The 71,780-nt window shown below is 45.5% G+C and overlaps 1 protein-coding gene and 1 non-coding gene across 5 annotated transcripts; one reads left to right on the top strand and one right to left on the bottom strand.

Moving 5' to 3' along the window:
- The first annotated feature begins 2,213 nt into the window (after positions 1-2,213).
- On the top strand, positions 2,214-2,317 carry LOC141423791 (small nucleolar RNA U13). The gene has a single exon (XR_012448598.1). It is a non-coding gene; the product is annotated as a small nucleolar RNA U13 (small nucleolar RNA).
- Positions 2,318-6,950: 4,633 nt separating this feature from the next.
- Positions 6,951-56,287, bottom strand: Stk35 (serine/threonine kinase 35). 4 transcript variants are annotated; one of them, XR_012448198.1, is made up of 4 exons: positions 55,741-56,287; positions 54,538-55,141; positions 19,308-19,868; positions 6,951-15,545 (listed from the first exon to the last, which is right to left on the bottom strand). XR_012448198.1 is itself a non-coding variant. In XM_020173858.2 (4 exons), the coding sequence occupies exons 1-3, from the start codon at positions 56,044-56,046 to the stop codon at positions 42,450-42,452; spliced, it is 1,623 nt and encodes a 540-aa protein (XP_020029447.2). In that variant the 5' UTR covers positions 56,047-56,272; the 3' UTR covers positions 19,732-19,868; positions 42,414-42,449. The 4 variants fall into 4 exon arrangements, 3 of the variants coding, with proteins under 3 accessions (XP_073930571.1, XP_020029447.2, XP_073930570.1); XM_020173858.2 differs by lacking the exon at positions 6,951-15,545 and adding an exon at positions 42,414-43,162 and having other exon boundaries at positions 19,732-19,868; positions 55,741-56,272; XM_074074469.1 differs by lacking the exon at positions 6,951-15,545 and adding an exon at positions 42,414-43,162 and having other exon boundaries at positions 19,732-19,868; positions 55,510-55,750.
- Positions 56,288-71,780: the final 15,493 nt, after the last annotated feature.

A 71,780-nucleotide genomic window follows, 5' to 3' on the forward strand; every position in this document is an offset into this window, starting at 1 on the left:
GGGACTGAGAGGCCAGAAAAGGGCTCACAATTACCTCGGCTATCGATGTTTTTAGGAGGCCCATCACAGTGGCCGTCTTAATAATGAACTGCTGTGTTTCATCCAGAAGAAAAAGAGAAGTGTAAATAAGCCTCAAATTTAGTTCCCCCTCCCCATGCCTGCTCTGCCATCAACCTGGACTTCCTGACTTTCCCTCACCACCCCCAGCCCAAATGCACAGTGTCTCATAAAAGAGCACAGAAGAAACTCTCTTCCTCTATGTCTTACCCCTCCCCCCAAGCTTTGGCATCAGACAGACCCAAACTCAGTCTTTGTTCTGCTACTTTTTGCTTATTTTCTGTTTTCTTGTAGTAATGGGGATTGAACCCAGGGCCTTGCACATGCTAGGCAAGTGCGCTGCTCTATAGTTGAGGTACATCCCTGTGTTCTGCCACTTTCTCATGTGCAAAATTCACTAATGACTCAATAGCTCTTGGCCTTGGTTTTGTCACCTGTAGCACAAGAACAATAGCAATATATCAGAGTTGGGGTGTGTGTGACAGTGTTGTAACGAGTTGTTGAAGATGGCAGTACTAAAGGTGAGGATAAGAAAGCTGATATTTTTGAGTGCTTTCTATGTACCTTGAACTCTAGCCTCCCCACAGTCATACATGGTTGGCAGCCAAGTGAAGGGTTAGGCTCTGGAGTATGACAGCCTAGGTTCAAATCCCAGCTCCACCATTCACACAAGCTGGCTTGCCTTTGGGCAAGTCACTTCCCTCTTTGTGCCTTGTTTTTCTCATCTGTACAATGGGGTTGTCCATGGTGCCTCCCTCCTAGAGTAGATGCCAGGAGTGAGTAGGCTATGCTCTGTCAAGTGCTGAGAGGGTCACAGAGTCCCTGAGGCTGGACAATGGGAAGAAAAGTAGGAAGGAGGGTGAGGGGAGGAGGGTGGTTAGCTCCCCTTCCCCCTGCTGCGTTTAAGATGCACTTGGATGGATGAGAGAAGACATATTTGGGTGAGGGGGTGAGGTGCATGTGGGTGAAAGACACGGAGGCTTCACTGGCCCTGCAGTGGATGGGGAAATTGTTCGACAGCCCATTTGCTCAAAGAGGTGCTGTGTGTCTCTAGGACAAAGCTCTGCTTCTGGGGTGACTTCGGCACCCCCAGACACACCTTCTACTCAGGGCCTTTACACTTGCTCTCGCTGGCTTGCCCACTTAGTCAGGCCCCTCCTCAAACATCACCTCTTCAGGGATGGTGCCCTGACTCAGTTTACCCCATGACTGTTGTCAGTCTCACTGCCTGCGGGATATATTTGTTTATTTATGTCCATCTCCCTGCAGATAGGGAGTGCTAGAGGCCAATGCAGCAAACTGAAGCAATGAGTAACTCTGAGTCCCCAGTAGCTGGCTTGGTTGTGGCTCAGAGTGGACCCTTGGTGACTTTGACTGTAAAAATTGCTCTTACTGCTGACCTTTGAGAAGGAGCTGGGGTCCCAACATTGCTTCTTCATCACTCTATGAAGTCAGTTGGTAGAGAGTACGGCCACCCTGAGTCACTGTGGGTAACAGGAGGCCTGGCATTGACCATTGAGGCAGTTCAGGCTGTAAGTCCAGTGCAGGGAGGTCCGTGGGCATTCAGGTGGTAGCCCAAGGCAGCACCTGGAACCCTGAGCATGTGCTAGCTAGCAGGTAGACAGGTGAGGCTTGGCTTCCCAGGGTCGCTGATGTCTGGGTGAGGCTGAGGCCCCAGGCAATAGTGTCAGAGACATACCAGGGTCCGGGCTCCTCCCAGGCCCTGAGTGCCCATCCATGCAGACAGACACCTTTCAGAGCCAGTGGGCCGGCTGAATGGGTGGTGGGCCCTGTCAGTGCAATTAGGGAGCACAAAGCTGAAGGGCTGGCAGCCTGGGATGTGGCCTGGGGAAGTTTCTCTGAGCAAACAGAAAATAAAGGCCCTGCCTGCCCCTCTCACCCCTGCCCAGTGCCAGGTTATGTAATGTGTTGATGAGGCCAGTGGCATCCACCCAGTTCTCTGAGAGTTCTGTCTATACCCCAGGAAATGAGTTTTGAGAGGATGACCCAGATGGCTGGACATCTCTCAGCCTGCTCCCCCTCCCCAGGCAGGCATGACGCACACACACACACATGCCAGGCTCAAGCACGCATGCACACACACCACTGTCCAAACAAAACCACATACCTGTCATTCAATCAACAACTCTTTATTAATCCTTTTTTGGCTCATAAGCATGATGATTGGGTGTTCATGCCTCTGCGTGACATGTGCCGCCCTCAAACCTTGTTACGACGTGGGCACATTACCCTTCTGACGTTAAAAAAAAAAAAAGAACTCTTTATTGAGCACTCACTATGTAGTAGGTAGAGAGATGTCCAGCTGGGAACAGCTGAGAATAAGACAGAAATGAGTGTCCTTCAAGCACTGGCAGCTAGAGGGAGAGGATGAACAGACATGTGACATGTGGGTGGTATGTCCTTAGATGGTGATGGGTGCTCTGGAAAAAGATAGAAAAAAAGCCAGCCAGGAGAACAAGAGGAGGGGGCATGGGTAGGGCAGAAGTCAGGGCAGGAGACACATCTCAGGAGCGTGAGTAAGTACAGAAGCCCAGAGGAAGGAGCGTGTGGTCTCAAGGCAACAGAAAGCTGGTGGGGCTGGGCCGGCGTGAGTGAGGGAGGGGACAGTAGATGCGCAGAATAGGATGACGGGCCCTGCTTTCCCAGTCAAGACTTTGGTTTCTCCAGGGCCACCATGGTGAGAGGGCTGCCATGGCTAACAGATGGGAGAGCGATGTGGCTTTGTCTGTGCACACAGTGAAGTGACTGTGCCTTCTCGACAGGCAGAGCTGAGGGCTCCTGCACCTCTTGAGGCCATTACAGGGAGCTAAATGACACATTAGTCTAGCCATCAAATTGCTGCCTTCTGTGCTCACTCCCCTGCACCTTACCCAAGCCTCTACTCCAGGATGCTCAAGAGGGAAGAGGCAAGAAAATCCCCTCCTGTTATCAGCAGGCTGGGCCCCAAGACCAGGCAAGGAGGAAGAAGCTGATGGGCTGGGAGGGAGGAGCAGGTACTGCCTGGAGGCCAAAGGTCAGAGTCCTAAGTGGGGGCTGGAAAGGTCCCTCTGGGCCAGCTACTCCTTCCTGTTCCCCTCCAACTTCTCATTTGGATATTTTCATACTGACAGAGAAGTTAAACGAATCATACGATAAAGAACCATCTACCTGGGCTCCCCAGATGTTCTGTCATATTTGTGTTTCCTTCTCTCCTCCTCAATGGATAGACAGACAGATAGCTAGCTAGTTAGCTAGCTAGCTAGATACATAATGGAGGTAGATGCATGCTTATCCCCACATTGTATCCCAAAACACAATGTGTATCATCCAAAGGGCATTCCTCTATCCAACGAAAAGACAAAATATCAACATTAGCAAAATGTTTACTATCATCAAACGGCCCAGATTCTAAGGTCCCCAAATGTCTCAATAACATACTTTGTAGGTGTTTTTTTTTTTTAATTGATTTTGTGGTATTGGGTTTTGAACTCAGGGTCTACACTTTGAACCACTCTACCAGTGATGACTTTTTGTGATGGGTTTTTTCAAGATAGGTCTCATGAACTATTTGCCCAGGGCTGGCTTTGAACCTCGGGTCCTCCTGATCTCTGCCTCCGGAGTTGTCAGGATTATAGGCGCTAGCCATTGGCACCCAGCTTATAGCTGTTTTATTTGTAATGTTTTCAATCAGGATTGATTTTTACTTTTTCTATCAAGGAACAGATTCTTCATTTTGGTGTTGTATTTCTTCAGTGAATGTGCTAGAGTGCCCAGGCCCTCCTGGACTGCCCTCATTTTGTTTCTTTCATGACATTGACAGTTTAAAAAGAGACAACCCAGCTGTCTTGTAGAATGTTCCTCAATTTGGGTGTACCTAATTGTTTCCTCGTGACCGGATTCTAGCTAAACATTTTGAGCAGTAACCCCAAAGAGATGAGGTTAAGTCCTCCCCATTGCATTATATAAGAAGGGCACCACGCCAGTTTTCCTACCATTGGTGATGCTAAATGTGATCATTTGATTAAAGTGCTTCCATTATAAAGTTGATTCCTTTTGTAACCGACAATTCATCTGTGTTACCATATTTGAGACATGTGACTCTCCTGTTCCCTCATACATTTTCACAAAGTGGTTTTAGCAGCTTTGATGTCTTGCCTGAATCAATTATTGCACTGGTGGCTGAAAAATAGAGAGTTTTTCCTAATTCTATTATTCTTTCTACGTACTTCTGAAAGTTTGCCCCCTCTTCGTACTTCCTTCCTCCTTTTGTAGTATTACCACTCACTTACGGATGTTTAAAAATTATTATTATGCAATGTGTTAAGAATCCATTATCATTGTTCTTTTTTGATGTTCAAATTGTTCCAAGTGTGATCTTAGGAAATGAGTCCCTTCAAACTGACTTAGGTGCCCCCTTCCCTTTTTCAAAGCAATTTTTGAGGCATAGTTAACACACAATAAATTGCATATATTTGAAATGTATAACTTAGTAAGTTTTGAGATGTGTACATTCATGAAGCCATCACTCGTTCAAGATAGAGAACATATCTATCATCCCAAAGTCTCCTCCTGCATCCATGTAATCCTCCCTCCAGCCCCGTACGTCCTCAAGCCTCCACCCATCTGCCTTCCGTCACTATATGTTAGTTTGCATGTATAGTTCTATAGAAAGAGAATCATACAGTGAGTACTTTCTGAGTATACTTCCTTTCACTAAGCATAATTACTCTGAAATTATTCCATGTCATTGTGTTTAACAAATACTTTCTTTCATTGCTGAGTAGCCCTCCATGGCATGGGGGTACCATGTTAAGTCATGAGCTGAAAGGCTGACAGATGGGTTGGTTGTTGCCAGTGTGGGGCTATTACCACCCCCCCAAAAAAAGAAAGTTTATATGAACATTTGTGTAAGTCTTTTTATGGACATAGATTTCCTTTTGTCCTGGGTAAATACCTACAAGTGGAATGATTGGATTAATTTTTAAGAAATTGACCAAGTGTTCCCAAATGGTAATGGAAAATGGTATTTTCCATTCCTGTTGGCCGGGTATAAGAGTTCTGGCTCTTCCATGTACTTCCCAACATTGGCTCAGTTAGGCTTTTTTCTTTTAGCCACTCAATTAGAGGTGTAGTAGTATCTCATTGGGATTTTAATTTAATTTTAAAATTTAAATGTAAAAATCTAAAATTTAATTTTCTTTACTGGCAAATGGTGTTTACCACCTTTGTCATGTGTTTATTTTCTCTGTAACACATTTATTCAAGTATTTTGCCAATTTGGGGGCTTATTTTTTTATTCTTTAATTTTGAGAATTCTTTTCTTTTTCTTTTTTTTAGGGGTGGGGGTGGTTTGAACTCAGGGCCTCATGCTTGCAAGGCAGGGGCTCTACCACTTGAGCTCTCCACCAGCTCTTTTTGGTGACAGGTTTTTTCGAGATAGGGTCTTGGGAGCTGTTTGCCTGGGGCTGATTTCGAACCTCAGTTCTCCTGATCTCTGACTCCCGAGTAGCTAGGATTACAGGCCTACGCCACCAGTGCCGACTTGAAAGATCTTTATTTTCCGGATTCAAATTCTTTTTTTTTTTTTTCTGACTTGATCTTTTTTATTATTATTATTTATTTTATTCATATGTGCATAGAATGTTTGGGTCATTTCTCCCCACTTCCCCCCCGCCCCCTCCCTTCCCCCCCTACCTCTCCCTCTCCCCGCCACCTCCTCGCTATCCGGCAGAAACTATTTTGCCCTTATCTCTAATTTTGTTGAAGAGAGAGTATAAGCAATAATAGGAAGGAACAAGGGTTTTTGCTAGTTGAGATAAGGATAGCTATACAGGGAGTTGATTCGCGTTGATTTCCTGTGCATGTGTGTTACCTTCTAAGTTAATTCTTCTCGAACTAAACTTTTCTCTAGTTCCTGGTCCCCTTCTCCCATTGGTCTCTGTCACTTTAAAGTTTCTGCATTAGTTCCTTTGCATTGAGGACATCAAATACTATCTTGGTTTTTTTGGGGGGTTTCTTGCCTATCCTCAAACCTCCCTTGTGTGCTCTCGCCTCATCGTGTGATCAAAGTCCAATCCCCTTGTGTTTGCCCTTGATCTAAAGTCTGCATATGAGGGAGAACATACAATTTTTGTTACTAACTTTCTCTTTATAAGGATTTTTTTTCCGTGTTTTGTCTTTTCATTCTCTTAGTCTCTGTTAAGGTGCGGAAATTTTAAATTTTGATGTGGTTCAATTAATGCATTTGTTCTTTTTGTGAATTATGCTTTTGGTGTCATATCTAAGAGAAAATTACTTAACCCCAGACCACAAAGATTTTCCCCTATAAATTTTTTATATTTAGGTCTATAGTTCATTTTAATTTTGCATACAATGTGAGGGGTAGACTGAAGTGTTTCCCTACCCTCCAGCACCACACACACACACACACACACACACACACACACACACACACACACACACACACAGAGTCATCCGTCTGGGCATGGTGGCTTGAGCCTGTAATCCTAGCTATTCAGGAAGCTGAGGCAGGAGAATCACAAGCTTGAGGCTAGCCTTTGCATCTTGGTGAGATCTTGTCTCAAAACAAAGTGAAAAGGACTTGGATGTTAGCTCAGTGTAGCGTGGGACCCTGGGGTCAGTCCCTAGTGCCACACATGCATAAGCAAAACTCAATCATTCAAATACATGTGGTCTGGTTTTGGATGCTTGATTCTGTTCTACCGCTCTTATGCCTATCTTTATACCAATACCATACTGTTCTGATTAATGTTGCAGCATAAGACTTCAGTGTTAGTCCTCTACCTTTGGTCTTTTTCAGAGTTGCTTTGGCCATTTTAGGGTTTTTATATTTCCATATGAATTTTATTTAGTTTTATTTATATGGTTTTTGGCAGTACTGGGGTTTAAACTCACGGCCTTTGGCTTGCTAGGTAGACACTTTACCTCTTGAGCCATGCCCCCAGCTCTGCCATATGAATTTTAAAATCAGCTTGGCAATTTCTACAAAAAACCTGATAAGATTTGATTGGTATCACATTGAATCTATGAATCAATTTGGTAAGAACTGCCATTGTAACAATGTTGAGCTTTCTGACCTCTGACCAGAGGTCAGTTGATTCTCATTATTTGTAGGAGTCGTGTTCTGTAGTCTCCATGATCACTAAATTAGCAAATACTGAACCATTGCTCTTAGGGAAAAATACAGGATTAGGTTCCTAAAAATTTCTGGTCACGCCAGTGGCTCACGCCTGCAATCTTAGCTACTTAGAAGGCAGAAATCAGGAGGATCGGGGTTCAAAGCCAGACCCAAGCAAATACTTAGTGATATCCTATCTCAAAAAAACCCAATGCAAGAAAGGTTTTATGGAGCGGATGAAGTGGTAATTGCACCTGCCCTGAGTTCAAACCCCAGTGCTATCAAAAAAAAAAAAAATAAGACTCTGATCGTGACATTCTCATGAATGTATCAATACAATACTCCATTCTTCTGTTTGAAGGCACCTTATGTAATATCTATTGCTAATTCATCCACATTGAATTCACACCCAACAGCACCGAAATGCATGCCTGAACAAAGCTTGTCTAGCACATGTATTTTCTCTATAAGAATAATTTCAACCTTCTTGCACACAGGAACATCAGGCAGCACTTCAGAACTAAACTTGGGGACCATTTAAAAGTGGATAAAAAGCACTACTGTGAAAAATGTGGCAGCAAATAGACTGTGAAAAGGACACTTGTTTACAACGTGAGAACTAAAACAAGGGATCTGCTTTGTTTGACATTAGCTGAGAATGTGTGCATAGGGCTACTCAGATTTCTTTTGCTGTCCTGCACATGTCTATGAATGAACACACTGGGTCACAAGTATTGATTTTGGGGTTAAAAATAAATTTTAGTGAGTAGATGAATTCACAAATACCGAATCTATAAGTAATAAGAGTTGGTTTACAGCTCTCCTTTTATAGTGATTTATAGTGTTTACTACACAAGTAGTAATATCATTTGCCAGCTTTATCCTGAAGTAGTTCATATTTTCCGTAATATTGTAAGTGACATTGTTTTTGCTAGTATTTCAAGTCCCAGTTAGTCATTGTGCATATGTAGACATACAGTTGATTGTTGCATATTGATCTTGCATCCAGCAACTTGCCAACCTCATTTCTAGTGACTTTGTAGATTACAAGGGGCTTCCTACATAATTCTGCTCTCTGCAAATAAAGGCAGTTTGACTTATTTCTAATTTCATGACTTTTATTCATTTAATTTTATTTCTTGCCTGATTGCACTGGTTAGCAACTTGAGTACAATGTTGAATAGTAAAAGTGGACATTCTATCTTGTTCCTGAAGTTAGTGGGGGGAAAAACACTGTCTTTTATCATTAAGTGTGATGTTAGCTGCAGTTTTTTCCTAAGTGCCCAAGGAAGAGCAAACTTAGAAGGGATTCAGAACTTACTGAAAATGTGAAGTTCAACTGCTGGATAGCAGAGTTGGTTTAGTCAAGGTGGAGCTGGTCCGGAGCTGCAGGGCAGCCCTCCAGTGTGTAGACGGCGGATCAGGCCTTCAGCAACCAGTGCCACAGGCATGCAGTGTCATGAAGTATGAGCCCTGGTGGTGTCGAACAGATGGTCTTCAAATTGCTCAGGCCACACATGGGCTTGCAGAGGAAGCACTACCAATATCCAAGACCCACCAGTCCACAGACAACTGTGTACACGTCACACAGGGACTTTGATTTCAGTAGGGTCACATGGAGGACACTACCAGGCTGAGCCTGCAAGACTGCAGACAGATCATTCTGGGCTTGCCACTGACTAAGAAGCCTCACCTTTTCCTCCTCCAATGCCCTTCCAGCATCCTCTAGGGAAAGCTTAAGATCATGCTCCCTTTAAAGGAGAAATGCTTAAAGACATTTTGTTACTTATCACAGAACACACATTGAAGATGAAATAAATTAATAACTGATCCAGATGGGCAGGCTTCCCATCTTAACTACTGTGCTGGAGGCAGCGGTGGTGGGGGTTGGTAATGAAGGTCTCAAAGGAACAGTCCTAAGGAGGTAGGTTCAGGGATCTGGGAGCAGAGAACTGGCTGGGTTCCGGGGAGCAGGCAACTGGCTCAGCTCTGCAGGCATCCATGCCTAATCATCTTTTGTTCCCAGATTACTGCTCATTTGATGACACAGGAACTACAGCACTGCTTTTCTGTGCTGGAATTGGATGACCTCCTCTCCCAGGCTCCATCCTACGTCTACAGGTCTGACTGAGTTGCCTGCCCAGAATTATGGACAGATACCTACAGGCTGCATGCCACCCACAGAACTGGGGCCACACCCCACATCTCTTCACCCCTCAGATACATGTTCCCTGAAATGAAAGTCCTCAGGATCTGTCGTCTATATATGCCACACCTCGCTCCGTGGATGACTCCCCCTTAACTTAAGTGTTGTCATGTTGAGGCCAGAATTGGCATACAGTGAGGGCTTAAGGAACATCTGTATGATTAGGGAAGGCAGGTCTACGCGTACTTCCTCTTGGAACCCCAGGACCCAGCAGAGGAGGTGTTCAGTGACTGCTCAAGGTAGGCAGGAAGAAAGCAAAGCCCTCAGCGTCCACTGAAGAGATCAAGCCCTGCAACCCCACTCCCCAGCCCCATGCAGTGTTCAAAGCACCTTATTTGTACTAATTCCTTTAACCCTCATTATCATCTTCTAGATCTTATAGAAGACAAAGAAGCCAGCGGGTCATACCAGAAGTAGCAGACCTGAGACTTTACCCTATGTGTTGTCCCAGCTCTGATAAACATGCTGTGGATCCTCTCTGGCTATGAAAGAGCTCATTTAGTTTCTTTCTTCCTCCTCTTTCCCCTCCTCCTTTTTTTGAAAATAGGTCTGCAGAGCTAGTTAATAATGATAACACCTAACCTTATTAGAATGAACCAGAGGTACCCCTGATGTGTCAGAGCAGCGAGCTGCCCTACCCCATGGTCTCCCCTCAACCTTAGTAATGAGACCATCACCCTCTTTGCTTCTCAGCCTCCTTGGCACTAGAGTTGGCCAGGTAACTAAGTTTTAGCCAGTGAGATGCATGTGGAAATAAGGTGTATCTTCAGAGAGGATTCCTTTAAAAGAGGGGACAGGCTCCTTCTTCCCTTTCTTTTTGCTATTTGGGTGGGATGAGGATGAAATGCCTGAAGCTGTAGCAGCTCCTGAACTGGGAGGTGACCTTGAAGATGGAAGCACTTGCTGAAGATGAAATAGCCCTGGATGGCACCTTGTTTTGTGGGAGAGAGAAGCCAGGCTCTGTTTCATTTCAGCTGCTGCTGTTTGGGGTTTCCTGTTTGCCTAGCAGTACTTAATCCTCATAGTCACAGGCACAGTTATTATCCTCATTTTATGTATGAGGAAACTGAGTCCTCCAGAGGCACAGCAACTTGACTTGAACCCAGGCAGTTCCACGGCAGGGCCTGTGTACAGAACCACTAACTACAGGTGCCTCCCAGCAGCAGGCTAATTGCACGTGTTGGGCAATGGTAAGTACTAGCTGGAGGGTGCCTGGCCTGCCAGTGTGGGACCCAGGAATGTGAGGGTTTGACATTGTCTTTAGCCTGCTGGCCGGGGCAACTGCTGTTGTAGTCTCACCACACTCAAGTTGTCTGAGTCTGGGCCCTACAGCATTTTGGAAGGGGCCTCAGATCATGGTTATTAAATTCCTCATATTCTGTTCTGCCCTCAAGGAACTGGGAGTCCAAGCAGAGGTAATTATTGGAGGCTTTTGCAAGAGGGAAGTGATCACTGCCTTACCTGAAACAGGATGGGACAGCTAAAGTCCCCTGAAAGGGAATTAGAATCTGAGAGCTGCAGAGTTGACCTTGTGTAGCATCTCCTGAAAGTGGGCTCTGAAGCACTGCTCCCACAACGCTAGTATTGGATATTAGTAGGTGGTGTTCAATATGGCAGCATTAGTGAGCCAAGAATCTGACAAACAACACATATTACAGGACTTCTCAGAGCACTGAGCAGGCACCGGGACATTTCAAGGGGGACATGAACTAAATAGCATCATTATTTGAACTTGGAACCTCTTTTATTTGAGGAGCCTCTCACAGCATATCTTTGTGCTTTAAAAATACCAGCAGAAGTCATGTATGGGTAATTTACTGCCTGCCAAGTTCTATGTCAGGAATTATATATGCACTATCTCGGTCATTATCAGAAAAACCTATTGTATGGCATTGTTGTCATTTTATAGATGATGTAACTGAGGCTCAGATTAACATGCCAAAGGCCACAAGACTGTAAGAAGTGAAAAATGGTAATCCAGACCCTTCTGATTCCCCAATCCACCCCACTATTAGGCACAGAGAGAGGAAGGAGCTTGCTGCATCCCACACAGCTCATGGGAGGCCATGATGGATCTGGATTTGGAAATCTTGATTTCTCTTCCAGTTGCTTTTTCATACTCTGCTGCTTTTAGCCTCATGACCATGTCAGATGGTGGGTGACATCAACCTCTCTACTCTGCACTTCTCTCTCCCACGTCCAGAGCCGTGGCCAAGGGACCAGCTGGAAATGAGGGAGAACCTCTTGCCAACGCTAACACTTACAAGGCCTTCCTTTCACCCCTATGGACCTGACACGTGGGTGAGTCCCTGAGCCCGACCCACTGGCCAACACAGGCTCTGCTCACCAAACCAGCCCTGGGCTGCTCTAAGTGTGTAGTTTCAAATGGCTGAAGAAAAATGATTAGTTTTTGACATTCTGGTAAAAATTATATGATATCCAAATTTCAGTGTCCATGAAGTTTGGTTGGCACACAGTGTGTCATTTGTTCTCATATTCTCTGCACATTGCAGCTGGAGTTGCACAGCTGCAACAGGCTCTCTGCCTGCAAAGCCTACAACATTTACTTTTTGGCTCTTGACAAGAAGGCTGTTGATCCTTGATCCAGATGAAAGAAACCAAACCCCAGTAATATCATAATTCACATCTGGTGATTTCCTTCAAGTAGCTGGTTTTGTTCCTACTGCTCAGGAGTTGGCCAAAACATAGCCACTATGACTAAGTCTCAGGAATGGAGAGGAGACACAGGCCAGGCAGGAGCGGGCTGGGCTCAGGGGCTCTGGGTTCCTGTCTTGCATCTATTCTCTGCCCTCTGGGCCCCTAAGCAAGTTCCTTCCACTGGGGCGGGGGAATAACACGCCCTGTCTGATGAGGCAGGCTCTCATCCATCTACTTCCTACATGCTGGATGCCGACTATGTGCCATGTCAGGCACTGAGTAAAGACACTCATGTTTATATAGAAGTGTTTTATAATATATACACTTATATATAACATTAGATAAGTATTTATGTGTACACAATGTATAAAACTGTTAGTGCTAAGTGTCTTAAGAAAAATAAAGCATGTTAAAGAGGTAATGATGGTGGGGAGGTACTTCTTTAAATATGGGGACCAGGAAGCATCTCTCAGGAGTTATGAGCAGAGACCTATATGAAGTCATGAAGTTGGGGGGTAAAGACCTCTGGGGGGTACAGAGGCTGCAATGCCAGATGTTGGAAAGCCAGAGAAGGCTAAGGGGGCTGTGCTTGCTACAATTCAGAACCCTAGGTGGTGAGCATGCATCAAGAGCCTGCACAGAATGCAGCCTAGAGGGGCGGGGCTCAGGTCAGACAGTAGGGCAGACTGAGCATGGTGGTCCCTCAGGCCTCGTCTCCTCCAGGAAGTCTCCTCTACATCCCCCCACCCCCTGGTTGCCCTGGTGCCTTCTCTTGGTGCCATGGCCCCTGAGCTCCCCTTTCTCTCAGGCTAGTGCTGAGTAGGTGGCTGGGAGCAGGTACTTAGCAAACCACTGCACCAGGAGGTGGAGCCAGAAAAACAGCTGGGAGTGGGTTGGGGAGGTTAAATTAGTGAGGGCCCAGATGTCTCATTCCTCCCATTGGTGTGACCACTGGCCTAGTCCAGTATTCTAGATCCTTTCCTCCAGGGTCTGAATGACACACCTTTCATCCACAGAGCCTGGTGCTCAATAGGCCCCATTACAGAGATGTGTCTTAGTCAGCCATGCCCAAATACAACACACAGCGAGCTCTGCGACACTCCTTCTCTTTTGAACCTTGTGCTCATTTCACAGTGCCCGTCACACATAGGGCTGGGAGGGGATGCTCACAGAAAGAAGGCCCAGTATGTATCTTCCATGAGAATGCATCAGTCCTGCTACCCAATCTATGGGGTGGATATATACTACTTTGTGGATGAGAAAATGAAGTCAGAAAGGTGATCTGCCTCAAGGTTAGAGGCAGTAAAACATGCTGCCGGTCCTTGTCTCTTTAACTGCTTGGCATAGGCTACGCACCTACTTGCTGGGTCAGTGATTGAGCCAAGAACCCAAAGCGGTTGGCTAGTCTCCCTTACTCACCATTACCAATACAATGGGTATAGAGAGCTACAACCTATGACTACTTTACACCTCTAGATTATAACAAAAGAGGGTAAGGCAAAAATACATGGTTGGTGGGAATGTGTGGCTTCTTTGAAAAAGTTTGGCCAAAAAAAAAAAAAAGTGACCATAAAACTCAGCAATTCTATTGCTTGGCATATACCCAAGGAAGTTAAACACTTAAGTCCACACTAAACTTGCATGCAAATATTTGTAGCAACATTATTTATAGTAGCCCCAAACTGAAAACCCAAATGTCCTTCAGCTGGTGAATGGATAAAATGTGGTATTATCCACACAGTGGAATACTAAGAATGAAAGAATGAAGTGAAAGCAGCCAGTCACAAAAGGCCACATATTGTGCGAGTTCATTTATATACAATGTCCAGAACTGGCAAATCCAGAGGCACAAAAGTAGATCAGTGACTGCCAGGGGCTGCAAATGGGTTGGGGCGCTTGGGAAGTGACTGCTAATGGGCATGGGGTTTCTTTTGGAGGTAATAAAAACATTCTTGAATTAATGCTAATGGGTGAACTCCATCAATATACTAAAAAACCAAAGGTGAATTATCTCAATAAACCTGTTAGTCAAAAACTAAACTTCTTGGTTGTCTTCTTCAAGCTCCATCCAGCTCACTGACCAGGCCAAGGACAGAAGAATCCGTCTTTGCAGGAACATTTGTCTCCAGCAGCCACTGGAGACAAACCCTGGAACTGGAATGTAGTTCCAGTTCCTCTCCTCTCAAGTGGGTAAGCCGGTTGTATCTTTTCCTCTAACTCACATTGCAATGCTCTGACGCTGTCCTCGTAGCTTTTTTCTCCTAGGCTCACTAGTCTCCTTGGGAAGGGCCCAAAATAGTGGGCTCCACATCAAATCAGATGGCAAACTTCACCAGGACTGAGCATTCCAGATTCCAGTAGAATCTTGAACTTGACTCTGGGAAAAGGAACTCAGATGTATTTACTGGAAGCCTACCACATGCTGGACTCTTACTTAGCCTTCGCCTGCTCTGAAGGGAGTCATCACCACCTACACATCACGCAAGGAGACAGAGGTCCAGTGAGGCTATTCCTGATCCCAGCTGGCAAGCAGCGTAAGTCCCTGTTCTTGCCAGTCCACAGTTACTCACCTGCTGTCCTGATTTCTCCATGCTTTGGGTCTCTCATCAGCAGAGGGGTGCACAATCACAGCCACTAGACAGTGTGGAGGTACCAGAAGCACCTTGCTTTTAACAAATTCTGGTTCCTAGCAGAACATGTCTTCTGCTGGCCCCAGACAAGAGAAAGATGGGCTGTGTGCTCTTTTTCCTATTCCTTATCCAACCACAATGACCTGGCTTGGCCAGAGCAAGGGGGTCTCTCCTGGCATGGACACTACCACCTCAGCCCACTGAGTTGTTCTGCCCTTCTCTGAAAGAGCCCAAGCTTCCCCAGAACTTGTGTTCGCAGAGACCCAGCTCATCTGTACAGTAAGAACTCCTCAGGGGTAAAACCAGTAGACCTGCAAGACTGGGGTCGAGAGGGCCTTTGAGCTGTCTGACAAGGTTACCCATGTTTGCCTAGGCCCTGGACCCCTCAGAAGAGTAGAGCAGGCTTGGTCTGTATCCCTGACTGCCCCCCAAGTACTACTGGCACCATTTCAGACAGCTTCCTTCACTTCTTGGTGCCTGTTTCTCATGGGTGACATGGGAAGACCAGCTGAGGACCACAAGGCAGTTTTCTCCAGCATGGGAACAGAGGCAGAGTGTCCACACACCAACTGGGGCTACAGTGCTATGCCATGGGCTTGTTTCTTCACCCTCCCAAGCGGTGGCAACAAAACCACAACACACATTTTTAAATCACATATGGCTTCTCTGACCCCATCAAATAACTTTATTCACACAAACGTCCCTTAATTTACAAAGCCTCAGTCATTCATACACATTAGGGGGATCCACAGTGTTCAAGGAACTTAAATATAATGTATCATACCAACCCAAATAAACCAAGTACAAAAAATATTCATATAAAGTTGTTCACACGTAGGTCCTAGATTACCAGCTTCTGTGCAAAAAAGAAAATAAAGAAAAATAGATTTATTAAACTAGTATTTGAAACTAACCTTGTGCCTGGCTTTAAAACTTCCCTCACAACCAAGTGTGTCCTACGTGGATGTTAAGAAGCCACTGAAATATCTTCACCTGCTCTAATGGCAAGAACCCTCGAGGCACAAGATTTAAAATGCCCCTAAATAGGTTCCCTTCCTCCTGTGGCCTCACCTTGGGGAAAAAACATGTGGGGGCCTCCTGCTGGTACCTCTGCAATCCTAGGGGGCCCTGGGGCATCCCTTGATGGTGGCTGTAGATGCCAAAGTAGCCCAATCCTATGTGGTACCTCCTGGTTCCTCCAAGAGCATGTCTCCAGGCAGAAGCCCCTGCCCTCAAAGCCTAGGTAGGGCAGGGTCTTGACTACAGCTCAGCAGGGGAAGACACAGAGGCAGTACCTCTGGGCTTCAGCTTCCAAACTGCTGGCCTGGAGAGATGCGTAAGGAAGCTTGGCCGTTCAGAGGTTGCCAGACCTCAGCCTCCCATCAGCTATGTCTGGGGCTGCCAGACAGGTCTGGGAAGAAACTAGTCAAAGGGAGGGATAAACGACAGACCCACCTAGAGCAAGAGCCACCAGCGTCCCAGATGGGAGGAGGGGCATATGACCAGAATGGATGGGAGGTGCTCTTGGGGGCAGGGCGGTAAGGGGCAATGGGGAGCAAGGCAAGGGCAGTTAGGGTTCCCTCCTTGGGGATGGCAGACTGACTCTTGCTTTTCCAAGTTTCCAAAAGATACCCCAAGGTTAAACATTCTTTTAAGTTCTATTTTCTAAAATGGTAAACAGCCAACAGCCTAAGAAGAGTCCCACGATGCCAGCTTTTCTCCTTTTCTTAGAAAAAGATTCAAGCCCAAAAATAATCTTATTGCTCCAAACACTGGGTTTCTAGGATAGGAGACAAGTGATATGTTAAGGAGCTGAGAATTATGGAGGAAGGGAATGACGGAGGTGGGGAATGTCCGGGGGCAAGAAGGCCATGAGGAAGGTAGGGAGTGGTCTTAGCACCACAGGGTCAGGGAGCAGAGGAAGTGAAAGGCCCCCACCCTACCCCAGGCTTCTCTGCCTTCATTTGCTCTGGGGCCACCACCGGCAGTGCCATTAGGGAGGCCAGGCCCTGTCCAGAGTGAAATCTCCACCCACTGTGGATGTTTTTTCTCCAGCTGTAAACAGGGTACTTCTAAGTAAACATTTAACACACTCCCTCAGAAAGGCAGCCATGTGGGCAAACCCCATCGGGGTGGGACGATAGTTTCCATTACCTTTCCAAATGCCCCTGGGGTGAGATGGAGCCAGCAGAAGGAATCCTCCTGGCTAGAGGTAAGAGCAGGGAGAGACCTGCTAGAGGGACACGAGGCAGTGTGCACCTGTGAGCAGCAAATTCCCTTGTCCTGAGCTAAAGCCGCTTGTGAGGGCCCAGGAGGTCAGTGGGAAATACTTGGCTACAGCTCACAGGAAGGGGATGTGGGGGTGGGGGGAAGGGTTGAGGGTCTTTCTTCCCCTGTGACAATCTGCAGGTGGCAAAGTGTGAGTGCAAGTGACAGATGGACACAGAGGGGAGAAGACAGCCATGCACTTCCAGCTGAGCCAGGAGGTCTGGCCAGGGAAGACAGTGGAATAAGGCACTATAATCTGTCCTGCTGACTCCTCTCACTGATGGGGATCTGAACTTGGACCTAGGAAGGCTGAGAGCAGGATGGTCCCTCAACAGCCTATCCTTTCTACAAGTTGAAGAGATCCACTGCAGACTGCAGTCCTACGGTCTGGAAAGTCCCAGAACTTGGACAGGTCTAACAAACTTGGGATAACTGAATTGATGCCCCACAGAGCTGGCAAGCCTGAGACCTGAGCAGAGGCAGGAAGAGGTAACAGAAGGAAGGAGCTGATGCTGGTAGGGGACAGGGAGAATGGCTCTGCAGAGACTGCAGGGGCCACCTGGGGCTGTCCCACTGACCACAGCAGAGCCGGCCAGCTTCCACCTGGCTGGTGGGGTGCCTGTGGAGGACAAAAACAGACAGCAAAGGGAAGGAAGGGACAGAAGGAAGAAAGAAGGGGCAGGGAAAGGCACTTGGGGCTCAAGGGCTGTCTCTCATTTGAGCTATGGTAGAAGACCCTACCACCAAGCCATAACTGGCTGGGAGTCGTGGAAGATAGGATGCAGGGAAGCAAGTTACCCACCTGTGACCTACAGGGGATACTCCGACACAGTACGGAGGGGAAGCACCACAGCCCCAAGACCTTACTTAGACAAGAGACTGGAGCGAGGAGAAAACAATAGGCCTGTGCACTCTCCAGGTATTTCAGAGCATGGCTACAACCAGGGAGAATTGGGGGCACTGAGTCCAGGGACTGTTTTTCCCACTTGCTTATATATGCAGAAACAGAAGCCTGGGAAGGCAGGGTGGTGGGGCAGAGAAGGAATGTGCTCTGCAACCAGGGTTGACGCTTTCCCCACCTTCCCAGCTGTCACTCAGAGTACACTCGGAAGGCTGCTTAAGAAGTCAGAGGTGGGTGATCAAAATGGGTTTCAGTCCAGGAAGGGAAAAAAGACAGGTCTGGTTGCCACCAGTAGCCCTGTGGGATCTTATGAACAGCAGCCAGCCATCTGCTAAGAGGAGGAAGAAACTTTGCAAAAGCTGAGGGACTTAGGACAAGACTGGATGAATGTGAGCAGACATGTGGCCAAGTGGGGCTAGGTGTTGTGCTGGTCTGTCCCACACTGCAGGGCCATGGGACTGCTGCTTGTCTGGGAAACTACACACCCCACTTGGTCACACACTAACTGAAATGCCCTCCAACTATCTCCCCACCAGTCCTATGCTGTTTTAAGAAAAACAAAAAAAAAAAAACAAGAGCAAATGACTCCCTTTCCCCTTCCCCAGAGGCCTCATCCCATTTGGCTCTAACAGGTGAAGAGCCTGGAAAAACTTTGGGATAGCCAAAGGTGTGTCCAGACAAGAGTGCAACATGGGAGAGAAGGGCCTGGTGGGCTCTGAACAGCAGCCTGGAAGGAAGGGGCCTTTCTTGGAGGCCGCAAGAGCATCCTCGGGGAGGGTGGCTATGTGGATGGCGGTGGGGGGTCACAGTTGGGGTGCTTAAGGTGGCAAGCCCCTAAATGGGCTGACACCTCCCTATTCAGGAAAGGCCCATTCTCTTCCCATCAGACATATTTATGCAGAGCGCAGGCACCTAACATGAAGTCCCTGGAAATGAGGGAGATGGCGCTTGACAGTGTGTGTCACTAGATGTGACACAGTGGACCCCAGCACCCAGTTCAGAACACCCTGTTATTATGGCAATAGTCATAATTGGACCTTAGGGCCCAGGCAGACTCTCTGACAGCCTGGACACTTGCAGCACACCTGGGAAGACTATGATCCAGGAGGCAGCAGGTGAGAGGTGCTAACCTCACAGTAGGGATGGTGTCTGTGGGAAGACCCACTATGTCTTGGGCAGAGGTTTGGCACAACAGTCCTAACAGATGGTAGGCCAGTGGAGCTGGGGTGGGAGGCTGTCTATCGCAGCAGTGGGGATGGTCACCCCTGGCCTCCTCCCTGGGAGCTCACAGTTATAAAGGGCAGACATGGAACCAATCCCAACCACTGTGAATCTTGGTGTGGCCTGGGGCTCCCAACATCTTTAAAAGGACTAAACTTGCAGGTTAGGTCTCCTTTCTGGAGTTCTCCTGGCCAAGCCCTGGTCTTCCTCTTCCAGGTGGCTCTTCACCTGTGGTCCTGTATGAAGCCCAGGGGTGGCTGGCCAGGACCATCCCACCAAGGAGTCCAGCAGTCCCGAATCTGGTGGGGGAGTTGGCCCAGAGGCCTCCTTTGTCTTCATGTCCCATTCCAGGAGAAACCCTGAACTCTTTCTGGGGAGACGGGCCTTCTCCAGGAAGTAAGATACAACAAGAAGAACTGAGAGACATGTAAAGAAAGAAAACAGAGGGAAAACAAAGGACAAAACTGAAATCGCTCCCTAACCCCTTACACAAATCAACAATGAAATTTACACATATGCTTTGTCCACATTGAATTTCTTTAAAGAAATGGTGTTTGTCCATAGCATAGCTTTCTGTTTTTCTGAAGTCTCGATGGTTTAAATTAAAAAAAAAAAAAGAGGAAAAAAACCCAAAAACAAAAGCTCAACTAAAAGGAGGGGAAACCCAAACAAAAGCTTCACATTGCCGGAGGTCCAGCTGTCGGGAGATCGCCACCAGCCAAGCCACCACCTGTACCCTCTGCCGTCCTGTCCGAGACATGATGAGACTGTGGGTCCCGAAGGATCGACCTGGAAGACAGAAGGCAAGCAAGGGGTGGACATTGAATCAGTGGGTGTGGGGCACCAGCACCCAACCCAGACCAACTCTGAAACCTGTGTGTGTGCTGAGAGATGAGTCCTCTAAATACTCCATATGGAGTAAATTGTCACAACTACCCTGCTGTCTATAGATACAGATTCTTATTTCTTGGGCAAGGAAACCCAAGTGTCCAAGGTCAGAACGATAAGAGTAGAAGGAATGGAGGCTTGCTGCCTCCGGCTACTGATCCAATCATTAATCCATGCCTCATTCCTTCCCCAGTACCATTAAGAGATGAACTCCATAGGACCCATTCTGGATGGGCCTATCCTGCCAGCCCTGGTTCCACTGAGCCTTTCCACCCATCCCTCATGACTAAGTGTCTGTCGTAAGCTTAAGAGCCGCCATCTTAAGCTTTTGCTGTCTCATTTTAGATGTGAGAAAAATGAGGCTCAGCCTCTGAGAAACAATTAGGCTACCCACCAGGGTCTGTAAAGGAACCAGAGTTCCACCAAGGTCAGAGGTAGATCACAGGTTTCCCAGAGTCTACCGCTTGGCCGCATTCGGCCTGCTGCAGCATACTGCTGGAGTTAAGGTTGAAGGCTCTATAGCCAGAACTATGGCTCAGTGAACAGGCTCTGCCACTTGATTTGGGGCTAATTTACATCCTCTGTTCCTTGGTCTTGTCATCCACACCTACATCACATGCTATTATGAGGATTACATAAATAGTCATGCATAGCTTAATGACAGGATGGTGTAAGAAATGCATTGTGGTTCTAATGTCTGAGCATACTTAACCAAGATGGCTACAATGTCACAAGGTGATATAATGGGACCACCAATGTACATGTGGTCCGTCATGGACCGAGCCATCATTTTGCAGTATGTGACTGAGCACAGAAAACTGAGAAGAGTACCTGACCCTGTTAGAGTTGGCTGTTACATGGGAATCACCTTGGTGTCAGGCCTCAGGAAAAAGATGAGAGGGGTCTCTCAAGGACTTCGGCAGCCACATAGTAATCAGAACTAAGTATAGCCTGTACTCAGACAGCAATGCTCCATTCTCCCTGCACTAATCATCTAAGTTTTTAAAGTGCCTGGTTTTACTCTGAATGAGTCAGATGAGTCTTCTCCTGTGTGTATATAAACCCCAGTGGCTTCCTTGCTTGGTGGGCAGACCCACCTTGCTCTTTGTAGCTGAGGCGTGCCCTCACAGCCCTGAGCCCTCATAACTTGATGCTGGGGGAGCCTGACAACACTGGCCCACCATCCTCAGTGCCCAGAGGAGCCTGGCTAGTCCTCAGAAAAAGGAGGGTTGTGGGGTGATATGGCACAATTTCCTGCCTGTCTTTTCCTCTGTAAACTGAGAGCCCTTTTTTGAGCTGTGTGTGGAATAATGACTGAAGTACTGGGCCTACAGCAGGTATAAACATATTTGATGAGCCCACCCCTCTTTGTCCATTATCCCTAGAGACTCTGAAGGTGCTAGATTCAAGGCTACAACCTTAGAGCAATCACAACCTCTTCTGACTAAGGGTACTACAGGGAGGTCATTTCCCACAGTGCTGGAGGAGTATGAACAGCCTTCTGGAAGGCAGCCTGGCAGTGTGCTTTCAGTACTTTTAAATGTGCCTAGACACCATTCCTAGAAGTCCAGCTTCACTGAGAACCCAAAATATGGAAAGGACTTTTGAATAAAGATGCTCATTGCCTTAAATTACGAGACAATAACTCACAAGTCCAAAAATAAGAGATTATTGAGCAAATAATCCAGCAACTCAGTGATATATTACACAGGAAATGAGGGATGTGTGGTGTTTAAACATTAACCAGGAGCCCGTCTCTGGGTCAAGTGGACAGCAGCAAGTTACAAACCTGTATGGCATGAAGCTGGAACATGGTTTGTTTCACCAGCTCAGGCTGGAGTTTAAGCCCTGACTATGGTGTTTGGCTGGGTGAGGCCTTTGGGACGTGCTCAGGATTAGATAAAGAATTAGGATGGTGTTCCCATGACTGAATTCTGTTAGCTTTGTAAAGGTTCCAGTCTCTTGCCAAATGCTATCCTATGCCACCACAAAACTCTGCCAGCAGGAAAGGCCATCACCAGATGTGGACCTCTGACTTGGGACCAGAATCATGAGCCAAAAAACCCTCTTTTCTTTATAATTGGCCCAGTTTGTGGCAGAAAACAGACTAATATTTTGTGACTATGCAAACCCCCCTTCACAGCTGTAGGAAAATCTGGCAAGAAATACAGTAAAATTTCCTCTTCCCCCACCTGACTTTTAATATTGCACACACGTCACATTGTAGTACTTGACTTTTTAATGGGGAAAACAATAAACTTTAATGAACAAGAAAAACGGGCAGTTGCAACTGAAAGGTCCAGACGCAGGCTGTCATCTGGGCTCTTCTACACAGTGGCCAGTAAATTTTCCACACCTGTCAAACAAGGCTGATGTGACTCCTGCTCCACTGCCCAGGGTAGGGAACCTAGTGCTTACATTTGAAGTAGGGGTGGCTGACATGCCCTCAAGAAGTATGGATCTGGAAAGGATGCACAGATTTCTCAGGCCCAGCCTTCCAATCTGTGCTGCTGTTCCTTTGCCCACTTACTCCCCTCAACAAAAATTCCTTTGTGGTCTTGGTCCCAGTTTCTGACCCGGGGAGGTAAATTGTAATGCACACACACTCCCTAATGATTTGGCAGTCAGTACTACCTCTAGGGAGGTGGAGTCAGGAGGATCAAGAGTTTGAAGCTATCTTTGTCAAGGTATCCTTGACAAAAAACCCTGTTTCAAACACAAAATACAAATCAAAGATTCAAAATCAGCATACTACACAAATAATGACATACACCTATATTCTTTATAGCAATGCTCACAATAGCCAAATTACAGAATCAGACTAGGTTCCTGTCTGATTCTATATATAGAAAATGTGTTCATATATATACCCAATGGAGTTTCAGCCATTAAGAAGAATGAAATAAGCCAGTCCCATAAAGACAAGTGTCACATCTCATTTGGGGAAAGTTGGGGAAAAACAAAAATAAGGTCATGAAAATACAGGAGTAACTATTAGGTGAAAGGGAAAAGGGGCAAAGGGATAAGAGCAATGGGGAGGCAAACATGATCATAAGTACATTGCATGTATGTACGAAAATGTCATAATGAAACCCCTTACTATGTATAATTAATATACCAGTAAAAAATACAAAAGGGTTGGGGATATAGAGGTCCTGAGTTCAATCCCTAGTACATTAAAAAAAAAAAAAAAAAAAAAAAAAGGAAGAAAAAGCTCACTGGAGACAGAAGAGGTCCTTTCTACAGGCTGAACAAAATAGCAAGGATCACACAAGTCTAGGCTAAAGCAGTCAACCCTCCTTGACACTTGTTGATACCATAAATGGAACAGTGTACCAGCCTCAGTGGGACCTCTCATGCTTTTTCATCCTAGCAGATAACAAATCCTGCCTCCTTGGCTGTCTAGGGTGTGGCTGGAGTGCCTGGTTTCCAGGCTCAGCCAGGAGTGGAGGTGGCCTTGCCCTGCTTAGTGGAACCCCTACTGCTGATCAGAGCCCTCTGGAAAGGCAAAAAGCCAAGAGAAATGGAGGAGCTGGGACCACATTACAGAGCTGCTGGGTAGTGGGCCCAGTACTTAATCTGAACTTCTCCAGCTTCACTGCCCAAAGCCTTCCCACTAGGATAGGCTTCACTGTGTACTTCAAAGCTGGGACAGCCACTGGTCCTAGAAACATTCAATTGAGATGTTCTGAGGGGGGAAGGTTTGTTGGCAAACCCTCAAGCTCTGGGACTGAGTTCCCTCAGTTTCATGATAGTTATTTTCTGTAACTATCATGAAATCAGGTACTGAACACTTCATCCATTGTGCCAGGCAAGGTCCAAGCACTGTATAGAAGAGCCCAGCAAGGCAACTTTCAACCCTTGTATGCTGCTTTCCGCTGTATCTCAAAAGGGACCACATAATGAAAGTTCTTGTCACTCCAGTCTTGGAGACAAGGAAGCTGAGGCCCAGTGGGTAAGAGGTAGAGAAAAGGGTTTTAACCCAGGTCAGTCTCCCTCCAAAGCACCTCCCTGCTTTTAACATGCAAGTTTGTAATGTAAAATCCCTTCTTAGAGAGACAAGAAAGCTTAAACCCACTTTAAGCCCTAGGTTTATAAACAGAATCTCTCAGAAGAAAAGGACTTGTAGAAGGCTTGGCTTAGATGCCTCCTGCACAGGTCTGGTGCCCAGGGCACAAGACGGAATGTGGTGCCAACTAGACAGTGAGCAGCATTCTAGCAAGCTGGCCAGCTGTCTGGTCTGTCCAAGGAATCAGGAGAACCAAATGTTCCCATTGGGCCATTAACAGCTTGGTGCACAGAAGCTAGAAAGCTGAGGTGAGCAAGCGACAGGAAGATGGAGCTGGGGACAGATCAGGCTCAAGTCCATCTCTTGTCTCTACTCCTCAACCTACAGACATGAAACATCTCAGTGAGCAAAGGATTACCCTACTCTTACAGGATTGCCTTTCTCCTTCAATGTCAAAGTGTCATTTCCTTAAATAGATGGTAAAAAATAAGTAGGAATGTTCAAAAACTAGCTCCATCTCCTGGACCCCAGTTTTACAAAGTGCATAAGCCTGGTAACCACAGTATTTAAAAATCTATGCAACAACCACATCTGACACGCAATCCCCACTCTGGTTCTCCATCAGGGAAACAGCAAGGCTTTGTAGCAGACACTAGAGGGTTCAAATCTAAGCTCTGCCACTTACTAGCCACTTCATAAGCTGAGCCCCCCTTTCTCTACTAAAAAATGTAGATGGTGCTATTTGCCCTTTGGGGTTAAGTAAACTGTCTATTTCACCACCTGGCCCAGAGTGGGTCTCAATCAGAGCTGCCTTACTGTGATCTGTGCTCACGGTCATTCTGGTTCTCAGATGTCACAGAATGGACTATCTAGGCCTTATCTGGAGTCAAAAAGGTTTAATTCAGAACTGTCCTAAGTCTCCCATATGGAGGTGAAAGAATGAAAGCAGTGGAGGTGGTGGAGGACAGCCCTCTGGTCTCTACATGGAGAGATGTAAACCTCTGTCATCCACAGACATAATGGCCCCAGGGATGGCCAGATGGTGACAGAAGTATTTTCAGCACCTTCTGAACTACTTGCACCTAAGGATGGATTGTTTAAAGCCCAGGTGAAGGAGTCCAGAGATCCAGAAGTCTGAAACACAACCTGGCTGGGGTGGGGGTGTGGCTCAAGTAGTATAACACTTGCCTAGCAAACTTGAGGCCCTGAGTTCAAACCAAACCAAACAAAACCCACAACCTGGTTGTTTGTAGGATCTATATGCTGTAGAACTATACAAGTGTCCCAGATACCCACAAAAAGGCAGATCAACAAATACCTCAGGGGACTACTGACACTAGTCAGAAGGCAGCTCACAAACCAGTCTGCAGGCTCAGAGTGGCACAGCACATCAACCTCCCTGTTGCTAAGGTAGACGGGACACTGAGCATCTGTGATGCCAGGTGTAGGTCCTCGTATCTACTCCTGCTCTACATTCACGTCTATGAAAGAGTTCTCTCCACAAATGAGGTATCTCAGTCACGCAGGTCATACAGCAGCTTATGAAAGGCTAGTAAGCGTGTAAACAGCCAAGTAAATGGCTAGTAAAGGATGACTGGGACTTAAACCTAAAGCCGAGTTTCCTCCATTCTACACTGCCTCTCATCTATTTACCAGAAAGGAAGTCATCGGGTTGACAACACTCAGACCAAGGCTCAGCGTTGAATGCAAGGTTTGGTATTCCAGGGTAGGCAATCAGGAATGGACTCTTCTCTACATGCTCCCCAGTCCTTTACAGTGGGATAGTCACTGTAGATAACAATACCTCTGATGTTCTAGATCCCATGTGAGACTGAATATGCAATATTCCTTTGTCCAGACAGAAGTTCACTTCATGGACAAGCAAACTGAGACTTGGGTTATTAATTCTCAGCCTAGCACGCTGTGGAGCAAGTAGGCATCAGAGGTGCACAGAAGCAAGGTCATCTGTCAGGGGTCTTTTTTTTTTTTTTTTTACTAGTTTCTTAATGAAAGCACCTGGCAACTCATACTCAGACAGCAATATGCCGGCACTGGGCTTCAGGGCCCCAGCACTATGATCTATTTCTGATCAGCGAGGGAAATGAGGCCAAGGAGCTGAACTTTCTGAGGCACAATTCCTGAGGCTGAGTTAGAGGCCATAATGATTACAGCAGGGCAAAGCCAGGGACACATGTACTGTAAGCAGCCCACAGCACAGCCCACGGGCACTCCTTCGGTCAGGGTGAAAGATTAAGGGTACAAATGACGAATGGGGCATGCCATCTTCAGTCTTCAGATCTACAGGAGGGGCATGGCATCAGAAGAGGGGAAAGGGAGGCCAGCAATTACAAAAACTCATGGCAGGAATTCCACAGCGGTCTGCAACAATCTGGAAGATCAAAGGTCAATACCTTATGGTCTCTGAGCCCCAATTGAGAGACCAGAGAGCAAGATAGCTAGATCACAGGTACATCCTGAGGATCAGGTTACTCAATGAATATTCTACAGAGTGGCAAAGGGATGTCCATCGAGGGCATAGGCCTCAGAGTAGAAAGATCCAAAATTTATCCCCCAGTTCTCCCACTCACTAGCTCTGACCTTTAACAAGTCAGGGTCCCCCATGCCTCAGTTTTCTCAACTTAAGTTGATAAAGAAATATCCAGTATGAAGACCGGTGACAGCATATGTAACAGGTATAGTGTGGCAAAAGGAACTTAGTAAATTATGATGGTAGCTTTAAATCATATTCAAAGGGTATAAAACCAACAAAAACTTCACAGTCATTTTGCTCAGGCAAAAATTCCAGACAAGAAGACTCTGCCTACAATCCGCCTTCTCTTGGAGTGACCCTTCTGCTTTGGGCCTCAGCTCCTGCTGATCTAGTTATTCCCCACTCTTTCCTCCCCTAGATGTCCCTCAGTCCTCCAGGTTCCCTGCAACCTGTCGTACCTCCTCCCAGGAAGCATGTACAAAATAGTGTCTGCAGGGACTTTGTCCTCTAATGAGCAGCACTGTCTACCTCGGCCCCCACTAACCATGCTGTATACCCTAATCTCACCACCCCTTAGACTGCATGCCTCCTTAAGGAAAGGGACAATCTGCTGCTTCCCTTAAACACCCTGGTTATCAAGCAGAGTGGGGTGTTTAGAAGGAGCTTAAGTACCATGAGTTAGTATATGGCAATAGAAAATTAATCTGTAAACTTCCCAGAATCATTTATTCAAAAAACATGTTTTCACATCAAAATAGTTATAAAATTCATAGCTCCTACTTCATCAAATGCTCTGCACACATTCCCACTGAACACCCAAGCAACAAGGTGCAGAGGATGCTCATCCTCACTTTGGAAAGCCACTTCTCCATGCTCCTACCGGTGCTAAGGGACAGAGCTCAGACGGGTCCAACCCTGAAGCCTATATGACTTTTCTACCATGCTACACTGTGCCATACCCCTCTCACACCGTTAAGAGCTGGAGAGAAATGAGGCATGTGGGGACCACAGATTTTCCTAACATTAGACAGCCCATCAGTTACAGAAGCAGGAAGTTCCTGGCTGGATTCCAGCTCTCACTCCCCCTTTTCTAACCAGCTTTTCAGCAGGCCTTTTCCTTCGAAGAGGAATAAGACTCAACTGTCTGCAAACACCTTCTGTTTATGTGGAGAGGGCCCTGAAATCTTGGTATAGCTGGAGCTGACCTGGCTTCAGATCAGACTCCCCAAGTCTAAGTCAGTCATTACAGGGGTTGTAGAGTTAAAATGGGAGTCCGTATTTTTGCTATTATAGCCCTAGTGACAATCTCAGACATGGGCTCCTTGGTGGCAAGAGTAGAGTCGGGAGACCTGGCTTCCAGTCCTACTATTCTCTTCCTGCTCCTCACATGCCCCACGAAGAACACTGGACTGGCACAGAGGTCATTCTCATTCCAGAGAAGTGGACCAGGTTCTGAAAGCCCTCTAAAGGGCCATGAAATCTCAAGGTAAGCCACATGCATTTTTCTGTGAAACATCCCACCACTTAAGATTCAAGGGTCGATGACACAAAGAACTAATAGGACCTTTGTAGACGCCTGAACTATGTAGGCAAAAATTAAATAGAAGTTAGAAGAGGGGCACACAGCTCCCAGGCATGGGACAGTAGAATAACCTGTGTGACTAGAGCGGGGGGGGGGGGGACGACCAGGTCAATGAGTGTTTAGGGCCAATTTCAACTCAAAGCACCAGAGCCAGTCCTAAGAGTGAGTGAGTGAGTGAGTGAGTGAGTGTGTGTGTGTGTGTGTGTGTGTGTGTGTGTGTGTGTGTTTGGGCGGGGGGGGCAGTGGGGCCCTTCTCCCCGAAGGTTTCAATCAGAATCTGTGACTGTGACCCTTCTTGAAGGGGACAAACACCATCCACAGGGGTGGTTAGGCTCTGTATCCTGTCAGCTGAAGCTCAGTCCACAGCCCACTTACTACACTTGAGGACACATACTCTTTTGGCACAGCTGTCAGGCCCAGTGAATGGCAGGGTGCTTACTGAGAGAAAGAATCTGAGCACAGCTTAAAGCCAAGAAGGGCTGCTACAAACAGAAGTCAGCCTTACCTCAAGACAGAGCCAGAAAGCTCAGTCTGGACAGTAAGTGGGTCTATGCCAATTGCAGCAAGCAGTGACTGGAAACTCTTAGACATGGAGCCTTGGTCACATTATAGCAGTGATCACGTCTGCAATGCTGACTTCTTATTATTTTAAACCTTTGATTCCTTAGTGTGCGCTGCCAAAAAATTCTAGCATTAGAAAGCCTGCCAAATGAACAAAAAGAAGAATCACTGGGCAAGACAAAAGATTCTAGATTTGGAGTGCTGTGTGGTGACCAGCAGTAGGCAGGGCTGCTGGCTGAGTCATCATGTCTGGGTCTGAGAACCAGGACCCATTGAAACCTGCTCTTTCTGGCCTTGCAAACTCAAAGAGGCCTTAGGGCACTAAGGCTGGTGGTTTCCCTTAAGCACCTTAGCTGATAAACAGGTCCTGGGGTGGAACTCAAGACCAACTAAGGGGAACTTTTTGTCCCTAGAAACAGCCCTGGTAATTGGCAGTTAGCTATGTGGATACCCTAACGAATTCCCTTCCTCAACTTATTAAGTGTAGGGTTGAAATAAAAGCTGCCAACAGCCACAATTGGTCCCCACAGAGCCAGGTTCAGCTGTGTTCTATGTGATTAGCAGAAAAAGGGCTCAAGGGAAAGGTTGGGATTTTGGGAGTTCCCCTAAGGGCCCTTTGCCAGGAGGAAGATGTCCAAGTCCCTATTACTAGCTAAAGAAGAGGTCACTCTTCCATACGGTGACAGGACAATTTGTGGTTATAAAAGGAAAGATTCAAACAAGGTAGTGACCAGAGTGGTCTAAGTTAAAAAAAAACAAAACAAAACAAAAAACCATATGGACTCGTGGTTACAGCAAACAGTCCAAACCCCAACAAGCCAAGAGGTACTCACCAGGCACTTGCTAAGGGGTTCAAAGTGGTCTTAGGGGAAAGAAGGCTTCCACAAATTGTTAGGGAGAGGCGAAGTGAAATACATGATTACCCTATGAGGATTTGGCAAAAACAAAACAGCAGGATGAGGGCACCACACTGAGGACCACTGCTGAACTCCCGCTACGTGCATGTTGGGGACTGCAATGTGAGCAGTACACCGTGGGCACCACCCTACATTTCAGACCTGGAAACAGGGCTCAGAGAAGGCAGATGACTTGCACAAAGTCTCTCCACCAACATGCGGCAGGGCACAGTTTAAACACAGGATTACCAGTCCACCAGGCTCAACATTGAGTTCCAGAATGTCCTGACGCCACTGTGGAAGCACAGCGCTTCCATCGTGCTGCTGTGTTGCCTTTCTGGACTGTGCACTGATAGCTACGATGCCTCATCTTGCCTGGGGACTGACAGCACTCCCCTCACTGGACTGACTTGTTCTCCTAACTCACAGCCTGCACCACCTGGCCCACCTTGCTTGCAAGATGAAGTTCCTCCTCTTTAGGCTGACATTCAAGGCTCCTGGCAACTGGAGTTTCTCAGCTCTCCATCTTGGTCCTCATGTGAGCCACCCCAGAGCTCTACTCTTGCCACATAGTCCCAGTGTTCTACCTGTGCTCAGGCGAGTCCCCAGCCCAGAATGTCCTCACCTGTTCTTTCTTCAAGGTCCACCTAGACTCACACGTCCCACATGTTGCCCTCACTTCTTGTACAAAGGCCAGCATGTACTCTAGGCTGGTAGCCCTGAGATGGTGTGGGGCCACACAGACTTGTCCAGAATTCCCATTTGGAAGCTCGATGGAGAAGAGCCTGGGCTGCAGCTCTACCCCTGAGCTGGCACTTGACAGCTCTCTCTCTCTCTCTCTGGAGTGGGGCGAAGGGTGCAGGTGAGAATTTAACAATACAGAGTGGAAAGAAGTAAGTCAGGCAAGGAGCAAGTTCTAACAAGTTCAACTGTAGGATGGGGAAAGGATTTCTTACCTCCCAGCTTATGCCTGGCATGATGAAGTCTCCAGCTTGCCCCAGGCTGATCCCTATGAGGAACCAAACTAGGTGACAGCAGTGCTATCTGTGTGCTCCTAAAGTTCCCAGTGTGCATTTCTCAACTGTGTGAAGACCAACCCTGGAGCTCTAGGGAAGGGGGACCTGCCTCTTCCATGTATCACTCAAATCAAGATGTGACAGAATATTGAAAGAGTGACCCTGAAGCCCTCCTCACTAGCTGGAGGTCAAGTTAAAGTAGTAGGGCCACTCTTCAGTTCCTGGTACTTGCACCTAGAAACTGAGAGCATAGACTTTCTCCACCTCTCTCCCTGTTCTCCTTTCCTTACCTCAAAATAGGAAGTAATTTCCCAATTTGCAAATTAAAGTGACTCTCAAGATCAATTTTAGCCAGCAAGAACGTCCTGGTGTTATATAACCATTAAAAAACAAAAAAGACCCCAGGCGCCAGTGGCTCACACCCATAATCCTAGTTACTCAGGCGGCAGAGATCAGTAGGATCAAGATTCAAAGTTGGCACAGGGAATAGTTTGTGAGACCCTACTTCAAAAAAAAACCAAAAAAACCCAAAAAAAAAACCATCACAAAAAAAGGGCTGGTGGAGTGACTCAATGTGTAGGCCCTAAGTTCAAAAAAATAAAAATAAACAGACATAGGTGTTACAAAGCTGCTCCATGGCACAACTACAGGCTGCCCATGTGACCCTGCACAGGTTTATAGCTCTAAAAAAACAAACAATACAAAAACAACAAAATACTATGTTCAAGACATAATTACAGCAGAGTGCATATGCAAATAAAGACAAGAGCCAGAAGTCACATAATGAAAAGTTGATTACAGAGGGAAGCACAAAACACAGCAAGACCCAGCGCCCAAATAAAGGCCCCGAGTGTAGCACTGAGTCCCACTCGAGTGAAGGTGCCTTCCATTCAACACTAAACTCCATAAAGACCATAAATGCCCAGGAAGGAGAGAGGATGGCTTTTCTTGTGCCCATGCATTTGCATAGCTCCCCAATCCCTTTCCTGCAGAAGTTGCCATCTCTCACATGGGTTGTGTCCCGCCAGTTACTAAGCCACAGACAGTAATCCTTGAGAGCCCTTTAGAAGTCCCAACACTACTCACTCTGGTGGAAGAGATATTGAAAGATTACCACGATCACTGCACAAGGATAACACAGAGATCCATGAAGTGTTCCATATCTTAAAAAAAAAAAAGAAAAAGAAATCCCTCCAAATGCACTTCTTTGCCATCTCCCATAACCTGCACAGTTAGAGTTCCCTATCAGAGCTTCCAGCACACTTGCCTCTCTCCAATCCTATCGGCCCAGCAACAACCAGAGTAGTCCTTCAAACATGCATATTGGTGGTTGAAGCTGTAGTTCATTCTGGTAATCGTGAGGCTTATGAAGAATGATCGAATGTTCCAGACCAGCCTGGGCTACATAGCAAGACTGTCTCAAAAAAGCAGTTCAATGCTTGGCCTGATCCAGACACGCAGGATCTCCTTTCCTCCACTGAGTCCATCTCAAGAGCTTTAGCCAGCTCCTTCTGCTGTGCAGAGGCCTCATTCTTTAGGTCTGTTTCAGTGTTACCTCTTTAGAGAAACTCTCTGACCTACTTTGCCCAGGTCCCCTAATTTCTTCTGTCCATACCCGAGTGAAATTTCATCTACAGTATTCTTTTGTCTCTCAAACTGAAGTCTAAGTGCCTCCAGAATGAGGACCATTTCTGGTTTTTTTCACCAATGTATCACAAGCACCTATCCAGTGCCTGGGATGCAGCAGGAAATCCATAAAAAGTTAATGGGTCCCCCCTGGAGTGTGTGAAATGAGAGGAAGCCCATAAACCCACATACATCACCCGATATCACCAAGGTGGGCTAAGAACTGGCAATGAAAGAACAGCCAGTCTCAACGCCTGGGGAGTGCCTGCCTGCTGAGTGCCTGGCATCCCTATGCTAGCCTCACATTATTGTTCCATTTCATCCTCATGGCAATCCCACAGTAAGTGCTGGCAACCTCAGTTTACAAATGAGGCCATAAGACCCAGAGATGCCTGGGGTATAGATGGACTGAGGTCAGAGATTATCCTAATCTCCAGGACCCAAACCTGGCATATGTAGTTTCCTAGTCAAGACTCAAAGTCAGGGCAGGTGTTCAATCACCAGTACTGCAAACAACCCCCCCCCCCCCCGCAAAAAAAAAAACCAACAAAACCACCTCGAAGCCATGTCTAATAAGTCCTACCTGTGCATCACCAGTGTTTAGTCATTCCACATGCCTCACCAAATCTTACTTTTCCCTTTCCCTGGGAATGATCTCCATACCAGAAGGCTTTGCAAGGATCCTGTTATTACCCTGCAGGCACTCACCTGAGATTATCCTGAAACTGTCATCATTAGTATGGCTTGGAAGTTCACTTCCCCAGGGCCAGGGAAGCCCATGGAGAAGTTAAATTATTTCCTTCTCTTCCCCTCCTAGGAGGGCCTAGCTTCATTCAAAACACAAAATACACTAAGAGACACACAGCGATAACCACAACCTAGAACCAGATCACCACCGAATGATGAACATACCAGGGCTGGGGACTAGAGGAAGGGGACAAGAGTAGTTCTTCAGGTTCCTGGTTCTCTGGATAAGAAATCCAAGACTGGGAAGGGAAACTGACTTAGCCAAAATCATAGCACTAGGTCATCAAAGAATCACCTACAAAGTTACAGAAGCCAGGATTAGAGCCCTGTAGGTACCCCAGATTCATAGGCATGACCCAGGTTGAGGATAGAGGGGTAAAAGATGAGACAACAGTGGCTGTGTTTGAGATAGCAGGGTGGCTTGGCACCTGTACATCTGCCCTCATCTGAAAGGGCAGTTCTCTAACTGTATGTCAGCACTGCTAGAGGGCTGGAAAATGCCCCAACCCAGCTTCCCATGGTGGACTTGAGGGAAGCCCCACATAGGCCTTTTAACAAGTCCCCAGATGGTGCTGCAGGTCTACAGACCACACTGAGAACCACGACCGCAAAGCCTTCTGGCAGATCCTGTGTGCACTGTTGATGGAATCTAGTGAGAAGGACCCAGGAGTAGGGCACACATGACTTGATGCTACCTTAAGATCATGGGACAGACCCATGTTAGTCTAATAGGAAATCTTGGCTCATGCCAGTGTTGGGTTTCTGACACTGTTGAAGTCAAAGTAGCCCTTCCACCACAGCTACACTTAGCCAGGGGCAAGGAGAGGCTCCACAAGGCTCTCGTTTAGTCTGCTTAGGGGATCAACCCTGGCTTCCAGGAGCAGGCGGGCACCCACAGTTCCAGCAGTAGCTGCTGCACTGCTGCAGGCTGTCAGCAGCAGTGAAAGGGAGCTACTGCTCCCAAGGGCTTCTCCTGCCACACCCAATGGGTGCTCAGGCCATAAGATGCGTGGGAGGGGAGGCAAGAGAACCTCTGGACTGTCAGCAATGACATCTGGACTTCAGTTTAGGCACTTGGTCTAAGCCCCAGAACAAGTTTTATTAAAGGTAAAAAAACACTCTGTTGTTTTGTCCGTCTGGGGTGTGTACATCCACTTCACTTCTGCTGCCCCATGCAAACCTAGGGCTCCTTCCAAACATTCACCAGATCCAAGTATGCAATCTGGTTACTAACAACAATGGAGCCTTTGCTTGTGACTTCTAGTTCTCTCTATGTCTGGTACAAGGGGCTGGGCCGTGCAATCTGCCAAATTCCCACAGCACTACACTGCCACTGAGAGAATTTAGATTTGCCCTAAGACTTCAGCTTTCAAGAAGGGCATGTCTTAGGCATGTCTGAAAAAGAGCAGAAAGGGAAAAACAAAGGCGTATGCACCTAGTTTTTAAGAGTGGCCCTTTTCTTAAAGGATGGAAGTAGATGTAGAATGAGTCAACTGGCTCACATCATCTTGGTAATTTTCTCATTGGAAGAAATGATCAATACTAAAACCCAACATGATATACCAAAGTCGGCCTGTTTCTCATCGCTGCTGCAGTACTATGCTTCTGAATTCAGAAAAAAACACACCCATTGTTCACAAGATTATTTCCCTGGCCCCACTTCAAAACCCTCTAGGTAGTCTGGGAAAACAGGAGAATTTAGTTTTTCTCACTATGCCTCGTGAGGTGCCTGGGTGGCTCCAATCCACTCCTAAGTCCCTAGACATCACTTTCTTTAACAAAGAAACAAAATACAGAATTCTTTTCTGACCTGTATGATGCAGGCTGAGTTATAGCTTTCCCCTGGCACCTCTTATTGAAAGTGAAATTCCTTTAAAGTTGGGAAATTCATTGCAGTGTTTTAAGGTATTGATTTATTTTAAACTTGGTTGGCAGTTTTAAGACCTGCCATGCCTCAGAGTCCTAGAAGTGCTGAAGGAGGTCTCCATTTTCTCTGATTTTATAATACCACAAAGGACTTACTAGTGGAAATGAAAAAGAAGGGCTGGAAGCTTGTCTGTTCTAGTTTATCAAGACAAAACCTTGGGCAATCTCCCCAGGCCTGGGTCCGCATTATCTCCACTTGGGAATTTCACTACAACAGCCCCTTCCACTCACAGCTTCCAGTACTATGTCAAACAAAGCCTCAGTATGCACCCAGACATGTGATTTCCTCACATCTCACCTGGCTGTTCCATTGGACCCCTAAGGCTCCTTCAAGAACCACCCCCAAATACCACACCTTCACAAGGCCTTCCTTCTGCTCTCCAGTCTTCCCATATCTCTTTGGAACTGTAGCTCACCACAACTAAGTGTTCAAGTCTTGTCCACTACTAAACTAATCTCCTAGGGGACAACACTGGGCTCTAAATGACCAATACCAGCACCGGAAGTACCTGCCAAATGCTAGGAAGGAAGGCTGCCCACCAAAGCTGACTTGACCCTAGAATTTTTCAACCCAGGGCTGCAGGCAGCTCCAATCAGAGCTGGCAAGGATGACTGCACCCTTGCTTCTGTAGGTTTTAATGAAGGAACTGGAAGATTTGCCCTTTTGCTGGGAACAGACTTTTAGAGTACCAGGACCCAGAGACAACATGATGCTATCTGCTACCAAGGCCCTCTCCTCCTGCCTAGTGCTGCGCTCTTCGACTCTCAGCCCCTTCTCTGTGCCCAAAGCTCTCCTAGTTGTTGGGGTAGGGGTGTGCTTGGATCTCGCACTCTAACCTTTTAGCCTGTTCCAGCCTCTTTTGCTGCAGGACCCTTGGTTACGTGAGTGCCTCATCCCAGCCTTGCTTCCCCTACCCATGTGTGGAGCTGTGTCAGGGTGACCCGAGAAGAATATGTATGTAGGCTGATCTCACCTGAGGAGTGGCTGGTGGCCCGCTACAGTGTGCCTGGCCAAAATCAGTTGTCTCCCTGGACATTTGAGACTACTGGGCCATTGGTGTAGTGTTTGGTGGAGGGGGAACCCACCATCTGCCTCAAAAGTATAAACCCACCAAAAGATGCTACAGGAGGCAGAAGGAACAGCAGAACCACCACTCAGACACATCTTGTGTCAAGTTCCGACTCTCAAAACCCTACCAAAGTGATTGCTCCTCCTCTGTAGAATGAGAGCCAAAAACAGAAGAGTTAGGCTGGTGATGCGTAATGACAGTAAGGATGGTGCTTATTCAGAGATAGAGGAGAAAAACAGCAGGGCCAAAAGCCCCTCAAAACAGGCTTTGGTAACCAGAGCTACTTTGTCAGTACCAGTGCCTTTGTGTCCCTGGGTCAGAGGCAAAGGGAGATGAAGAGCCCAGAAGCTTCAAGCAGCTTTGCCTACAAGGAGACAATCATCAGAGCACTTCCAGTTTTGCCCAAAGGGATGCTGCCCCACCTGAGTGCAGCCAAGGATAGCATTAAGAGAGAACATGAGCAGCTTCTAGGTCATGCCCTCCACAGCCCAGGAGCAAGCCTGTCCCTTCCCAGATGCTCACATGTCCTACAAAGCTTCAGGCACAGATGATCCCTGGGGGCTAGAGCCCCATTACATAACTGACAGCCTCCTCCTGCTAACACAGCAGGGGAAACCAAGAGATGCCAACATCGGGCTACAAGGGAGCGGCCTAGGCCTCAGAAAAACACCAGTAGAAACAATACCCCAAGGGACACTTCTCTTTGTGTAGTGGTACTTAGAGCCACCAGGGTCTTCACAGTTGAAGGCTGGGCTTAAGTTTCCTAGGGCAAGAGATCTAAACATCTTCCCTCATAGCCCCTCCCCTCTGACACAGCTCTGTGAAGTGCTCTGTATGGCAGGGCAGTGATCCCACTGTATAGATGGAGTCAAAAGATTAGGGGAAGAAGGCTCAGAGGTTCTAGACCTGACTAGAACAATAACAAAAAACTGATCAAATGGATACAAAGTCCCCTACCTTCAAATGGTCTACTTTACATTAGGCCCCCATTCTTAAGTATTCAGTAATCCACTAGACTGCACAGGTAGCATATCCCTCTTCCCACCATCCAGCTGGGCAATTCAAGGCTTTACCAGAAATTAAGTTGAGATCAGTTTCTGAGGGGCAGAATCTACCACGGACCTTGGCCCTTGGCAGCACTACTGTCATGTGAAGCTCTCTTGCTCACACTTTTTGGACTACCTCATTTCCTACCAGCATACTCTAACTTTCTCAAGAGTAGATGAAACTACTTCCCATGGGAAGCCTACTAAGTGCCTCATGTCCATCACTCATCTGAGAATGCCCAAGGCTAGATGGACAGCAAATTTAATCTAGTTGATGCTCAACTGTTTGCTTAATCCAATCAAAGAATATCTGAAATTTATGAGTGATTCAATGAGGTAATACACCACACTGGTCAAAACCATTCACAATATACTTGTGCTCAAATCTATGCTTTGCTTCTTATTAGCTGTGACTTCAACAAGAAACCAGGCCTGAGGTTTGTTTCAGTGACAGTAGGCCATTAGAAAATCTCATACGGAGCAGAGATGCCCGTCAGGTCACATCAACATCTGATTTCCCTCAGCGGGCCTTAACTGCTCACTCCAAACAGACATCACTCAAGGTCTTGGCTCCAAAAGGCCCTCGTAACAGGTTTGTGTACTGGATGGCAGAGTTGGCCCATGAGTGCACCATGCCCTCCCTGGTAATGTGCATGTGGTGCAACAGGGAACATCAGCTTGGATGGCTTTCTGTGTGGGGGTAAAGCTGTGGCTGGCTGGGAGGACTCATTAGGAGTTATTTAGTGACAAATAAGGTAGAGCTAGAGCCCATCACTGTATTGTTAAAAATAGATACATTTTTCTGGAATAAGCAATTAGACAAGGTGGCCTTGGATATCACTGTGTTTTAAAGGAAAAGCTCTTCGGCAATCTTTAGAAGCAAGGCTACTAGAGATCCCTGTTTGCAGAGAGGCCCCGAATGCCTCCATTTCAGGGTAACAGGCATGTCCAAACTGTCTGTGCAGCACTTCATTTACACAGCTCACTTAGGGCGCTTCCATAACCTCCTGTGATTCCTCCAACAACCTAAGATAAATATAATGGACTCCATTTTATGGATAACAAAAACAAGGCTGGGAGAAGTGAAATAACCTGTCTGAGGTCACGCAGCCAGTAAACCACCGAAGTGGGCCTCAATCGCTGCACTGTCACTAGTCTAAATCCTTTCAGAGGAATCCCAAGTTGCAACCCAGAGTGTACTTCCTTTCGTTTTTGGAAAAAGAAAAAAAAAGCTTGACCTAAATGTTACTCTGAAATCTACGATCTTAGATTATGAGGTGTTTCTTCAAGTTAGTGCTGTGGTCAGATGTGCTTTATCTGCCACAAGTTTGAGCCATGACAAGTCAAACTGTAAAGTTGTGGAGGATCAGGCCATGCAAGTTCTATCCCTTCATTTGGAAACCCAAATTCCTTTCTCTCTAGGTTTCTAGTTAATTCCCATTTCTCAGCTCCTCTTTACAGCAAAATTCCTCAGAAAGAGCTGTATGTACCAATGGCTCTTACTGTGCACTCTGGTTTGGAAAAGCCAAACCTTTTCATAAAAACAACAGGGCATTACTTACCTTTTTCACTTGGTCTCCTAAATGTACAATGGAGTTTTCAGAAGTTACATGATGACTGATATGGCACCAAACAATAATACAGAAGCCAGTGAGAATCTAGCTAATTATTAAGGCAGACATTAAATAAATTTGCAAACACAAAACAATGCTATTCTACTTAGGAAATTTTACTTATTGAAGTTATTTTTCATTAAATATGGAAAATATTATACAGATGCACACATTATTTTTGGTGGTATTGGAGTTTGAACTTAGGATTCTTTCTAGGCAAGCACTATCACTTCAGCCATACCCAGTGCCCCTTTCTGCTTCATTGTTTTGAACAGGATCTTGTATTGATTTATCCCATCTATGCCTACCACAGGCATGAGCCACCATGCCTACCTTATTAAGATGGAATCTAATTTTTTTGCCCAGGATGGCCTTGAACCTTGATCTCTGCCTCCCAGGTAGCTATGATTACCCGCCTAAATATGGTATTTATGACAACATGTAACTGGTATGTAGTTATTTATTGAAAACATTAAAAACACTTGCTTTGGCCCCGAGTTCGGTCCCCAGCACCGGAAAAAAAAGGAAAAAAAAAAACAAAACTTGCTTTAATTTTTAATACTACAAATATCCCCATATAACTGAAAACAAAAGCACTGCAGTCTTCTATTTCAGTAGTGTAAAGGGGCTTTTACACCCAAAACTTTTGAAAACCACTAGTTTATTCACTCATTGTCTCCAAACCCTTTCCTGTTATTCTTTCTTAAATCCACTCTAGGCTGCAGGAGTTGCTCAAGTGAGAGAGCCTGGAGTTCAAACCCCCAATACCACCACCATCACAAAAAAAAAAAAAAATCCACTCTAGATGGTGTGTATTATTTCACCAAAAGTGGCTTAAGAGCACTAATGAATTCCCATTTGCTAAATCCAATGGTCAATATTGAGAGAAACCCACAGCTTAGTCCTCTGACCTTACCTATACCCACTCCAGTGTCTTGGTAATCTCTAAATTTGTATGTCTATGCTGGACCCCTCCCCTTAACTCCAGATGCACCAACTACCTACTCTACATCTGTACTCTAAGTAGGTTATGCCAAAGTTTCAGAAGACTAGGCCTAACTTTCCTCAGCCAAACCCATTCCTCCCAGCGTCTTCCCTGTGCCATCACAGTAACTCCATTCTTTCAATCACTTAGGCCAGAGACTTGGAGTCATCTTTAACACCTTTTCATGCCTCATATCCAATCCACAGGAAATCCTGTTAGCTCCCATCTTATCTCCTCACTTGCTCCCCAACAGTTTATTTTTATCACAGCAGACAAAGCAATCCTTTCAAAGGATGAGACACCACACAACTCAAAACACTCCAATGGCATTTCATCTCACACCCAAATAAAAGCCAAAATCTTTGCAATGGCCTACAAGGCCTACTCTACTCAACTCCTATCCTACTTGCTGCTCTTTTTCTATGCCCTCCTCCTAGCTCACTGCCAGCTTTGAGGCCATTACACTGCCTCATATCTGAGATGCTTTTCCCCAGAAATCCAAGACTTACTACCTCAGCTCCTAACCTGTGCTTAGGTTACTGTCTCCGGGAGACCCACCCTGATCTCTTCCACTTAAAACAATACCACTAGCTCCCAGCATTCTGATCCCTTACCCTGCTCTGCTAGAACACTCTCAGTACTTAGCCCTTTCTAATAGGAGACCTGTGTTCACTGTCTTCTCAGTAGAGTCTAAATTCCACAACTATAGAAACTTATGTATTTTGTACACTAATGTATCATCCGTGCCTAAAATGGTACATGGCAAACAGTGTCCCAATAAATAAGTTAAATGAATAAATGGAATTAGCTTTAACCATCTCTAAACTTTGGCAGGGGGAAGAGAACCTGACTCAATGTTCTTCTCAACTTAAGCTTTGGATTCTCTAACCAACCAGTTCCGACTTATCTGACATTTTTGGCACCCTAAGGTCCCGTTCTAGTCACACAAACCTGGGCCCAGTCTCACAATTCTAAATGCACACCTAGGACAGGGCAAGACAGGCCAGAGTCAAAATGGCACCACCAGCAGGGTACTAGTGAACTGACCAAATAGCCTGGGATACTTACCTGTAAACAAGTTCCAAACTCCTCAAGAGCACCTATTTCTCATAGATGAAGGAATCACTCCCATTTTGCTAAAACTATGCCCTGTAAAGCAGTGCAAATCTTAAAAATGTGGATGTTCAAATGGGAGCTCACAACTAGTTGTGACAACCCCATAATCTTAATCCAAATTCAGGTTCCTCTTCCAAAATGATAACCTTCCTCCTACACAGGGGCAAACTTGAATTCTAGGAGGTCTTTCAAAAGCCGAAAGGCCAAGCTGGAAATGGAAAGTGATAGCATGAAATACAATTAATATGCTGGCTAGCCAACCTTTCTGGGTTTATAACATAGCACTACCCCAGGCTGGCTTTGGGAAATGCTACTGTCTTACTCAATGGGTGGTAGACAAATTGGCCTGGCACCTGGAAGGTACGCATAAATGTTTGTGGAACGACAGAGTTAAGGCTAGTGACTCACTCAGAAATGTGGTCACTGAAAACACAACAGATGTAAATCTCCTTGACTCAGTATGAACAAACTCCACCCAGAAATCCAAGGGTAACCAAGGGAGAGGAAGGGACTAAGTGACTTAAGTAATGGAGGCCCTGTGCCTAATGTTCCTTCCTGTGACCACTGAGACAGCATCACCCCCACCTTCTTAACAAGGCTTCAGCAAAACCTAAGAACAGTTTATTTCCATTGTGATGTTAAGGAAACAACACGTAAGGGGGCTAAGTATTATACTCCTGCTCTTAACAGCATCTTGGATAAATCACTTACGGTATGTGTAAAAAGACCTAGCATGTATGGTGGCCAATTTCTCATTTTTGTCTTGTCCACAACTCAGATTTCAATCTAGTCTAATGGAACTGCCACTGCTGTTCTAGGTCCACATCTTTGGATTTTCCACCCAACCTCTGTACACACTGTCCCATCTTGCAGATCCCTGTCCTCAATCTCCACATGTCTATACTCCTCACCAACCCACATTAGTCTAGTCTCTCCAATATGCTAGACTCCCCCTAGTACCAGGTCCTTTACAGAGACTCAGATTTTCCCCACTACTCCCAATTCTTTACTCTTTGCCTCTGGATACCATCCCAAGATATCAATTTCCTTCAGTATTCTTCTGCACTGTAAAACAACTATGATAAATACTGATGAATGTTTCTCTACCTAATTAAGCTGCAGAATTCATATGGGTGAGGAAACTTTTGCTTATCATGTTACCCCAGAGCCTAGTAGTATACTTGACAAATGAAAACCCATAATTATTCTGTTAAACCAGCAAAGGTTTCCATAGAATATTATCACTAATATATTCTACATAAACTCTAAAATGGAGAAACAATCTGGTATCTAAAGTAGGATGGTTAAATTATGCTACATATGATGATGTCATATAATAACCAAAAGCCATCTTTTCCAAGTGTGATGGGGTGCTGAGATCAGCCCTGAGTGGAAGAACAGGAAACAGCCTTGTTATAGTAAGACCTAAAACACATAGAACTGGATGTGTCAACAGGAGGAATACAATTAGCAATTGTTTCTTCTCTGAAAAGCTGCACCTCTTCTGTGCATTTTCTATAGTGAGCATTTACTACTTGACAATGGGAAAAAGTATTTCTAAAGAACTTATGGGATTCAGCCCAAACAACCTCCTCTCAAAAGACTTCTCTACATGTCTCAACTTATATTCAAATAATTTCACCTATCTCCCCAGCAATACTTGGGGGTGGGAAGAATCTTTGATAACCTCCCTGACTCCACAAGGCCTACCCACCCCATGGTGCAAGACAAAGATATGCAGGCAGAAGATGAGAGCACTCACCTTGTTTAAAAACACCCAAGATGTTCAGCCCTGAATTTAAGCAGCACATGTGACCCGGTCCATTCTGGTTTCAAGTTCAAAGGCATCAGGCCGGTCCTGTGGGTTAGCAGCTAACATATCTTTCAAGAGCTGCTTGATCCCCTCAGACATGGAAGTCCTACGTTTCTGGGGGATGTGCAACTCCATCTTTGGGTTTTCTAGCAGCGCCTCACCAACAGGGACGATCTCAGTCCCCTGTTTAATGTAGGTCCCCAGGAGCTCCTTCTTGGTCTCAGAGTCAATGAAAGTGATTCTTTCTATCATTGCCCAGATGATAATGCCCAGGGCAAAGATGTCTGCCTTGGCTGTGTAGTGTCCCTCCCAGACTTCAGGAGCCATGTAGAAATCTGAGCCACAGGCTGAGGACAGCCAGTATTTATTCACATTCACATTTTTGTTGTCTTGATTGCCCTCTTTGCCTCGAGGTGCCAGCCCAGCACAGACCTTACTCAGTCCGAAGTCTGCCACCTTGAGGATGGGGGTCCCAGACCGTTCAGTGATGAGGATGTTGTCTGGCTTTAGGTCCCTGTGCACGATGTGGTTTTTGTGTAAGAAGGCAATAGCGCTCGTGAGCTGTAGCATGAAGCTTTTGTTGGTGGCTGGGTCTGGCCTCCGAGACAGGACATACTGATTGAGGTCTCCACCTTCACAGAACTCCATGACAAACCAGAGATAACAGGGTTCCTCAGCATAGCCCAGGATCCTTTCTCCTATATCAAAGGAGGACAGGAAAGAGCTTGGTGAAATGGACACATTCACATTAACTTTGGACCAAAGGAATGTACTATATTAAAGAATGGCAGTGGTGACACACAACTGCTCCAAAAGGATCTGAACAACTCTATATACACAAGCCCATTTCTACCCATACAGCACAAGCTGAGATACAACATAGGCACCAGCGACAAGGGGATGGAAATTAAGAGACTGGGTTGATCCGATGCTATCTGGCTGGCTGAAGCCACTTGTTTGTTTACACTGCCTTAGACTGGGAGCATCATTCCACCCCAAAGCCCTAGAGCTGCTGGAAAGACGAGAGAAGTACAGTGTACGAAGGCTGTCAAGTATGTGCTGCTTCCACTGTCACTGTTACTCCGTGCCAGGCAGATTACCTTCCATCTCTTCTTCCCTGACTTGCAGAAGGATTCTAATTAATGCATGCAGAACAGCATTACAAGTTTGTGCATTTCAGAAACATACTCAAATCCATCAATGTCTTCTGCTAGCCCCAGCTCTACAGAGCTTAGTTTCACAGGTACCTATGACAGTAATTATCACGGGCAGCAAGTCAACTCCTACCACAACGAAGAGTGGGCAGGACTCACCAGCTGTGAGGAAGTCAGAAGGGGCAGGACCCAAGGTATCCTTCATAAAGAACAGACAGCAACAATCAGCAGGGGGACACAAGAAGGGAGTCTAGGTGGAGATGGGACATAGACAACATGCCACAAGGACAAATGGATCAGGAAGGTGTATATACGAAGTCTTGTGGGAACAGTGGACTCTGAAGTAGATGTATAAGGTAGAACTGAGTCATGTGGGCTGGTGACCAGCTTCTCCAAGTCAACCCAACATTCTTTACAAAGCAACTAAGGATGCATTGAGCCCTCACCTGAAGGTTATTTGATGACAGATACCCCACAAGCTAAGTCTAAGTAGGCAGAAATCTTAGCTTGCTAATGAAAAGGCTAGGCCTGCAGGTGATGGAACTTGCCCCAGATGATCACATGGGTCATTTGTAACAGAGCCAAGACCTAAGAAGCCCTCTGGCTCCAGCATGGTACAACCACCTTACCAAAGGTAAGGACTGCACTTCCTCAGCCTCTGCCACAGGGTTCTTTTTACTAGCCGTTTATTTACAGTACCTCTTGTAAAGATGATCTGTGATCCAGATAATTCCCCACTACCCCAAATGGCCTTGAAATTACCAAGACACTAGAGGTCTGGGAGTTCTAGTTCTGTATGAGCCAAGATGACTTGACAAAGACTTAAGGTTTTGACCACAATCAGACAGACTTTGCTTTCCCTGCAATCATATAATTTATCTGTTTATATTACTCAAAATCAAAGTAATACAGGTAGAACCAGTTAAGGGCAGATGGCTTTTTCTTCAGAACAGTTATTTCCCCTCTCATAATCCTCTTTCTAGGTCACTGGCAATCAGTGAGGCTAACTAAAAACACTACATCCACCCCAACTAGACTTGAGAGAGCAAGAGGAAAGCAAGAAGTGTTTCCTGGTGGCAGAGCCAGAAAGGAAAATTAAAATTCCTTCTGCAAGGCCACATCAGAAAACAGTGAGAGCTTGGGGCAGAGGGGATACAGGATGGAGAATGAGGATTATTTTATATACAAAGCTGGTAACTATGGCAACTGAGGGAAATAAGAAAACAAGTCTGCCAAACAGGCTCTAATATTGGTCCAGGTTATAACAACCCAGAGAAAGAAAACAAGAGTAAAGAGCGCCCTAAGTCAGGAGGAGCTACAGGGGGCTAGTGCTGAGGAAAGTACCAGGAGGAAGAAACGCCCTTAGAACGAACTCAGCATCAGTGACCAGGACAGAATTGAACAACGGAGCACAGCCACCAGTCCCAGAGACAGAACTACTCTGAGCAGGCGAGGAGGACCTTGGGTTACACCAGGCCGCTGTTTCGTTTAGGGTGATAGCGCTACTGAAAAAGCATCTCCACCAATCTCTGCCAGAGATGGTAACTGTGGCCCCTCAATGAACCTTCACAGCCAAGTCCTTAAGGTGCAAATGAATGTATATTTGAAGGCCAATCTACACTTGCCTGGTTTTCCAGGTAACTTCTCTCTTCTGACCAGGTAAGACCCTGGCCTCAAAACCTTATTTTAGTTTTTGTTAAAGTATACCAGATATTCTGGTTAGCAACCCATGGGTTAATTCTTCTGTATTACCATGAGAAATGCTAGCACATTTTGCAAATGTTGAGATGGGGGTTAGACTTCCAGCCTCCTCAGAGGAACCGTAGTCATCACTAAGTGTCACTGGGGAAGAGAAAATGGCTAAAGTACTGGGGATTATGGAACCGTGGTTCTGAAATGATGCTAATTTCTAAGGCCCAAAATACACCATGCTCCACCAGACAGAGTAGGAGTGGATAGAAGTCAGGTGGTTGATGAGTTTTAGCTCTGGCCAATCTTGCAGAGAGTACAGAAGGTCCCCAATCCCATCCTTGGTTATTTCCCCACTTTTGGGATGTATAACTGGAATAGACATGTGGCAGCTGCTAATCCCCATGTGAAATTTAGTTTTTTAAGCTGGTAGAAACAAATAATTCTTACTTGGTTTTTATAATTTCCTTATCTGGTATAACCTGACACTGTAAGGGTTATATTAAGAGTTAAAAATTTAGCTTCCTTTCCATGAAGGGAGAAAACACTGAGTATGATTTGGAAGTGGTAAGGACTTGGGGAGATGAACCCTTAGGAGCTCACTGGGTTTCAGGACTTATTTTAGAAGCTCAGTCTCATCTCACTGGACACTGTAGACACTTGTAAGGAGGGGCAAGTCACCTGCCCAAGAGCACTGCCATGAGTGGTTAGGTGGGATGTGAGCCTCCACAGCCACATCCTTCTAGCAGACAATACTGTCTCCCAGTTCACCGGGAGCTGAAAAGACACACTGTGATTAAAGAGGCAGGCCTGCCTTTGGGGAGTTTTGCTACCTTTCCCTCAAGTCTGATAAAGCAGCTGACCACAAAATAAATTCTGTACTTCAAAATGTATTCTCTGCAGGGAGACGAAATACTGTAACAATCCCCAAACCAGCAGGTGATGTGAACCATCTCATGGAAATAAGTCTTCCAATAAAATGTGGCCTGCTGACCTGACGGAGTGGCTCAAGTGGTAGAGAGCCTTCCTAGCAAATGTGAGGCCCTGAGTTCAAACCCCAATACCACAACAAACGAAGTGGCCTGATGCAGGGTGATGGCAAGTTCAAGACCAAGCTAGGAGACTTACAGAGACCCTGTCTCAAAATAAAAAGAGCTGGAGATGTAGCTCAGTGTTATAGCACTTGTCTAGCATGCATGAGGCCTAGGTTTAATTTCCAGTACCTGGGGGTGGGGAGGAGTAGCCTGCTTTATGAAGAACCAAGGCCAGCAGGCTCTACCTAACAGTAGTGAACAGTATGAGCTCTGGAAAGGCAGTCATCTTCTGGAAAGAGATACAAAATACTCTGCATTTTAAAAACCTATTCCAAAGCTTTTTCTAGAAGTTAGCTGTCCAGCTTCTAGTTAACTCCATCCAAACAGTTCCTGAGCATACATGGCTTGTCAGACTCCAGAGAGCAAAGGTAAGTTAAGAAGTCTTCGCCCTTGCAAAGGCTTCTAGTACTTGGAAGCATAATGACTACAGATAGGAGAGCTAAGAGTGCCCAGTTCTGCCTGAGGAGTGGAGACAGAAGAAAAAGACAGGCTGAGCACAACTGCAAGAGGCCCTTCAGCTGCATCTCCCAGGAGGATGATGTGAGGTACAACAAGGGACCCGAAGAGCCCAGGGGAGTCACAGAGATGCAGCAGGTGGGCAGAGTACAGCAACAGAAAGCAACTCAAAGGTCTCCATCTATTTTAGAAAGCTATTCTGCTTACTGAATCTATGAAGTCCTCAATTTGTCCTACCTTTTATGTAAGGCTTACAGGCTACTGACAACACTATGACACATCACTAATCCCACTTCTGATTTTACAGATGTTAACATGTGAAACAGTATGTCTTGGGACACTGGATGGGACAAATTCCCTGAGGAGGCTGAGGGGCTGGAGACGAATGACAGATGAGTACTGAGAGTTTATCAAGAGGTTCTGAAACCAGGAGTGAGGATGGGTAAGGGAGGAGGCTAGAAAGGGATGGGAAAAAGGTCTGGCAGTTTAGTATTAATAGAAGTTAGTAACTCATTTTGTGTAATGTGACAGAAGAATTAAGAGTATTCTATCCAATCGTCTTTACTCCAAACTCCTACCCTGATTACAGTAATCTCAGGTGAGGAGACTGAGGCTCAACAGATTAACCAAGGTGCCTATGATCTCACAGCTAGCTGGGGACACAGTATTTCCACTGCTCTTCTGTTGCCTGCTGGGTCCAGCAGCAGTTTTTATTTCCTCTGCTGGCACAAGTTGCTTAGGGGAGATTTTATGTGCACCTCGAGGAGTTCAATGTTCACCCAAGTCCCTGAGTCCACTGTCCAACTGCATAAGATGCAGACTCATTTGTCAGTAGGATTTTCAATTCAATGTGCTCAGATGATAGCAATTCGATAGTATGTACAAGTTTTTAAAGTGCTTAATCTAGGGCTGGGGATGTAGCTCAGTGGTAGTGTTTGCCTAGCATGCATGAGGCCCTGGATTCAACTCATAACACTGCAAAAAATAAAATAAAATGCTTAATCCATTTGACATACAATTCCCACTCTAAGAATTTATTCTAAAAGTACCCAAAAAAGAGAAAAAAAACAAAGATACACTAAACATCAAAAAAACTTGGATATGATTTTCTATATAGCATAGTAAAAGTGAAGGCCCTAGAAAAAATTGTCTAAGAATAGCAACAGTTCATTATGGTATTTGTTACTTGGTTAAATGCCTTAAAGAGTCATGTTATACTTTAACAAACTGACTTAAAAGTCAAAGAAGTAGTTAATGTAACACTTCATAAGCAAAGTTTAATGTGAAGGGGAAATAACGATGAGATAGTATCAAGTTACGCTAAAGAAAAAAGATTACTCATAAAAATGAAGTTATGACTACCCATTTTTGATTAGTTAAGAACTTAAAAGAACTGGCTCAGTTAAAGGCCAGTCCTGATGGGCTGAAGGGTCCAACGGCAGCATGTCTTCCCAAGAAAGAAGAACGTACATATCAATCCCTTGTCCCAGTCTGAAAGATTTGTGTCATGTCACTGAAGAGGCAGAGTGCTATGTCAACACCATGGGGTGTGCCCAAAGTACGTTCCAAGATTAGTCAAATAGATCTGTTACAATGGCTGCCAGACAAGATATGGTGTTCTCCAGAGGCCAAGAATGAACCCTCAGGTCCAGGAAAAAAAAAAAAAAAAAAAAAGGACAAGGACTATAGAGCCAGCCAAACTTGGTATCAACATTCTCCCTCTACCCTCTCCACTTAGACAGTTATGATCCAAGGCCCTTAAAAGCAAATAACATGTTTCACTTCCATAAACTGGGAAGAAATCCCTATACCACTGGGCTGTTATATGGCTCAACTGTGACAGTTAAAGCACCTTCACACCCTCATGCACCTGGACACCAGAGCACACATGGATTAACACAACTTGTTGATTATGTTCAGTGTCTGGACACCACTGGCAGCAGGCCAATGGTAACTGGACCAAGGACAGAGTGCCAAGAACACGGAAACCGGAATGACCATCTGGATGGAAATCTAGAGCTCCATCCTTCACTAGTGACACATTTGACAATGTGCTTGACCTTGATGGATCTTGGTGTTTCTCATCCGTAACATCAAACTACAAAGTCACAGCAGAGGGGATTAAATGAGAATGAATATGAAAATACCAAGAAGTAAGCTATCACTACTTGGAACATTCCCAGGGATCCAGTTAAAACATGGATTCTACAAGCCAAGCAGAGTAGGAATAACCCATGGCAGTCTGGGCTCAACTATCTCTCCATGTGCAATGGGCCTTGTCCAACACCCAAGCCTCAGCTTAGTGGGTCATGGTAATTTCTTTTACAATCCACCCTTCCTTCCCCTCAACTAGTCCCCGTTTCTGGCAGCTGGTTTCCTAGAGCACCTGTCACAGGCTGCAAAGTCAATCTGCTTATTAAAACCATCTCCTCCATTAGCCCGGGCACTTGTAGTGCAACAAAAATCAAGTCAAGGTTCCCCACGTTACTTCGAATGAACATAGCAGGCATTAAAAAATCGGCGAAATAAGCCTAGATAGGAATCATGAGCTGCAGAGGCTTAAAGAGAAAAGGGCAAAAGTAGAAAAACTGAAGCTGAACAATGAGACCAGATCTCTGCCTGACTCCCTAGTTAGCTTCACCTGACCTTTGTCATCCACAATAATTGGGTAAGGTACGTTATCTTTCATTACCTTGAGTTTGGTGATCAGCAAGAGGCCCTGAAGGCACCTGCCCCCGCCCCACCAGCTCATTCATTGTGTAATATGTCCTGCACTTGGGCAAACTAATCAGTGACAACAATCACCCAGGGAAATAGTGATCTTTATTTTTGAGCTTTGAAGAACTGAAAAAGCACCTCATGACTAGGGGATTGCGACCAGATGTGTATCATCTGGCCACAAACCTCCACCTGAGAGATGGTGCCCACCAGGCAGCAATCACCATCTCCTATACAAAAGGTCCCTCAATCAGCTCCCTGGCGAGATGACACTTTAGGATCAGTAGTAGTTACGTAATAATTTTCTCTACCACTGCCTTGCCTCCCAACTAATTGGCTTCACTTGTGTGGCGAGCAGAATGAGCCTGCACAGGGTAACAGTAGGGCATGCAGAACATGCAAATTAAAGACAACTAGGTCAGGATCCAGAATTTGAGTCACTCAAGAGGGTTACTAGCCCTAAGCATATCGCCAAAGGCCAAATTCAAGGTGAACTGATGTTCTGCTAGAAAGCTCAGCTCTCCCTGAGAGTTTATACTATAAAAAGCCTTACCCAATGCAACCCCAATTAAACAATGCTCTCAATTAAGTCAGGGTTGTTTGTATCTCCTGGGGCTGGTACCTAAAGTCCCAATGCTCACAGAAGGAAAGCAGTCAGCACCAGTTGTCCCTGACACATTCAAGAGCAGACAAGAAAGCAGGTACGGAGTCCCTGACAGTGGTGATACATAGACAGCAACAACAGATATCACCAGTGCCACAGCAGGAATTAATGTATAATTAAACACTAACAGCCATTAATTTCTGAGTAAAGTACCAAAAATCCCAGAACCCTGATCTGAAGCCACTGCTGCCCAATATACCCCACAGTGGTCAGGAAAGCAGACTCAAGATGGAATGCCTAGGCTTGAATCCTAGCTTGGTTACTTGCTCAGTAACACTGGGCAATCTCATTGGCCTCAGTGCCTCAGTTATCTCACCTGTAAGAGATACTCACACTATTGACCTGGAGAGATGGTTTTGAGGGCTGAATGATTTACTAGGCACCAAGTCTGCAGAGCAGCATCCGACACATAGTAGTCAGCAAGGTTTAGGTCTCATTAATGGTGAAACTGGAACTAAAGTTTTGACTCCAAGTCCTGAGTTCTACTTGCCACTTTTATCTCTGTCAAGGCAGCCAAAGATCACCAATCTACCTCTGTCTATCTGAAGCCCACGCTATGGCAGAGAACTCAGAGTTGCTTTCTAAAAGCCTAGGTAAGGGGTGGCCCTGTCCTGCACTGAGCCAAGGCTTCCCTCAGCCCTCAACAGCCTGGAGACCTTTTAGGTTGACAACTAATTCACTGCCAACTCCCTGGTCTCCCCTACGCTTGTTCTCTCAGCTACTTTTGTTCTCTGCTTCTCTCTCCCTGCCTCTAAACTCCCAGTGAAGAGCGAAACCTGTTTTTTAGGGTGGCACCACTTATGACCCCATACTATGTTCATTTGGGTTCGTGTATCCCTCACAAAGAAGCCATATGTGAAGCCTGGCTCACAGCAGACACTCAGCATCGATGCACAGGCAAGAATGCCGCCCAAGGAACTAGGCTCCAAACTTCTTGCACTATCAAAGGCACTGAGTACAGTAAATTCCAAACTGGTAAAACAGCAGTGTCTTACCAAGTTGGGGACAAGCTAGGCTCCCAGCTCTTCCAATCTTCTATCTAGTGCCTTGAGAGTCCATTCTGATTTTTTTCCTTGGTGGGTGCCCAACCAGTGTGTGTGAGAAACGATTTAAAGCAACACATTTCTAAGTTTGAAAATGAGTCAGGCTGGCCTGCTGTCTCCTAAGTGGCAGCGATCTTGCGCTTTGTTTTAGGTGCATTCAGGACAGAGTCCTTTAGCAATGGAAAAAAAGGGGCCAAAAGCAACTGTTGATGCCCTAATTCCTCTTTTTATGAAAATTTCACATAAAAGTTCAAGACACAAAGCATTCACCCATCAACCAAATTTGGTTTTCAAAAATCAGGGAGTTGGTGTGAGTTGTGCCACTAACACATTTCTGGCAAGTCCTGTCACTTTTCTGAACTCCTGTTTCCTTCCTTATGAAATAGAGCCCAGGTCAGACCTCTAAGACCTCTTCTGGATCTATAATATGCTCTGGGTAGGATTTGTTTGGTCTACGCTCACACAGAAAGGAAAGATAGGATGAATGTAAGTCTATTAAATGGGTTCCAAGTTTCTTTCTGATACTGCATTATTTATACATCAGGTAATTTCTTGAGACTACAAAAATGTCTTTTGTATACTCACTAGGGAGTTGAAAGTCAGGGGAGGAAAAAAAAAATATTCCATTGTTCTGTGAAATAGATTCCACTTGTCTCGTCTCTGCCAATCCATAGCTGTGCATCCTTCTTTTGAGCCATGTCCTGTGCTACCTCCTGATTCTCTTTTCTCTTAATTCTGCATACTCGAGAAAGCCCTGTTAAGGAGCTAAGCTTCCATTTCCTTCAGTGACCACAATGACCCCTGATATTTTATATTATCAGCATAAGTTCCTTTCGGGCAGATCGGGGTTTGTTTTTGTTTTCTCCTTTTAAACACCACTGTAGGGACTCAGTACCAAGTGTGTGGATGAGACTTTAAGGCACACGATCACTATGATCTATTTTAAATTGTTCTAAATTGGAGGACATGGGGCAAAGGGTGACTGCAAAGGACTTTTCTGTTTAAGGGCAGGACTAGGTTACCTGTAGGATTCCTTCCAGCTCTGACATTACTGGATCAGATCAAGACTGGTAAGTGCTGGAAGCTGGAGTCAGGACAACTTAAACTAGGGAAATCTGGGTCTTTGTACTCCACTTTAGCACATAGTAAATAGGTTGTTGATACTAAATTAACACAGGACATGCAAGACTGTCCCTTAGCAGTCACTGTCATAAGCAGAGACAATGTACATTTTCTTCATTGCACAGTCTTAGGACATTGTGGAGGCTCAAATATTTTGAAGACTCCAAAGAACTAGAAGGGACAATATTAAGTATGTGGCCTAAAGGGAAATATTTCTCTGGTTTTACTTTGCAAATCAAGGATGAAAATACTAATGTTGCTGTCAACTTGGTACTGCTGACAACACATACAATGTGTTCCATGGTCAAACGAGGAAACTTCAAGAATAACTTAAATCTAAAGAGGATGAAGGTGGAAGAAGATTCAGGATGCAGCCTGAACTGACAGACAGTGAATTCCCCCTTATCCTGACATATCTATTGACCCAGTGTGCGCAGCATCACTACAACACAGGTACCCGTATCTCTAGCCCATCCCGCCCTATAAAGGCATGATCCTCACAGATTTTCCATTTGTGCCATGTCCTGTATCACTCACTTTGGGACAAGCCAAAGTCTACTATGCTACGCTGCTACTTTATGGTGGAATTGGTAAAACTTCTATCTGAAGAAAGTTTAAAAGTACATGCTGCTGGGGTCAACAAGAGCTGTAAACTGCAGTTCAAATTTCAAGACCAGCATCAATGAACTGAGGTTAGAAGGGAATGTTTGGCAAAAAAATTCCTAAACAATCCTGAAATATGAAGTCCATCCCGTTCATTACCCACAGAGGTGTCCCAGAACAGAAAGGCTAAGTGATGAGCTCCTGGAATAGGAAAGTAAAATAATCTCCTTGGGGAATCTTTTCAAAACAAAAGCTTTCACCCTGGAGGGATGGCCAGCCTTGCAGAATGATGGGCATAAAGGAAAAAGTCTACTGTGAGATATATACAGAAAACACCACCCAATCCGTTGTCAGACAACTGACTTGAAATCTATGGAAACTTGTGGGATCTTATAGAAAAGTTGAGCAAAAGCTCCAAAAAGATTTTAGGAAACCACCCAACCCAACCCTAAATCCTAACTTCTTAAAAGTCCATTCTTAGGAGGAAAGGATCCGGACTTGAAGAATGAGGGTATGGGTTCCTCATTTAAGCTATCATGGAAACCAGGAGTTGAATCCTACTTCTCTTTCAGGTTGATTAACCTTAAGACAGATTTGTACTTTTGCTCACCTTAATTTCTCTATTGGTGGAGGACAAAACTTACTGCCTAAAATCACTTCAGTGCTCAGACCAAAGCCGGGACTCTGATTAATAATTTTCCCTATGGATTCTCTGACCTGAGGAAGCCTCCTCGGACTTTTCTAGTCCACTGTCCCTCTCCTCTCCAAACAAATTCTCTGGTACCTGTAGCTCTCTTCCCCAGGACTGCAAGCCCCTGGGCCTTAAGGAGCCCATTTTCTTTAGAAGTAAAACCTAATCTCATTCAACCTCAGAGATTAAAAACGTGAAACAGTGGGAAAGATGTTAGACGTTTTGTTATTGACAGCTCTGGGCCCACCTGTGTGGGTTATTAGTGTGCCCCAGAGGACTAAGCCAGAAAACCGACCGGGTTTGCTTGACTGCCCTGGGATGAGGGGCCAGTGGGGCCTCAGAGGAAATCAGACTAGGATGCAAAAGTTTTGGGGGTGGAGACCGAGAATGTCAGAAAACTTGGAACCAGAAAGGGAAAGGGAGTGGGCTCATGGGTAAGGTTTTTTTTTTTTTTTTGTTTTAGGAGAGAAAGAAGAGAAGCTAAGTGGGGTGGTGGAGCTCTTCAGTTCTGCCAACAACTCTGAATCCCCCTGCTTCTGCTCACCATCGATTTTAAAAGTCCTAGGTTTAATAACGGGTCACACTTACTGAGTAATTACTAAGATAATGGTTAGCACTTAAGCAATCTCTTGTTATGAAAATGTCAGCTAACGTTTGGGGCTGGGACTTGAGTCAGTAGAAAACAGAGCGCCCCACTCCTGGCCTAGGAGGGTGTGTCTGGGCCCAGGGTAACGAAAGAGGACCAGGGCCTAGAGCGCGCCGGGGACAGTTAGGGCCCAGCGGTCCAGGCAGCTGGGGCTCCGGGCCCTGCGTGGGCAGGGCGGCCTGCGGACTCCTACCTTTGAGCGAGGTCTCCACCAGACGCAGGTACAGCTGCGAGTTCTTGTTGCCGTGACTCATGCGCTGGGCTAACCCGTTGCGTTGCAGGACGCACTCCTCAAACTGCACGACGTTCTGGTGGCGCCGCTTGAGGCTGGTCAGGGCCCAGAATTCAGCCAGCGCCAACTCCACGTTCTCGGGGGCGTCGCAGCGGATCTTCTTGACCGCCACCCGGGCCCCACTGCGCCCGGCCACTGCCTCGTACACAACGCCGTAGCTGCCGCGCCCGATCTCGGCCAACAGGCTGTAGCGCGGCCGCGCGGACCCGCCACCGCCCTCCGGCCGCCGCCGCGCCAGGAAGGCCTCGCCCGGGGCCTCGGCCGCCACCGGATCCATGGCCTGGGCCGCCGCCGCCGCGGGCCTCAGCTTCGCGCTGGGCGTCCGCGGCACTGGGCTTCGCCTTTTCCGTTCCGGGCTTTGTGTACCTCTGCGGGCGCCGTCCTCCTTCCCCGTTTCCATGGCTGCGGGCGGCGGGGGGAGCAGCAACGGCGCTGCCCGGGTCCCCCCTGCCTCATCCCTCCGTCCGGTCCCGAGACGCGGAGGAGCGAGGCCTTGGGCTGTGACCTGCCGGCGAAAGAATCGGTCGGTTAAACTACCAGGCCGTGGCTGGGAGGCAAGGAACGCAGGCCGCGGAGCGTCCCACCCCCTCCAACTCCGGCGGCCGCGGCCCCTTTAAGACGGAAGCCACAGCCGCGGGTTGAACTGGGGAAGGGAGGGGGAAAGCGGGAAAGCCGGAACCACTGAGCAACAGTTGAGAGGGGGAACCGGAAAGAAAAGCACGAGCTATCGGCTCTCTCCGGTAACTTATCGGGAAGAAACAGGAAAAACAAGACATAAAAGCCTTCAAAATTTATGCAAATCGCAAAGAGGAGAGATTTGGACTGTTCTAAGTGTTTTCCCCTGTTGGGTCGCCTCTGAGACCCTCCCCTTACCGCATCCTGTCTTGAGTTCTCCCGGGTGTAAACAGTCCATTGAATTAAGCCCTAGCTGAGCCCAACGGATCGACCCACGTCCCCAAGGACAGCGGGTGGAGGCGATTGGCTAAAAGTTCGGGCTCTTAGAAAGCGACAAACCGAGGGCCCTGTGGCCGCCCCCAAGCGCGGCGGCAGCGGGGAGTAGCTCCAGCTCCGGCACTGGCCTTTACTCCGAGGGCTCCACTTTACCTGGCCGGTGCGCTTCCACTTCCGGGCGGCCCGTCTCCCCCTGGGAGCCCGCGCCTGGGGATGGTCCGTTCCGGGCCGGGGCAGTCCCCGCGACCGAGTAGCGCGGGAGGCGTTGGCCCGGGCCAGGCGTGCGACTGATCTTGGTGCTGCCCCGGTGGTGGCGGCGGCGCCCACGGGGGAGGCCCAGGCTTCCAGGTTCCCGTGGCTCTCCACGTGTTCGCGCCAGCTGAGCCCTTTACATAACGTCTTTATATAAGCTGCACCCCTCGTAGCTGCTCGGGTCAGCGGAGACTCCTGGTGGCCCATCCCCCGGGAGGGCAGCCGACTACTGCGCCACTCAGGCTGTGCCAAGGTCGACAGAGCAGCCGCGACCCGGCGCACCCGGGACGCCGCGCAAGGACCCAATCACCAGCGAGAACATCAACCAACAAAAAATACGCGCCAAAATTCCGCGATTCGGGCAGCCTCCGGGTCTCCGCAGTCGCCCACGCACCACTCCAGCCTCCTCTTCTCTCCTGACTTGCGTGAAGACTAGCCGCTCGCTGCCCGCTCCTAATAAACACTGATTGGGCGATTGGATTTGTCAGATTGATTTACACCTCTTGCCTGGGAACTCGCGGACTGGGTTTTCCAACCCAGTGCTCACTCCACCTAATTAGTGATTTGGGGCTGATCGTTGCCCCACCCTAATCCTCAGTTTCCTCCCCTGCAGAGGAGCGGGCCGTACCTCCCAGCCAAAAGAATTCTGGTGCTTAATTGGGTGTGGGCTGACAAGGCTCAGCCTAAGCACCTTTTAGGCATGGGTTTTTTATAGTCACTGCTTTGCACCCCAGTGTCTGCTAGGTGCCCAATGTTGTTATTTGAGCGTACTAATATTTATGAATGCCTATAATGGGCTAGGCACGAAAAAGCAGAGGACCTGAGAATGTCTGTTTTAGTTGAGGGTTCTTTGTAACTGAGACAAACCATATGGGTGACCTTGGTCAAGTTAACCAACCTTGTTTTCTTTCATAGTGATTTCACAGTTAAACTACCCTAAAACATAAGAGTCAGTCTTGCAGGTCTTGCACACAAAATACATTAGATATTATTATCAAACAGATGCACAGGATAATTTTTGCCAGTGATTTAAGTGTGAAGGAGAAAAAAAGAATGAATTAAAGAGGTCCTTGTGGTTGGAGACCGACCACTTCTGACAGTGTGGTCACTAAAAGCCTCTATACCTTTTTCTTTTTCTTTTTCTTTTTTTTTTTTTTTTTTTTGTGGTCCTGAGGTTTGAACTCAAGATTGGCTCTACCACTTACTTAAGCCATGTCCCCCAGCTCTTTTGCTTTAGTTTTTCAGATAGGGTCTGTATGTTTACCCAAGCAAGCCTCAGACCTTGCTACTCTTACCTCTGCTAGGATTACAGGTGTATACCTCCATGCCCAGCTTAACTTTTTTTTTTTTTTTTGCAGTACAGGTATTTGAACTCAGGGCCTACACCTTGAGCCACTCCAGCAGCCCTTTTGTGTGTGTGTGATGGATTTTTTCCAGATAGGGTCTCTCGAACTAATTGCCAGGGCTGTCTTTGAGCCGCGATCCTACTGCTCTGCCTCCTGAGTAGCTAGGATCTTAGGCGTGAGCCACTGCACCCTGCTAAACATTTTTATGTACACATGAGTTAGAAGAATAGTGAAGAATTCTCATACACTTACCTCTCTCTGTTTTCTTTTGAGACTGTCTTGCCATGTAACCTAGGGTGGCCTCTAACTACGCTGGGATAACAAGTGTGTGTTATACCCAGCTTCAGATACTTTTTCAACCAAAGTAACAAATTGTTATGTTTTGCTTCACTTGCATATTCTTTCCTGTGTATGTGTACATACAGATGCCTACAGATTGTGTTTATATAATATGTATATATCCTTTTTTGTGTGGTATTGGGATTTGAACTCAGGGTTTCATGCTTTCTAGGCAGGTGCTCTACTGCTTAAACCTCCAACGCTTTTTGCTCTGGTTATTTTTTAGATAGGGTCTTGCATTTATGCCTGAGTGGGCCTGGACTTCAATGGTCCTGTTTATGCTTCCTGCCTTAACTGAGATGACAGGTGAACACTACTGCACCCAGTTTTTTCTTTTTTTTTTGGGAAGCACTGGAGTTTAAACTCTGGGTCTTACCCTTACGAGGCAGGCGCTCTTAACACTTGAACCACTCTACTAGCCGCATCCAGATTTTTCTGTTCAGACAGGGTCTTGCAAACTTTTTGTCTGGACTGGCCTTGAACCTGTATCCTCCTAATCACTCCTGATTTATATGTCCGTCTTTAAAAGTCATTTTAGAGTTTCAGACGTTATACATTTTATATTTGTTATGTGTGTGTTTCCTGAGAACAAGGACATTCTGCTGTACAATCTCAGTACAAAGATCAAAATAAAATTAATATTTTATTTGATATACCATTCATATTTAAGTTTTGCTAATTATCCCATTAATGTTCTTCACCCCTATTTTTCCAGGATTCAATTCAGGATCACTTGTTGCCTCTAATCTGGGAAGGCAGTTTAGTCATTCAGCCTTTCTTTGTCCTTCCTAACCTTGACATTTTTGGAGCGTGCTGGGAAGTTATTTTGTAGAATGTCACTAATGCTAGATTTGTCTGATATTTTCTTCTGATTAGGCTCAGTGTGTGTGTGTGTGTGTGTGTGTGTGTGTGTGTTTTCTTTTGTTTTTTTTTTTTTTTTTGGACAAGAATGCTACTGAAAGAAAGTTATGTCCTCAGTGTCTCACATCAAGAAAGCCCATATGACATGGGCTCGTCTCAATATTGGTGATATTAACCTTGATCATAGTTAAGGTGATGTCTGCCAGTACTGTAAAGTTACATTTTCCCCTTTGTAACTAAAGTATCTTATAGGAAGATATTTTGAGACAACTATCCTCTTCTCTAGATTCTCATCCACTGGTTTGAGCATTCATTTATGAATGCTTGAAACAAACATTGTTTGAAACAAGTTTTATCATAATTGTTTCAACATGGTGATTGGAAGGTCTTTATATTAGTCTGCTAGTAATGCCTAACAAAATATCCCAGACTAGGTGGCTTAAACAACATAAATGTATTTTGTCATGGTTCTGGAGCCTAGAAATCTAAGACCTAGGTATGGACAAGTTTAGTTTAGCTTCTCCCTCCTTGGTTTATAGACGGTTGGTTTCTTGAAATGTCCTTACATGGTCTTTTCTCTGTGAGGCAGGGGCATCTCTGGTGTCTCTTCCTTTTCTGGTCCAGTGTATCAGTCACCAGTCATGTTGGATTAGGGCCTTCATAGCCTCATACCTCTTTCTAAAGACCTAGTCTCCGAAATTCAGTACTGGATCATAAAGTACTGGAAGGGAACATCATTCGCTTCCTAATAATCTCTTTGGAATATGACATTGACTACAGCACGAATGTCAAGAGGTCAGTCATGCCAAAGCCAATGAAAGGTCTTTGCAGGAAAAGGGAACAGCAAGCATGAAAACATGAGATAGGATGGATTGATGTCGAACTTTAGCCAGCTAGTAAGCATATAAAATAGTACAACCACTTTGGAAAAAACAACTTGGCAATTTCATATAAAGTTCATCTACCCGTAGCCCAGCAATCCCATGTCTAGGTATTTTACCTGAGATAAATGAAAACTTATGCTCACTAACAATTTTTTTTTTGTTTTTGGTGGGAATGGAATTTGAACTCAGGGCTTTATACTTGGAAAGCAGGCACTCTGCTCAAGCCATACCTCCAACCACAAATACATTTCTGTAGTTATGTTCATAGTGTTTTTTTTCCATAAGAGTCCAAAACTGGAAGACACTCCCATTGTTCATCAATAACTGAATACCCACAAATTGTGGTATTCCCATACCAGGAAAAAAGAGGAATTAAGTATTGATACTTAACAGCATGGAGTATCAATGTGTGGATGGATCAAAATAATTATGCTGAGTGAAAGAAGTCAGGCCAGAATACACACTGGATGATTCTCGATACAGTTCTTGCAAATGCAAGCCAATTTATAGTGAGAGAAAGCAGATCAGCAGAAGGGTGGGGAGGAGCAACAGAAAACAAGGGTACAAAACTTTTGGGGGTGTTGGTTATGTTCAGTATCTTGACTGGTGATCATTTCCAGGGAGAGTTACTAAAACAAGTCAAATTGTATCTTTTAATAGGTTTACATCAGTATTTCAGCTTCACATCAGCGAATGGGGGAAGATTACCTACTATATGAGCCCATTAATATAGTCTAGTGACGATGGCCTTTGGTGACAGAAATCACATCAGTGGTGTCTTTCAGGAGAAAATTGACTGCTAAGGAGCACAAGAGAGTGTTCTGGGTGATAGAATTTTATTGTATGTAAATTATATTCACAAAAAAGCTTGATTAAGCCAGGCTCCAGTGGGTCACACCTGGAATCCTAGCTACTCAGGAGACAGAGACCAGGAGGATCATGGTTCAAAACCAGCCCCAGGCAAATAGTTTGCGAGACCCTCTCTCAAAAACACTCCTCATAAAAAAAGGGCTGGTGGAGTGGCTCAAGGTATAGGCCCTGAGTTCAAGCCCCAGTACCGCAAAAAAAAAAAAAAAAAAAAAAGTTTGAATGAAAGGTGAAAAGCAACCCAAAACCCTGTAGCTGTGCTTTACCTAGTGTTTCTTAATGAGAAGCTGCCCTGTGTAGCCCAGCCCACTCCTGACACCCCTGGCTCAACAGGATGAACAAGAATGGTGGTGTCTCTCCTCCTGGCTACTTTCCCCACCTAAATTTTGAGGGAGTTGGATATGAAGTTCTTGGAGCAAGTGTGAGTCCTTTTGTATGCTATTAGAAGGGCAAAACTACTTGATAATCATTAATGAGTCAACCAAAAAGAAATATTTTTTTGGCAGTACTGAGGTTTGAACAGAGGGCCTATGTCTTGAACCACTCCACCAGCCTTTTGTGTGTGTGTGTGTGTGTGTGTGTGTGTGTGTGTGAGAGAGCAAGAGATGGGTTTTTTTTTTTTTTTGAGATAGGGTCTCAACAAGTATTTGCCTCAGCTGACTTCGAACCTGGATCCTCCTGAGTAGTTAGGATTACAAACTTGAACCACCGGCAGCAGCTCAACCAAATTTTTATTCTTTATTTTGCTTAAATCACAGAAGAAGTATGTAGTTAGTATTATGACAAAGAACCAACATCTACGAATGTTTTTTTATCTGCCAGGCACAGGGATTATCAGAGCATTCTCATGACAATCTGAGATGTAGTTACTGTCATTGTTCTCATTTTACAGGTGAGACTGCGGGAGGGTGGAAGTGGCTTAGCTGGGGTTGGCTCTTTATCCTCCAGCTTCCAAGGTAGCCAGCCATCCCTCTTCTACATTTTCTCTGTCCACAATCATGCCTGCCTCAATGTCCCTGGAACCTCAGGCAGTGCCAGGCACGAGTAGAGCTCAGGAAAGAGGCCTGGGATACAGACTGGAATTCCTTCACATGCTGTACACCAGGGACTGCACGCAATGTCCTCTCCACACAGGATATTGGTCGAAGAAGGCAATGACTACACCAAACCTAAAACATTCAACTGACTTTTTAAAAAGCCCTTCCTACGTGCTAGGCAATTTTAGAGCTGCTGCATGGGGGTGAACAAGACCAAAGTCAGTTCACTGACTGAGAGGCAGAAATAGAAAGTGAGACAGTTGTGTGACCCCACATAATATTCGCCTGTGAATGACAATAAAGAAGACAAAAGGGTTAGCTGGGAACTGGGTGTTATTTTAAAATTAATGGTTTGAAAGGTCCCTCTAGGGAGAGACTTGATTTTAGCAAAAGAATAGCCAAATGCATAAATCTTCTTGAAGAGCATTCCATGGCGAGGGAAGAGCATGTGCAAAGACCCTGAGGTGGGATGGAACATGCAAGGGGGCCAATGGAGATGGGCCTCAGTGAGTGGGGGAAGGGAGGAGCTGTGGGGAAGAGGACAGAGAGATGTGGTGGAGTGCCATAATAAGGCATTGGGACTTGGGACTTACTGAGAGCTTGCTGTGTACCAAGAGCCATGGTCAGTGGTGTGGCTACATACTATTTCACCTTTTCACAGATGAGAGAGCTGCCGCTCAGATAGGTTGTTATATTAATTAAGAAGTGCCTCAAAATAAAAAATAAAAATTAGAAGAAGAAGAAACAAAAAAGAAGTGCCTGGAGTGAGTAAGAAGGTAGAAGGCGAGGCTGGGTCTAGTAACCCAGCCTGCATCCTCATCCCCACTCTTCAGAGAGCTAAGAACACCCAAAAGGCAGCCAGCCCTGGAGTTGGTTCCATGGGAAAGGGGAGGGGGGTAGGGAGACTCTGGTCTGGGAGGGAAAGGTTGGGGGAAGTGAGGAAGTGATGTGAGAGGGGGTTGATGGCTCTAGGGACTGGGCGAGGTCAGGGGCAGGGAGGGATGGGGTTTGGAGCCAAGCATCAATCATGTGGAATGAGGGGTGGGGGTGGGGCTAAGAAAGAGAATAAATCAGGGGTGCAGGAGGACTTCAGAGGTGCAGGGGTGCTGAAGAAAGAAGCTTGAGTTGACCGCCTCAGTGGAGGCAATGGTCTGGGTAGGGGACACTGGAAAGGCCTGGGCCAACTATACAGCCACTTGGAGAACACCCCCTCCCCCACCAGAGGAGCTGGATTTCCAGGGCACCAAGCTTCTCCTGATGCCTAACTCCATCTCGCTCACAAAAACTTTGTGGGAGAGACTGTTTGTGTCCCCATTTGATGCATGGGAAGACTGAGGCTTGCAAGTTGCTACAAGACAACCTTAAGTTTGGTTGGGCATCCAAACTCTTAACCTTTCTACCAGGGGATCTCAAACTTAAGCGTCCATTAGCATCACGTGGAAGGCTGGTTAAATCCAATTCCCAGGCCCCACCCCCAGGCTCATTCAATAAGTCTGGGCAAGGAGATGATAATTTGCATTCCTGGAAAGGCCCCAGGTGATACAAATGTTGACTTGCTAGTCCCCAGAGGGCCTTGCTCTAGCCTGCCCCCTAGGGGAAGCATGAAGCTGAGTCCACTGCAGAGAAGTTGAGTCCTGGCAAAGAATTTGGAGAGAAATTAGAGCTGTTAGGTCTGAAAGGAAGCAAATAAGACATGAGGTGATTATTAGAGTCAAGAAACAAATACAATTTATTAAAAAAAATTGTGACGATCATAAACTTCAGGGCACAGCTGGAAATAATGTGACGTTGTTACAGTGTAAAACAGTGCATTGACTTAACAAAAATTATGATATAATTATTCAGGTGAAAATCATGGGGGAAGGGAAGAGAGAGGAAGGCAGGGAGGGAGAGAGAGTGTGTCTATATCCTTATCTTACATAGCATAGAGTTAATAGAAGGGTCTAATTTCAAAATCAAGAAGTGACACCTGCCAGGTATGGTCAAGCATGCCTGAAATGTCAACACTTGGGATGCTGAGGCAGGAGGATGGAGAGTTTAAGGGCAGCTTGGGCTACACAGCAAGACACTGTCTCATAAAAAAAGAAAGAAAAGAGAAGAAAAGGAAAGTGACACTATAATCAGGTCTGCAGCAGTCCTACAAAATTAAAGTTACTGCCTCTGGATGGGATTGGGGTGGCATGGGGGATTTCTGTTATAAGCCTGTCGCACTATCTTGCTTGTGGTAGTATCTCTTAAACATTATGTATATTTATTACTTGGGTTAAAATTGATATTGAATTGATGGTACAGGCTGCAGCCATCAATGAAGCAGCCCGCCAGCTTGGTGGCGCTGTTCAGCTTCTGGCCAGGGTGTACCTGTTGTCCTTGTGTTCCTACCTGGGCCTGGAGAGCAGTGGGTGCACCAGCATCACTCAGGTGGGGCGCCCTGGATTAGAAACACGTACTCGATAAGACTCACTGCAGAGAGGTTTTTGTCCATTAGACAACAGTCTCAAGTATACAGAAGACAAGACTGATGCAGAGACAGCCACCTTGCCTCCGAAACTTTGGTGGATGGTTTTCATTTCAAATGTTCTTCCTTATTGGCTGCGGAAAAGGCCACAAAACTCCAACATTTTTTCCTCTCCCATCTGTGAATGGCATAAAAATTTTTTGCCAGGCTGTGTGAATACATTTACTGCAGAAAATTGGTTGCTAACTTCCTAGGAGTTGTTTACAATTTGGGGGAAGATAAAGAAGTAGCAGTGTCAAGTACTTAATTCTGTAATACTGGGACATTTGAAATAAATTATTGGGGAATCTGGTGAAAATGTTGCACAACCATAAGGCAACAAAGTATACTCATTGATCAAAGTGTAAAGTGATGCAGCCTTTTAGGAAGGCAATTTGACAAGTTATTACTTATTAAAATATTTTAAAAGTATACACTTTGATCCAGCAATTTCATTTCTAGGAATTTTCTTATAGAAATACTTAGCCAAGGGTGGAAAAATATATGTGCAACCAGGGTTTTTATTGTGGCTATTTACTGTAATAAAATATTAGAAACATTCAAGTACCAACAGGGTGTTGGTTACCGAGAGCTATACATTTATACAAAATAGCTATCAAACAGAAGAATTGCTCTGTGTGAGCTACCACAAACAAATACAATATTTTTTTACACAGAAAAACAAATATAAACGAGGATGTATAGTATGATCTCATATTTTATTTAAATATGTGTACATAATCGCTAACCTTCTCTGAGTTATGTCTCTGTTTTTGAGGCCATCTTAAATGCTTCTGTGTACCAACTAATTTATAACCCCAATAAGTCTTAGGGTAGATGTTATTATTATCTCTGTTTCCCATGGAAACGGAGGCACAAAGAGGTTAAGTAACATTCTCAAGGCCATAGCACCAAAAAGTGACAAGATTGGATACAAACTCAGGCAAATCCAATTCCAAGCTCAGGATCTTGATATATTACATGGTGCAGGCTTTGTTTTGCATGTTGATTTTGCATACATAAAGGAAACATTTAGATAAACAATGCCCTTAAAGTCAAGGAGAATTCTTTTTAGGTGATTCTTTCACACTCAATATAAGCTGTATGATTTGAACTTTTTATGTGTGTATTAATTTTAACTACTTTTTGTAAGTGTGAAAAATAAAATTCAGTTATAAACAAATGTTGTACAATGCCTCCATCATTCATTTGCTCAACTGTTTTGCAGCTCTGCAGCACTGAGGTTTTGCTTTAGATTTTGGGTTGCCTGTGAGAAAGGAGTCTGAGCCCCAGGGCACTGGCACTCTGAGTGTGTTTCTCTCAACCAATGGAACCAGGAACTGTGCTTGACCCTGGACATTCCACACTAGCTTGCTTTCTCTGTAGAAATTATTGTTGTTTCAACAAACACTCATAGGACTGGGGGTTAGGCCCTCGGTGTGAGATGGGGCTGCTGAGATGCCTAAGCCAGGGTCCCTGCTGATTCTGGGAAAAACAGATGTGCTCACAGTGAGCAAAAAGTCTCCTCTGGTGCCACTTCTAAAGTCTAGCAGCACAGGATAACTATGGTTGACACCAATTAATTGAACATTTCAAGTAGCTAATAAAGAGGATTTTGAATGTTCCCAACACAAACAAATCATTTATCATGATGCATTGTATGGATGTATTGAAATGTCACACTGCATCCCATAAATATGTAGAATTACTATGTGTCAATTAAAAATTAAATATTTTATTTGTTTATACTAGGGATTGTATACAGGACCTCACACATGCTAAGCATGTACTCTACCACTGAGCTATATCCTCAGCCAAAATAAAAATACATTGTTAGGGCTGATGAAGTGACTCAAGTGGTAAGAGCTCCTGTCTGGCAAGCATGAGGTCCTGAGTTCAAACATGTATGTATGTGTAAATATATATGTGTATGTATATATGCATATATAATAATATGTAATATGTATATTATTAACAATATTTTCCCTTGGTGAAAGCAATGGTAATACCAACATTTAAAAAGCATACACCAGGCACTGGTCCAAACACTTCTACCATATACTAATTTATTGAATCATTAGCCCTGTGAGATTCTACTATTACCTCTGTTTTACAGATGGGGAAACTGAGGTAGAGAGAAGTTTGGCAATATGTCTAAGACAGCACAGGTAGTAGGTGAAAGGTTAGGGGACTCCAATCTAAGGAATAGGTTCAGAGAGTCCAACCCAAGAGCCCGGCTTATGTAGAACAATCGTCATCATAACAATGTTTACAGCTATCACAGTCACACAACTGTTACAAATCACACAGAACTTTGTAGGGTTTTAAGCGCTTTCATATGTTTTGGTGTTGGCTGGTCCTAAACATAAGATGTTTTTCTGAGTCTCAACTGACTCATGAAAAATGGAGATAGTGCTCACCACATGGACAGGTACAGGCAGATTTGCTGGGTTTAATACATGAGGCTAACACAAGGGTTAGCACACTTCCACTTTTCACAATGAGAAAACTGCAAGAAAACATTTTGGGGGGGTCAACTGAAATGTATAAATTCTCAAGGCTCTAGATGAAATAGTCAAATGTCTATGTATGGTATTCATTGTAATTGGGCACACACTTTGAAGATCATTTAGGAATACTGGAGCTTTTCCATGCTCCCATTTCTCAAAGATATTATTCCATCTCTTCCTGAGCACCTGGGATCTCAGTGTCTTTATTCTCACTGGGAATGGGTTCATGACTCAGGACACTTTCTAGGTTGCATAATTTCCCCTCCTGCTTCCATTGCAACCAGCACTTTTTCAGTCTTCATATTATGCTGCTGCTGAAATATTTCACCCTACATCCCCTTAATCTTGGGAAAAATTGTTTCCCCCCTTGTTCTATACTTTTATATTCACCATCACAACATCCTGACATTCAACATATTGCTTTTCTTTCTCCTTAATCTTTTTAAAGCTCTCTTTCATAAAACTTGCAGACTTATTATACTAGGCGCGTGAGGTCAGTGGCTGGTATAATGACTTACATCTGTGTCAAAAATTGCTCACTTTTATTTTTTTTAAGCTCCTTTCTCCAGGTGACTTCTATACACTGGTCTTCTCCAAACAGTACTTTCTCGTTGAGAATTAGGGTACTGGGAGAGTGTAGGGAATATGAAATGTTCCGTGAGCCTTTGTGAGAACCTAAGTAATCTGAGTGGGGGGACATTATGCCTTCTATCCAGGTACACACCACACGTTAACCTCAGGTACTAAATATTGCACACTTGCCTGTACAGATCTGTTTGGTGACTACTGTGCCCTTTAACACATGGGCCAGTAGAAGGTGAGTCCCTAGCAAGTGCCAGAGTCCAAGCACAACTCAAATCCAAGTCTATCTAATTCTCTTGACCCCACACCACCCAGAAAGTTCTAAACCACCTCCCTAATTGAGATGGCTGGCCCTCCATAAGTACGCAGGGCTGTGTTGACACAGTGCTAACGCTGATTAATTTATTACTCTTTTATCGCCTTATGGTTGAATCACTGTGCAATATTTCATAAAGAAAATGGCAGAAAAATTTGCAAATATAAGACACAGATGCTTAATTTTAATTTCTGGGTTTCTGTTTCAAATCCACTGGAAAATTACAAGTAAACAAACTCCCCAGTATCCATTTACAAGAACCCTGGAAGCTGGGCTTTGGTCCTGAAGTGTTGTGTGTGCTCATGTTTATTTTGTTCTTGAAAACAGACTTTCAGGAATGGAATGGGAAGAGTCCATGGTGCCATCTTGGGAGTGCTAAGTCCCTTCCTGTGGTGGGCTGGGGCTGGCTCCTCCTGGATCATGAGAGCTGACTGCGTGCCTCTTGTCCCAGCTCTGCTTGGAAACCTCATGCTGGAAGCTTGAAATCGCCATGTTGGGAGTATTTACACAATGGAAATTGGCAACCCTACAAATGAAGGCTCCTTCTATCACCCTGTACTCACTTCCTTGCCCCCGATGAGTCCCTCTTATATTGGGAATATAAGAATACTTCCTTTCTAGATTATTCTGAAGGTTTAGTGAGTGAACACACTGCTTGTGTGTTTATGTATTTAAATACATAATGCATACTCAATGTCAAAAAATAGCAAACAAGCAAAAGGTTACAATGAAAAGTGTTTTCTTCTCAATCTGGACCATTCATAGTCCTATCCTGAAAGACAGAATGTTTCTCTACATCCTTCCAGAGATGTGCCCTGCCTGTCTTCTTGTGCATATATGTCATATACTTTAAATGGTAGCATGCCACAACAGTGGTTGGCTGTGTATACTCATCTATTTAGTTTATGCTAGCAAGGTGGTGCACTCCTGTAATCCCAGCACAAAGGAGGTTGACATAGGAAACTGAGTTTGAGGACAGGATGAGCTATATAGTGAGACTCTGCCGCAAACAACAAATAAGTAAAATATGTTATTACATTGCATATATAATCTCAAGGACTATATACACATATAATTTCAGATTATTCTAGATATAGATCTAATTCATTTTTAAGGACTGCTCACAATTTCATTTTCAGATGCACCGTGATTTATTTAACCAGCCCTCTGTGGGTGACATTAAGAGAGCACAAACAGTGGGCATTGCTATTATCTCACCTTAAATGTCCCCTAAAGACCCATGTGTTGGCTTGATCTCCAGAGCGGTGCTGTCAGGGGACTATAGAACCTTAGGGAGGTTAGCAGTTTGCTCTGCCACACACTCTGCCACACACTGCTGCCTCACTGGAAGCTCCACACAGTGGCCCTACAGTCGTGGATTGGAATCTCTGAACTGTGCCAAAATAGCCCTTTTCTTTTTATAAGCTAATTATCTCTAGAGTTTTGTTATAGCGATGGGAGGCTAACACAGGCATTGACTAACCTTGTCCTTTGCACACAGACATGAATATTTCCATAGTCTTGATTCCTGGACATGGAACTATTAAGTCAAAGGACCTGGGCATTTTAAATTCTGACTTGATTGTCAGGCTCCCTTCTCGGGGTTGTTTCAAATTACTCTCCAACCAGTGGCATAGTGAGCATCTGAGTCTTCCTAGCCTCGGGGTATTGTTCAACTTTTTGATCCGTGGCATCAGATAGTCCCTGGCACCTTGGACAGGTAACTGATGCCTATCTTTGTTATTGATGGGGAAACCCAGCAGCAGTGAGGGTAGGAACTTGCTCATCATTACCCAGATCCAGGCTTCTGTACACAAAGCAAAGAAATTACCCATCCAGATGGAGGCTAGCCCCACGAGCCCTGCAGGAAGTGGGGAGAGATAATCGACTCTGAAATTCTGCGCCCTGGCTTTGCAGACTCTTTATCAGCCCTGTTTTCCTTGAGCTCCATTTCTCAGGAACATGAGGATCAAGAGGGCGTGAAGCTCCAGTGTCTGGAAGCTTCTGTACCGCGCATTTTCTATTACTGCTATGGACTCCGCTTTCTTAATTACTGACATCTCCCACTCCAGAACTTTCTGCAGCTGAGCATGTCTTAAAGTTTCTGCAGCAGAGCAGCAGCAGCACCTGGGAACTGGTTAGCAATCAGATTTCTGACCCCAGAGAAGACAAGGATTCAGACTCTGGGGATGGGCCTAGTAGTCTGGGTTTTAACAGACCCTCCGGGGCCTGCTGATGAGAAACAACTGGCTTCCAGAGTAAAGGCTGTAACTTTAGCATTTGTGACCCTCCTTTACCATGTGCCCCAGCCCACGCTTGCCACCCTATTTCCTTCCCTGCTTCACAACTTCCGCACATACACCTGCCTCCTGTCTTCTAAAACAGCCCTCTACTTTCTCACCTCTGGGCTTGGGGCACAAATCTCTAGTTTCATTTTAAAATTGCATTTCCCAGCCTCCCTTGTGGCTATGATCTGGTCCATGGGATGTGAGAAGAAGTGAAGTGTGCAACTTCTGAATTGTGCTCTCCCCCCTTCGCACTTCCACTGGCTGGTACACAGACACCATGTGCAAACTGACATGGGCTGTGCCTTAGGTATAACAGAGCATCTGGCAGGAAGGAATCTGGGTCCTGATGCTTCAGGGTCACCACACAAGCCATAGAATAGGTAAGCCTGGACCATAATAAAAGAGACACTTCCATTTCATATTGACTACTGTTACTTTAGAACTGTGTTAAAATAATTGACTGCACACCTTCCCTAACACAGCACCTTCGTGCACGCTGTCCTATGTACCTGGCAACAACCCTCTTCTCCTTTCAAGGACAAAGTCAAGTGTACCTCTGTTCCCCAATCCTAGAGGAGTTGATTCCATTCCTTGGGTGTTTGTTACCTTTCGAATTCCCTTCTCTAGCCAGCATAGAATTCATTCATTTCCCAGGAGTCCGGGGACTTATTGAGGCACAGGTTGTATTTGGTCATCATGGAGTCTCTCCCCATACACCAGGTCTGGCTCACTGTCTGACTCTGTCATTGCCTGACTCACAGGTCTGACATAGCCTTGATACCAGCAAATATTTTTCAGTGACAATTTTAAGACAGATCCTTCATTTTTCTATGCTTCCAGCCAAATTCTGCTTTCAGAAATACTTTGGATGAGTTTGAGAACCAATTCATAACCAGAAGTGGTGTCCAGAAATTTTTTTCCTCTTCCCAGAGCTGCTGTGGACCAAGTGGACCGAGACTGGCCACTAATGTGTTCTTCAGGGGCAGCCCAGGGAGGCAGGAGTATAAGGGAGATAAATCAGGAGAAAACAATTCATTACAACTCTATAGAACCTGCTAAGCCCCTTTCTCTCTGTGCTGAGTCCTAATGGAGGTCGGAGGCCTCAAGGGCAAGACTTTGAGAAATTGTAACACAGGGACCTTTCTCGAAAGGCCACTCAGTCACTGCACACCCAGGTTTCATGCCCCAGGAGCCTCCTGATTTCTGAAAACAATGTTTGTTCCCTTGGACCAAGCCAGATCAGAACATTCTGACCTTTATTCTGACTCAGAGCAAAGTCTACAGTGATACACTGTCAATATATCCAGACTGACCACCTCTCTCTCTGCCCCTCAGTCACTCCTCTCTCTCTCTCTCCTCCCTTCCTCTCTTGGCAAACAGGTCATTAATATTTCATTGGTTCATCAAATATGTATTGGCTATCAGCTCTGTGGTAGGCACTGAGCAAGGCACTTGTAATACAAAGATGAAAAATAACACTCTCCCTCATGCACCATCAGGACAGGAGCGGGTGTAGACAAATGGTGAAAATAATACAAGAGTTTCCGAAGTGTGGTCTGGAGATACTGGGTGGGGTGGGGGGCAGTCTGTGACTCTTTGAGGGGATTTGTGAGGTAGCGACTATTTTCATAATAACATTAAGATATTATTAACCTTTGGTTCCATCCCACAATTGTGTGTTCTCCATATGTATCTCTAGAGAACCCTCCAGAGTCTACATGATGCAATATCACAGTATTATAAGCAGAGACAGATAAATGAATAAAGTTGGCTATGAAGTAAGACACTAAGTAGCTTTGCAGGTTGGGTGCAGTGGTACATTCCTATAATCTCAGCTATGCTGGAGACATAGGCGGGATTATTGTCCAAGGCTGGACCTGGGGCAAAACCCTGATGCCCTATTTGAAAAATAACTGAAAGCAAAAAGCCTGGGGGTGTGGCTCAAGTGGTAGAGCACTTGTGTAGCAAGTGGGAGGACCTGAGTTCAAACCCAGTACAAAAAAAGAGACTTGCAGAAATATAGAACAATACCACTCTTCTCACTGTTGGGGGAAAGATATAATTATATTTCATAAAAATATTTTATTTAAATTAATAGATAATGGGTTTATTATTGTTTTTTTAAATTAATAATTATTGACTTCTAAAATGTCTCTATTTTAACTTCTAATATAATAAATATCACTTAGTCCTTAATATCTTTTTTAAACTTTTAATTTTGAGATCATTGTAGAGTCACATATAATTGTAACCCAGGATATAGCTCAGTGGTAGAGCACTTGCCTAGCATGTGCAAACCTCTGTTTTTCCATTCTCAGTACTGCAATAATAATAACAATTATAATAATAACAATAATACAGAGATATCTTGTATATCAGTTTCTCCCCAGTGGTAACATCTTACAAAACTTTTAGAG

Source organism: Castor canadensis, chromosome 5 (assembly GCF_047511655.1).
Source record: "Castor canadensis chromosome 5, mCasCan1.hap1v2, whole genome shotgun sequence".
NCBI lineage: Eukaryota > Metazoa > Chordata > Mammalia > Rodentia > Castoridae > Castor > Castor canadensis.

Bases quoted from the DNA above. Each gene is read 5' to 3' on its own strand.
- Stk35 (XM_020173858.2), bottom strand. From the start codon at position 56,046: ATGGGCCACCAGGAGTCTCCGCTGACCCGAGCAGCTACGAGGGGTGCA. The intron at 55,142-55,740 runs GTAAAGTGGAGC...TTTCGCCGGCAG, and splicing joins AGTGGAAGCGCACCGGCCAG to GTCACAGCCCAAGGCCTCGC. The intron at 43,163-54,537 runs GTAGGAGTCCGC...CCTTTGATATAG, and splicing joins GGTGGAGACCTCGCTCAAAG to GAGAAAGGATCCTGGGCTAT.